Source organism: Panthera tigris, chromosome C2 (genome assembly GCF_018350195.1).
Source record: "Panthera tigris isolate Pti1 chromosome C2, P.tigris_Pti1_mat1.1, whole genome shotgun sequence".
NCBI classification, from domain to species: domain Eukaryota; kingdom Metazoa; phylum Chordata; class Mammalia; order Carnivora; family Felidae; genus Panthera; species Panthera tigris.
The window spans coordinates 74,403,340-74,475,428 of record NC_056668.1 but is presented as its reverse complement, the minus strand read 5'-3'; the positions used below and the strand labels follow the sequence as shown (position 1 = coordinate 74,475,428).

Sequence of the window (72,089 nt, the reverse complement as noted above, 5' to 3'; positions counted from 1 at the left end):
TTATCTGCCCCTCCCCTGTTCAGTTGCACACACACTCCCTCTCAAAATAAATAACTAAACATCACAAAAAAAAAGAGAGAGAGAGAGAGAGAGAGAGAGAGAAATAAGCTTAGCTTTAAAAACTCTTTGGCTAGAACTTTTTGAGCCTCTAACTTCCCAGACAGCAAAGCCAGGGGCATGGAAAACAATATGTTAGGGAGTTCTTCCCAGAAAGCAGGTCCAAGGTTTATTAAGAATTTCCTCCACGAGAGAACAAGAGTTCTTTATAAGACCCATTCAATCAGTATCTCATCCCGGCCACAGACCACTGCCTCTGGAGTCGGCCATATTTCTTCATCCCAAAGGGGAACTTGTATCTGGATGTCCTGTCCAAGCCTATATGGTGGTAGGAATTCGTCACCCAACCACAAGGTGCTATATCCAGAATGGCTGGAGAGCACCATGTATCACTAAGGGATCCTGACCTTGGAGATGGTAAGATGGGACTTTGGATTGTCTCCCTTGGGAAGAAGGCAAGTGGAACTTTGAGGAACAGATGGGTCAAGAAAATTTTAGCAAGTTTTGCTCTATGTGTCCCATTCAATCCTATTTTTTTCCTTCTTCAAGTTTTCACCAAATACTTAGAATATTTTTCAAAACTTGCAGAGATGGCTTTGCTTTTATTTTTATTTTCTTCCCCAAACACAAGTACATTTTAAGGCGAGAACACAAGTTTGGGATAAACTGAGATCAACATATTACATTTGGGCAACTAAGCACAGCATAGGAAAGACACCACTAGTAAAGCACTCTTTTTAAGTGAGCATCATGCTTTAATTTCTTACAATTGGGATTTGACTCTGAGTCCTGATAGTAACTGATCTATTTTCCCCATTTTCTTCTTCCATGAAGGAATCCAGTTTACTCAGTATATACGTAGACTGTTATTTATTTTCAACTCCAGTGTATTTATGCAATGAGCTACAGAGCAAAAGAAAGCCACCGTGTCCTCGCGGAAAATGCATTCTGTTCTTCTTCCACTGTGGGGATGGGGCGATCCACAGTTGTGCTGGCTTAAGCATGCCTGCACCTGGCAATCAATCACTCTTCTGGAGACTGCATCCCATCAGGCATCGGCACAAAAAGGACTCTTGCCAGGTAGAATCAGGGGCAGAAAATGCAATTCCAGTCTCTGACAGTGATTGAACATAGATATGCCAGGGCTTTGCCTGGTATCCCTGGACCCGAAACATGCACAGAAAAGTTGCCAAATGCATGGCTCATACTTCCTTCCGAATAAGACTGCCATGCTATTTTAAAGTTCTTACTACACAATTTATCCACAGCTAATACATGGCAAACAAAACTAGAGTTATATGTTCTCTGGGGGAGGTATATTACGAGAAGTAGACTGCAAGTAGACAGTTCAGTGACAAAGAATTGGGCCCTGAATGCCCCACCCAGTGCAAGAGTTTTCTAAGAGGAGAAAAATTTTCACAAATTTAAGCCTCTCCTCCTGTATGTACATCATCCCTCAACTGCCCACCTCATTTTGTCCTCTCCCCAAAAGAATTCGAAACCTTGGTCCAATCTAAATAGATTCTTCCTGGCTCACAAAATCACAGGACTTTGGCATAGGAAAGCTCCATGAGCAATTTTACTTCATCCTCTTGTTGTAGGACTGGAAAACTAAGCACAAGAATGGTGAAACTATTTATCCAGGTTCAAACAGCTAGTAAGTATGGGATTCGGGATTAGAACCCCCACCTCCCATCTCCTGGTCCAGGGCCTTTCCCTTGTTTAAAAACACTTTTCCAGTCACATTCAGATTCCTGAATGTTGGTAGACATTTTATCAACTGAATCCATTAGGTATTAACTACAATTCTAAATTTTAACACTGCTGAAAAGACACGTAAGAGGCAACCTCAGTGCTCTGTTTGAAGAGAAGCAAAGAGTGCTCCTTAATTCTGTTATGAATTGCATCCTTTATACTTGCAGATCTTCCCCAAGCAAAGATTTGTTGGCTGATAATCTGGAATGAGAAGTATTGCCTTGTCAAAAGAAGGAATTTATCATGGAGAGAGGGATATAGTAATTACAGAGCTACACATAAATGACAGTTGTGTGAAGACTGTTAAGGTTGATAATTATTCACCCAGTTATTTCATTCTTCATTCATTTTATATGTATATACCTGTGATGTTTGCAAGATATTGTGCTGAGGTTTATAGGGAACACAAAAGCAAATAAGGCCATGTCTCCCCTCAATGAGCTAGCTTCTGGTCTGCTAAGAAGAATCAAGTAAAGGATATTAAAACATGGTTTTGATTCTGTAGGAGGAGAGAAAATTCCGATGTTTCTGTAGGAAAAGGTTAGCTGGCATGTTTTCCCTATGTATCCCTTTAAAAAATAGCTTTATATATTTTTACAGGAAACAATTTGATACATTTTCACATGTGTAGGCATCCATGAAAACATCACCATATTCAAGAGGAAGAACATATTCATAACTTCGTAAACTCGCTAATGCCTTTTTTAATATCTCCCTCTTGTCACTCCCCATTCCCCAAACCCAGGAAAACCTTGACTGCTTCCTGTCACAGCTATAGATTAAGGTGCATTTTCTATGATTTTATAGGTAGATTCCATTTAAAATGGAATCATCAGATTATTTTTTTCTTTGGCTATTGTCATTCAGCATAATTTTTTTTGAGATCCACCTATATTGTTGTGTGTATCAACTAAGTAATATCACTAAGTAATATTCTACTGAATATGTATATTTATATTATTATATGTAATATTATATAATTATTCAATGCAATGATTCTATATCTACATATCTGCATATCTATCTATATCTATATCTATATCTACCACAATTCGTTTATGCATTCATCTGTTGTTAGAAAATTGGGTAGTTTCCAGTTTGGGGCTATTAAAAATAAAACTGTGACCATTCATGTGTAAGTCTTTATTTATGTGGACATACGCTTTCATTTATATGAAGAAGTGAAATGACTGGGTCATAATGTAGGTGGATGTTTAATTGTTTAAGAAACTGCCAAACCGTTTTCCAGAATGTCTCTGCCATTTTGCATTTTCACCAGCAATGTATGAGAGTTCCAGTTGCTCCACATCCTTGTCAACACTTGGTATGGTGAGTCTTTTTAATTTCAGCTTTTCTAAAAGTACCCATTTATATCCACTGATTTACAGAAAGGCTGATAGTTTCTTTGGGAAAAAAACTTGAACCCCATCTACCATTTGTGTTCAGAAATATATGCCTGACACTGCATAGTAGAGAAACAAGATGCACCATTGGGGGGAAAATAAACTTAACATAAAGGAAAAAAGATTGTATCACAGGAAAGCAGACTTAGCAACAGAGTCCAAAGAGACTGGCATTCCTGAGGACTATGCGTTGGTGTGAACAGAACTGATCTTATTCTAGTTTTGCTAACATTATGCATATGCACAGGGGAAAGAGTCACTGCTTCCCTGAAGTCTGCAGTACCTGAGGCATGCAAGCCACCTTGTTAAGGGTCTCTCCTGTGCCCAAAAATCACAGAAAAGTGTCCTTTTCCCTTCCTAAAAGTGATAACAGGGATCTCTATGGCTGAGCTCTTCCCATTCCACCATCTTGGATATGGTAGTTTCCCAACTCTGCCAGGTCCCATGTGATGGCAGTGGTGTTGGTAGGAGCAGCGTTCCAACTCCAAGTGACACCACTGAAGAACTATTGGGCTCAGGCTGGTTAAGGGGATGATTTCTAATCAAGACCTGATTATGGAAACATGACAACAGCCTTGAGGGCAATTGACTGTGATTTTCCTGTTGTGTTTCTAAAACAAAGGAGAGGGTCAGAGTCATTGACATTTGGTAGAATAAATGAGACTACCTTGATACTTACTGGATGTTGAGCCTAAGACACTCAAGTAACACACACAAGTAGCCGTAAAGCCAGGGAGAATTAAAAAGATCCATAAGAGATAGATAATGATAGCAGACACTTTGTGAGAACTTAATGATGTGTCAGGTAACATTCAGAGTGCTTTAAGTAGATGAACTCATTTGGTTTCATAACACAGGGCCTTTATATTATGGGTGGCAAAAGCCAAAAAAAGAAGACAAAGTGTCTTCACAGAAAATCTGTGTTCTTCTTCCGAAACTTTGGGGATGTACTAACACAGAGATGTATTCACTTTATCATGACTGTAATTGTGAGTTGTTGTCAAGATTATCACCATTTTACTGGTGAAGAATCTGAGGCTGACCAGCTTAAGTGAATCGCCTAAGGTTATATAGCTAAGAAGTGGCAGAGCCAAGATTAGGATCAGGGCAGTCTGGCTCCAGAGCCCCTGCTCTTCAGCACTCTGCCATATTGATTCTAGAAAGAAATGCAAAATTCTCCTCTCACTTCAGAGAAACGTAACGTTATTTTTTACAGAATAAAAATGGCTTCATGCAAGGTACAGTATTCTAAATTATCTCTTTGAAGAATTATGAAAGTAGAGAATTGGAAGTTTGTAAGAATTAGAACAGGATGGAGAGCATTTCTGTCTGACATTTCAATTGTGCCAATGATTTTGTATACATCTTGTTCACTCTGAATTTGATCATAATCACAATGGAAGCAACCTGTACATACAAAGCTGGATTGACTTATTAAGGATACATATGTATTTTATGAACTCTCATATAACACATATTTGAGTTGTATCCTTCTCTCATTTGGGCCAGCCATTTCTTTACTACAGCATGGTGGGAGAAAGCACATACTAGGGAGTAGAACTCCCCGGGCGGGACCCCTTTCTGGCTCCCCTACTTTTTAGCTGAGAGGCCTTGGATATGCTGTTAATCTCTTATTAGAATTATGAGGAGCCTGAGAATTTACCTACTTGGAAGCTAACAAGTTAGCCTGGGACCATTTCTTGGATTCTAGTAGAACACATGAGACTCATGAGTCAGAGACAAAGGACTTCATTACTCTCAGCAATAGCAGTAGCCAGAGCCTCAGCTTTTGTGCCAGGTCCTGAGACCCAGTCCTTATGGGGTGATGCAGAGTATAAGAGATGCATGCATGTGCTATGGGTTGTTAGAGGAGAGCAAGCTTGAGTGTAGAAAACCCAAATGTTTTATAAGGGGCAATAAGCCTGCCTAGCCTTTGCCCTGAAAGGGGAGTTACCTATGTTATACTGGGCGAAAACAAACCTGCCTTTGCACTTGAGGGAGACACTATCCCTATTTTCCAAGCCTGTTTGCTATACAAACGTCCTTTAAAAGACGTCTGGAAAAATGGCAGCCACTTCCTCTGTTCACAAGATGTACAGGAACACGAGAGACCCATGGAGAGTTGTCTCCCCATACATCTATGTGCACAATTTATTCCTCTGTAAAAGGGAATAATTACCAATCTTCACAGGGTTGCTGAATAATATAATCAGATTATATTTGAAAAGAATTTAGAAGGGTATCTGCCATATTTCAAGCACTCAGTCATTGTAGCTCTTGTTGCTATCCATTAGTATTATTCATTAGTATTCACTAGTATTATTAGTGTTATTCATTAGTATTCATTAGTGTTATTTTCTCCTCATCCCTTCAAAAAAAAAAAAAAAAGTTGGCACAATCTCATGTGATTGCAAGAAGTCCTGCAAAGGATTCCTGGGGCTTGTCTGTTATCCACCACTCTAAACTCTTGCTCCCGTTCGATTTTCTATACCTTAAGTGTTTCCTTCCATATTCTCCAGCCCTCTGTGGCTTCCTTTGTTCCCAAAACATGACCTAGTCCCATCTCATTTGCTCCCCAAAGAACAACAAATGGAATATTCTCCCCATAACCAACTTCCATTGAAGGTTTGGCTAGAATAAATCCTGCCTAAATTTGACTATTGGTCATTGTCATTCTAAAATTCTTCAGCTGTGCCTTTCATCAGGGGATTACTTTCCTCCAGTACCAGCCCCACCCTATTCTACCACCACCAGTGGAAAACCCTTGCTTTTACTTTATTATGCAGGGTAATTTACTGCCTTTTTGTCCCAAGTCTAGCCTGGGGCCTCCTTTTGTAACTAAAGATCCATTAATGTGTTTCCATATGAAAAAGTGATTTATTCCTCTCAGTTAAATTCTGCAATTTCCCTAGGACATAGAAGTGGTTAAGGCCAAATTAAAAAAAAAATAAACAACATTATTTTTCCTTCTAACTCAAAAAGAAGTCATTTAGAATTGCTGCAACATTTTAAAAACAATTCGGAGAGTTTGTTCAACATGTTTAGTCTCAGTCTTTCAAATAAAAATCCAGGGTTCCAAACATTTAATTGATTTGTTCAAGAAAAGTAGCAAATCATAATGAAACAACACCTGAATGATTCATAGTACATACAGCACTTTAACTTTTAAAGTTAAAAAAGGTACATAACTTCTAGTTCATATTTCTTTTTTCTCTTCCTTTCTTTAATTTTTTTTTTTAACATTTATTTTTGAGAGAGAGAGAGAGAGACAGAGCACGAGTGGCAGAGGGTCAGAGAGAGAGGGAGACACAGAATCCGAAGCAGGCTCCAGGCTCTGAGCTGTCAGCACAGAGCCCTACATGGGATTCAAATTCACTAACCTCCTGATCATGACCTGAGCTGAAGTTAGCCACTCAACCCACTGAGCCCCTCAGGTGCCCCTCTAGCTTCATATTTCTAAATATGACATATGAAATAGAATATGAAAATATTCTATTCTATTCATATGAAATATGAAAATACGTTCTATCCTAAATCTAGGATAGAACAAAGTCTTCTCTATTTCTTCTTACAATATAATTGAAAGTAAAAATATTACTATTTGGGAATCAAAGAAGTAAAAACTACTTTTTTTATGTAAGGTACTTCTTTGTTATTATTCTTCAGTTACAACTAACAGAATAATAGTGTCAATTATTACTCATTAGTACACTATTTTAGTTTAGTAAAATGCAACATCCATTACTCTTTAAAATGGAATGCTTTCCTTTTTAACCTTCCTATAAAAGATACTGATATTTATTAAGTAGAGGCATTTATTTTGGTGTATTAAGGTTGGTTGAGTTTCTTCATGAAAATGTTCATGCCACCTACTCTTTTGAGTATTTAATGAATAAATTTAATTTTTCCTACTGTTCAAAAGCAATAAAAAAAAACCATTTTTTACATCACCATTTTAATGAGCTTTGCTTTAATGATTAGTTCAATGTGAAATTAGTCATACTTAACTGAGTTATGAAAATAGAAAATATTCAGATACCTAAGTTAGGGGTTCACTGGTATTCAGGTACAGCAAGATCCTGTTTAAAAAACTAATCTAATGGTAACTTTCAATTATTTGGGAATCAAAGTATTCATTATATTTTTTTGTTTTGGAAAATAAGGGGAAGGAAGGAGGGACTATTATCAGGTGACTAGAATAAAACAGTTTTAACCTTTATCCTTTGTCCTAAGAAATTCTAGGCCTTCTTTAACTAGTGGCATATATATATATATACACACATACACGGAATATATATATATGGAATATATATATATGGAATATATATATATGGAATATATATATATGGAATATATATGGAATATATATGTGGAGCATATATATGGAATATATATGTGGAGCATATATATGGAATATATATGTGGAGCATATATATATGGAATATATATGGAGCATATATATATGGAGTATATATATGGAGCATATATATATGGAGTATATATATAGAATATATATAAGGAATATATATAATATATATATAAGGAATATATATTATATATATTTATATATTATATATAATATATAAATAATTATATATCTATATAATTTATAATATAATTTATATAATATAATATAATATATATTAATATAATATATTACATATATTAATATATATTATATATAACATATATATAAATTTATATATTTATTTATATAAATACTTATTATATACATTTATTTATATAAATAAATATATATATATATATGTATATATAAAAGCTGCTAGGTAAGGAAGGCCCAGAATATACAGACACATACACATACACATACACATACACATACACATACACCTGCATATGTACTTTGATAATTTACGTAGACCAGGACTGGTCTCTTTGGTGCCATATTCCAAAGTGGACAATCCTAACTCACCTAAATTTCACATATCTAATAAGGGGCAAATTAATTGTCTACTTTTCTCCTTTTTTATCTTATTTTTTTTTTAATTCCAGTTGGTTAACATACAGTTTTATATTAGTTTCATTTGAACAATATGGTGATTGAACACTTCCATGCATTACCTGGGCTCATCCCAGCAAGTGCACTCCTTAATCCCCATCACCTATTTTCATTCATTTTTCTACCCACCTCCCCTCTGGTTACCATCAGTTTGTTCTCTGTAGTTAGTCTGTTTCTTGATTTCTCTCTCTCTCTTTTTCTTTCTCTTCCCTTTGCTTGTTCTGTTTATTAAATTTCACATGAGTGAAATCATATAGTATTTTCCTCTCCCTGAATACTTGTTCACTTAGCATTATACTCTCAAGTTCCATCTATGTCGTTGAAAATGGCAAGTAATATTTTTTGTGGCTGAGTAATATTCCACTGTATATACACACCACATCTAATTTACCCATTCACCAGTCAATGGACACTTGGGCTCCTTCCATATCTTGGCTATTGTAAATAACACTGCTATAAACTTAGGGGTGCATGTATCCCTTTGAATTTGTGTTTTCATATTATTTGTGTAAGTACCTAGTAGTGCGATTGCTAGAGCCTAGAGTAATTCTATTTTTAACTTTTTGAGTAAATTCCATACTGTTTTTCACAGTGGTTGTGTCAGTTTGCATTGCCATCAACAGTGCATGAGGGTTCCTTTTTCCTCCACATCTTTGCCAACACCTGTTGTTTTTTGTGTTGTTGATTAGCCATACTGATAGGTATGTGAGGTGGTATCTCATTGTAGTTTTGATTTGCATTTCCCTGATGATGAGTGATGAGCATCTTTACATGTGTCTGTTGGCCATCTTTATGTCTTCTGCATAGAAATGTCTATTCATGTCTTCTGTCCGTTTTTAATTGGATGATTTGTTTTTTTGGTGTGGAGTTGTATAAGTCTTTATATATTTTGGATACTAAGTCTTTATCAGATGTGTCATTGGCAAATATCTTCTCTCATTCTGCAGATTGTGTTTTAGCTTTGTTGATTGTTTCCTTCACTGTGCAGAAGTTTTTTATTTTGATGTAGTCCCAAATAGTTCATTTTTGCTTTTGTTTCCCTTGCCTCAGGAGATGTATCTAGAAAGAAGTTGCTATGGCCTATGTCAAAGAAATTACTTCTTGTGTTTTCTTTTGGATTTTTTATGGTTTTAGGTCTCACATTTAGGTCCTTGATCCATTTTGAAATTATTTTGGTGTAAGAAAGTGGTCCAGGTTCTTTCTTTTCCATGTAGCCATCAAATTTTCCCTACATCATTGGTTAAAGAGATTGCCTTTTTCCATTGGATACATTTCCCTGCTTTCTTGAAGATTAATGGACTGTATTGTTGTGGGTTTATTTCTGAGTTTTCTGTTCTGTTCCATTGATATATGTGTTTTTTGTTTTTTTGTTTTTTTGTTTTTTGTTTTTGTTTTTGTTTTTGTTTTTGCCAGTATCAACTTCTTTTGATTACTACAGCTTTGTAATATAACTTAAAGTCCGGAATTGTGATGCCTCCAACTTCGCTTTTCTTTTTCAAGATTGCTTTGGCTATTTGGGGTCTTTGTGATTCCATACAAACTTTAGAATTGTTTGTTCTAGTTCTGTGAAAAAATGATGTTGGCATTTTGATAGGGATTGCATTAAATGTGTAGATTGCTTTGGGTAGTATACACATTTTAACAATATCTGTTCTTCTAATCCATAAGCATTAAATGTCTTTCCATTTCTTTGTGCCATGTTCAATTTATTTCATCAGTGTTTTATAGTTTTTAGAGTATAGATCTTTTATCTCTTTGGTTAGGTTTATTCCCACGTATCTTATTTTGGGCACATTGTAAATGGGATTGTTTTCTTAATTTCTCTTTCTGCTGCTTCATTATCAGTGTATAAACATGCAACGTATTTCCATACGTTGATTTTGCATCCCATGACTTTAGTGAATTTGTTGATCATCTCTAGCAGTTTTTTGGTGGAGTCTTTTGGGTTTTCCATATATAGTATCAAGTCATCTGTAAATAGTAAAGTTTTTCTTCTTCCTTACTGATTTTGATGCCTTTTATTTCTTTTTGTTGTCTGATTGCTGTGGCTAGAACTTCCAGTGCTATGTTGAATAAAAGTGGTGAGAGTGCACATCTTGTTGCACTTGTTGAGAGGAACATCTTGTTCCTTACCTTAGGGGAAAAGCTCTCAGTTTTTCCCCATTAATGATGATGTGAGCTGTGGGTTTTTCATATATGGCCTTTATTATATTCAGGTATGTTCCCTCTAAACCTACTTTGTTGAGGGTTTTTATCATGAATGGATGTTGTACTTTATCAAACGCTTTTTCTGCATGTATTGAAATGATCATATCGTTCTTATCCTTTCTCTTATTGATGTGATGTATCACATTGATTGTTTGCAAATATTGAACCACTCTTGCAGCCCAGGTATAAATCCCGTGAGATCGTGATAAATGATTTTTTTAATGTATCGTTGGATCCAGTTTGCTAGTATTTTGTTGAAGATTTTTGCATCTATGCTCATCAAGGATGTTGGCCTACAGATCTCTCTTTTGGTGGTCTTTATCTGGTCTTTATGCTGGCCTCATAGAATGAATTTGGAAGTTTTCTTTACTTTTCTATTTTCTTTTTTTTTTTTTTTTTTTTTTTTTTTTTTGGAATAGCTGGAGAAGAATAGATATTAACTCTTCTTTAAATGTCTGGTAGAATTTGTATGTGAATCCATCTGGCCCTGGAATTTTGTTTGTTGGGAGTTTTTTTTTTTTTAATGTTGTTTCAGTTCCTTTGCTGGTTATCAGTCTCTTCAAATTTTCTATTTCTTCCTGTTTCAGTTTTGGTAGTTTATATGTCTCTGGGAATTTATCCATTTCTTCTGGGTGTCCAATTTGTTGGCATATAGTTTTTCATAATATTCTCCTATACTTGTTTGTATTTCTGTAGTATTGGTTGTTTGTCCCCTCTCATTTGTGATTTATTTATTTGAGTGCTTTTTTTCTTGATAAGTTTGGCTAAAGGTTTATCAATTTTATAGATTTTTTTCAAAAAGCCAGTTCCTAGTTTCATTGATTTCTTCTATTGTTTATTTAGTTTCTGTATCATTTATTTCTGCTCCAATCTTTATTATTTCCTTCCTTCTGCTGGCTTTAGGCTTCATTTGTTGTTCTTTTTCTAGCTCCTTTTAGTGTAAGATTAGGTTTTTGAGCCTTTTTCTTGCTTTTTTGAGGTAAGCCTGTATGGCTATAAACTTTCCTCTTATCTACTTTTCTCCTTTTAACAGGAAATTGGAAATCACTCCAAGGCCTAATAGATACACCTAACACAATCATCTGGGAATAAAAGGAACAGAAAGGGGGATATTTGCAGCTATTACACTTGACAGCTATAAGGGGTAAGAACACATGTGAGCTCCTTAGTAAAGTTATTATAACTTTTGGTAATTAATCACAGGCCTCTGTAGTATTCCACAGTGATGTTATTTAACCATATTTAACTACTTCTTTAAAGGATTTAGGAAGCTTTCAGTTTACACACACACACACACACACACACAGAAAGATAAACATAAGCACTCACATGGATGAATATGCACACACAAATACCATGGAGCAGCTAAAAATAAATTCAGATTAAAATACCAGAAAGTGCTAGATATAAGAAGGAAAAGATGAGGCGTCAAGAACATGAGTGGTGGTGGAGGTGACAATGATGATGTACTGATGGGGATGATGGTTGTTACTGTTTAGTTGCTTACCACAGTTGGTCATGATACTCAGAAGTTTACCTCAAAGGGGCTTACTACATTTGAACATTACATTTATTGAGCTCTAAGATTCTTGTATCCAAGTCAAAGGAAGGAAATGAAATAGGCCAAAGGTGAATAGGATTTAGAAATTTAAAAACAGAATTGGAATTTGTGGCAAGAAGCAATCTGCCTAAATGTGATTCAAATACCACAGACTCTCACCTTTGTTACTGAATTTTCATAGATATTCTTGAAAAGATAGTTCTTCATTTCTTGTTTTTCCTTACAATCACTTACAGAAGCTTTAGTTTTTTTGTTTTTTAATAATGTTTACAAATTTCACTGGGAAGTGTATCGCTATAGCTACTCATGCTGTCACACCAGAAGTCCACCTTCTCAGAGCACTTTTTAATGAATATACGGTTGATCCTTAAACAATTAGGGGGTAGGGCCACCAACCTCCCATGCATATAACTTTTGACGCCCTCAGAATTTAACTACTAATAGCCTACTGTTGACTAGAAGTTGACTGATAACATAAGCAGTCAATTAATGAATATTTTGTATGTTGTATGTATTAGATACTATATTCTTACAATAAAGTAAACCAGAGAAAAGAAAATGTTGTAAGAAAATCATAAAGAAGACAAAATACATTTATAGTACTATATTTATAAAAAAAAAACTCCATATATATGTGCACCCAAGCAGTTCAAAGGTCAACTATATTTTGCAATGTTCTATAACATACAAAAGTTGAAGGTGTTTAAGAAATATACTGGGGTTTTAGAAATGTATTGATTTATTCCAAGCCCAGACAAATTCCAGTTGGACTTTTTGATTTCAGTAATCAATCTACACAATCAGGCTCGGCAAGGGTGATTCAGGTAATTTATTACAATAACACAAATCTCCCACCATGTGCCTATCTTGGAGAGCAATAAAGACGAAAAAAAAGGTTGCTTCCCTTTCTTTTTGTTCAATTCAAATCCAAATGCTCTTGGCTAGTTTATTTTAATTAAAGCTAGAAAAAAACTCTGAAATCTCCAGATTTCATTTTAATCAATAAACTCAACATTTTTTCTACTTAAAATTTATTTTTCTGAGTTTTATTAAAAATAAAACAAAGTGGGGCACCTGGGTGGCGCAGTCGGTTAAGCGTCCGGCTTCAGCCAGGTCACGATCTCGCGGTCCGTGAGTTCGAGCCCCGCGTCAGGCTCTGGGCTGATGGCTCGGAGCCTGGAGCCTGTTTCCGATTCTGTGTCTCCCTCTCTCTCTGCCCCTCCCCCGTTCATGCTCTGTCTCTCTCTGTCCCAAAAATAAATAAAAAACGTTGAAAAATTTAAAAAAAATAAAAAAAATAAAAAAAATAAAACAAAGTGAATGTAATTAATGACACAACTTTCTGTAGTTGGGACACTAATCTAGAGTGACATGTCTGTGAAACAGAGATGAAACCAAAAAAAAATTTCAAGTAATCTTCATGTCAGTTAGGATTAGTTTTGGCTGCTTATGAGAGGAAAACCAAAATAATATCTACTTAAACACTTGGGATTTGTTTTTTTTCTAATGCAAAAGAAGGTGGAGGTGGTTGTCCAGTGTTGACATGAATGCTCCAAAAATAATTAGGATCTCAGATACCTTCTCTCTCTGAGGATGAGGCTCTCATCCTCAAAGCCATTGGTGATCCAATCCAACTACTGGAGCTCCAACCTTGTCCAAAACACACATAAAAGAAAGAAAAAAAGCAAAATGAAAGAAAGGTGCACCTACCAGTGGTGTTAACTCCCTTTTCTGGAAATACCACAAAATTATAATAGGGTAATGCTTCCATTATCATCATATTGCTCAAAACATAGTTACATAGCTACACATAGCATCAGGGGATGCTGGGAAATGTAAGTTTCAGATGGACATATTTCCAGTTCAAATAAGAGTGGGATTCTTTTACTGAGAAAGAAGTAAAGGTTTTTGGATAGGCAATTAACCATTGTACGACAATCTGAAAAATAGATAATCATCCATACAGAATAAATGTACAGCTGAGGTTTCTTTTACCCAAATAACTCTGTCAATAAACCTCTGGGAATTTTAGCTGCTGGTAGACCTCACACAGGCCAGGGCCCAACTGAGAGTTAAGCAAGCACTCAGGCTGTCGAGTCAGGCAGAGTTGGGTTCGCATTCTCTGTCTATGCTCTGTAGATGTGGGAGTTAATTTTCCTCAACTGTAAAATAGGGCTATCAAGGGAACTTGCCTCAAAGGACTGTTGTGGGTGAAGAGAATGTAGGACAATCCCTGAGGACTGTGCCTAGTACAGGCACTCTGTATGAGTGCCTGAGCCCTCTAGGTATGTTAGCCACTGTTATTCTCTACTACAGCTTTCTTTGTCATTTAACCCATGTGGCTTTTAATGACTTGAGTCAAAATAGATGTCTAGTCCTAATCTAAGCAGAATAAGACTATGTGTCCTATTCTATGTCTGACATAGAGCCATTGCATTGCTCAAGGGATAGAACCAGAAGTGTCCATGCAGGTTAGTTACTCACCTCTCTGAGAGGTGCACAGACATTTCTAGAACATGGTTTCTATTTGGCCTATAGTCAATGCTCAGTAATCCTCATGTGGATAAACAGTGTCCAGACATGTGGTCTCACTTATAAATGGTACCAATGGTAGCAACTGGTCAATACAATTTGGGAACTAGCTTCGAAATGTCCCCGGTTACTGGAGGTAGAGGTTGGTCTTTCATCTGGAAAACAGACTATGTCTGAAGCATTGCATTTAGTTTGATCTTCCTGAAGAGATTCCTCTACTTTAGACATTGTATTTAATTTTAATTTCCGGAAGAAAACACAGTTGTAGAAAACCTGAGACAGCCAGGATTAAGGAATAAATAATGCTGTATTACTACCCTCTATCCTCCCCAGTGAATTTTCTATTTTGGAAAGTGATTTCAAATTCTTTACAGCCTCTGAGCTTCATAAGAATCCAGCAAGTTCGGCAGGGCTGGGGAAAGGATCATTTTCCTTGTTTTGCACACGAGGAAACAGACTCAGCTCTAAGTGGCCTACATTAAGTCATATGGATTTCAAGGTGCAGAGCCAAGACCAGAATTCAGGCCTTCTGACTGCAAGCCAGTGCCTTTTCAGCTCTGCCAGAAAGCAAATCAGCGGGGAGGCTGCTGAACAGCTTCTGAGTTGTCAGAAAGCAGAGTTTGCAAGTGGCTTCTGAAGCAGTACAGGTGACAGCAGGTGAGATGGGGCAGCTGTTTTTATCAGATTATAATTTTGTGTTAGAAGCAGCCATAGAACATCCTTCATTTGCCCTCGAGGAGTTAGCGAGGTGAACCTTCCTTTCATTCCTATCTGAGGTCTTACAGGGACATGGTATCAGAGCAGTGTGAACTGGCACTTGTGATTAGCAAAATGACTCCCAGGTGCGAAGTGCCAAGTGATCGTGGGGAGACAGAGAATAAAGCAACGGCGAGCTTGTTCCCTTTTTCATTCCTGCAACAATGAATCCCATATGATTAAATATAACCACCCGATACCTGTAATCCTGAGTCAGCCATTAGGGACAGGAATGTGAATAATAGGCCACAGAAGTATCAACCGTTTCGATACTGAGGAGGCCACAGAAGAGAGAGAAGCACTATGACAAGCATTGTTCTAGAAATTTACCGATAAAGTAGAATGAAAGGAGAGAGAAATGCTGTTCGTTTTCAGAACGGTAATATTCGAACTGGGCCTTGAAATATGAGGAGCTTTTTCCATTGAAACAGGAGGCAAAAGGGCATAATGGACATGGAGACAAGATGACATCTGTCATGGTCAGGGAATTTTAAGTAGTTCAAAGGAGCCTAGAACATATGGTGTAGGACTGGAGGTGGCAGGGGAGGAGACAGAGGAAGAGAGCTGGAAATGGGAGGTGAAGTCTGAAAGCTGTAATGGGATCTAATAGCAAGGCCAAAGTGAAGGGCTGGGGAATTTACACTTTATCTCGCAGGTGGTAGAGAAGTGTTTAATCAGGGGAGGGACGTGATCATATCTGCGTTAGAAAAAATTCTAAAAAATGGATGCTTCTTTGGTAGCAAAGCTCTTTTTGTATTTCCTTTCCCTTAAATTTGCTTCTACTTGTTTATGTATTTTTTTCAGTAGTTTCCAGGCATTCTGGAGATACCAGTGCTCTTTCAAACCAGTCAGTGAGTTATCTACAATGGTTAACCTGGATATTCATGACAGACCATTAAATATCAGTGCAAAGAGCACTGGGCCATGCACTAAGCAGTCACTCAAGTGCACATGGAGGGGACTGCTTTGCAGCTGCCATGCCACAAGCCAGAGCACTCTCAGTTATGTCCATGTCCCTGGGCCCTCATGGGCCAATTTACTGCAAATAACCTCGCTGTGCTTTATATGCAAAATCCTAGGCTCTGGCCTCCAAGCTGACAGTATTAGCTGGGTAAGACAGATATTGAGAATCAGTAGCAGAAGGATCCTTAAGACTTCTTATAGCAATAAGCTGCAGAGAATCCCTACTCAAAGTTTAACATTAAGAAGCTGTGCTTCAGATGGCCCTGGGAAGAGTAAAGGTTAGTTACTTGTTAGGAGGAGGAGGAGGTGGAGGAGAAAAGAAAAAAGGGCTGCTTTAAGCAGCCTAGAAGATAGAAGATACCTGTTCAACTGGTTCCATGGTCCAATTGAATCAATCAGTTTGGGCAGAGAAAGAAATAAGATCAGCTGAGTTAAAATCTTGGTTTCAATGATTTAGTGTCCTGGATTGAATGACTGATTTCTGGCTAAATTTTCCGGCCAGTTTAGTGATGAGTTGAGTTTTATGTACAGTCCAAACAAGACAGAAATGGGCATCTGTGATCTGTTTTATGCAAGGCAATGTCTGATTTTTTTTTATGTTTACTTATTTTTGAGAAACAGGGAGAGAGAGAAAGAGAGAGAGAGAGAGAGCGCTCATATGTGAGTGGGAGAGGGGCAGAGAGAGAGGGAGACACAGAATTGGAAGCAGGCTCCAGGCTCTGAGCTGTTAGCACAGAACCTGATGCGGTGCTTGAACTCATGAACTGTGAGATCATGACCTGAGCCAAAGTCGGACACTTAACTGACTGAGCCACCCAGGTGCCCTGTAAGGCAATGACTTTTATATATTTTGAGATAAATCGCATTCTACAATGTCTTACTGACGGGGTTTCCTATCCTCTTTTACTTAGAAAATATCTACATGTTTTCTATGTCCTCAAATCGACATTGTCAAAGTTTTGTTTCCACGGTGTTCATTCAAGTGTCCACTCACTGACCACTTAATCTACTTTGGGCAACAACAACAATAACTAAATCTATATAGCATTTGCCAAGCATTACTCTAAGTATTTATTATTTACTAATTTGTTTAATCCTCCCATTAACCTAAAGGATATGTTTTCATAGCAAATAGGAAAATTGGGGTACAGGGAGGTGAAGGAACCTGCCCCAGTCACAGTGCTATGCACGGCAGCACTGCAGTATGAAGCCAGGCATCTGGTCCTTCCAACTTCTCACAGCACATCCTGGTCAAAGGTCAGTACATGACAAGCACTAGAAATTGGTGGAGAATCAATTATCTCAAGGGCAACGTGTTCACCTTTATTGTCCAATCTCTTTTGATTTTCTTTTTTTGATAACTCAACTGAAAGCCCTTTTTTAACAGATTGGAGAAAGTGCCAATTTGATGTTAAGATGCACTATGTGTGAACAAAGGGCAACCAGCCTGTGTCCTTATCCCAGATGTCACACGTGACAAAAGATTTCACAGCCAGGGGTGATTTTCATTAATTCTATTTTACCTGTTTCTCATCCACGCTTTGTTGCAAAAGATATCTAAGTGGCTAAGCATTTAAATGTCATTTATTTTAAAATGTCTGCCTCACATGTCATCCTAAATGTCATGACAAAGAATGTGAAAAACTCTTCTTCCTCCTTGAAAGGCTACAGAAGGAAACAGCAGGATCACACACTGTCTGAGTGATCACATCAGGCGGGGTTTACATGTGAGTCTGCTAGTGCTGGAACCTTCTATGCTTTCAGACATTCCGATTTTAGGGCTCTGGGACTCTGAGCCATTATTCTCTTCTGTGCCAGAGAACTGGAATCCCGTGGCACAGAATGATTGAGATTAAAAGGTAGGGAGGCTCTCCTGATCTCCTCTCTCCTGACCTGGAGTCCTGTACATGTGGCTTTCTCATCTACTGCCCCAGACTTCAAACCTACACTTCTTCACTCTGTGGTTGAGATATTAAGCCACTAATACCTTATGAAAGATGTGAAGAGGGGAGTTTATTCAAGTATGGCAATCTTAGTGTCTCTTCCACATTCCCTTCAAACTAGGAGTACACTGTCCCGGGCCACAGCATCAACCTTCCCAGAACCAGGCTTTGGTAAGCTATTTGAGAAGAAAAATAAATTCCTATGGAACATTCTGAATGTACGATTTACAACGTTATGCAAAAAGCCAGTCTTGGTTCTTTTGCAAAGCATGGATCAAGGGAAGTGAAATCGAGTAGGAAATTATCCCCTCTGGCTCCTGTGCTCACCCCAGAAAATCCCTCCCTCCAGCCTCATTAGCAAACAGCTGTGTCAGTCCCTCAGCACAACGACTTTTTCTCAGCTTTTCTTCTTTCGTCCTGTTCTGAGGTATGCATGCCTTTGACCATTTTCCTTCATCTGTCTACCCAGTTCTCTCCTTGGTGTACTCACCCATCATTACATAAGTATTTTTCCCAGTAGAATTACATAAGTGTTTTTCCCCATAATGATTTATAAATGTTGTTGTTAATGAAACAGTGATTAAAATGGAAAGATAAGTCTTATAAATGGCTACACTTTCAAGATGTGAAAGGTGGGGAAAGCAGGAGCATGACATGGTGAAATTACTCTATTGATTGCCTCTGGATCTCATGGTTTATCAGTCAACCATGTGATATGACCAGGATGTACTAAGCATGCCATTTTATTGGCCTGGTGATTTTATTAATCACACTGTTCTCCCTTGCCTGTCTCTCTCTCTCTCTCTCCCTCTCTCTCTGAAGGCTAAAAATGCCAAATAGTTTCTCAGTATTTCTCAAGTACTGTAGATTGTGGTGCCCTTGACCCAATTCTAGTCAGTAAAAGGTGAAGGTAGTCTACTGGAAGATTCTAGAGGAGATAATTGTCTCCATGTTAAGAAAGAAGTACAGAAAGAAAAAGGTACTGTCCCTACTTCTACCTACTTCTCAAGGTGGTTGTGTGATGACATGATGGTTGGAGCAGCTGCAGCCATCTTGCAGCAAGGAGGAGAACACCAAGGGGATTTCAAGATCACTGACAGAGGGACTTAATATCATTCAGTTGCTGAAGTATTCCTTCAACCACCATTTATTGGATGCTTGTGTGTGTATGTGTGTGTGTGTGTGTGTGTGTGTGTCAGGCACTGTACTAGTGCTGGGATTCATTTGTTCACATATATGAAATAAACAAAATCCCTGTTTACAGGGAACTTACATTTTAGTAGGAGGAAAGGCAGCCAATATTAAACACATGTCAGCTGAAGTTAAGAGCTGTAAAATGTTAAGAAGAATAAGGGATCTGGAGAGTGATGGGGGTGAAATTTTAGATAGGTTGATAAAGGAAGGTCTGATAAAGTGACATTTGAGAGACCCAAAGGAAGCAAGGGAGGTAGTTATGCAGATATTTGGGGCATAGGAAGGAGTGCTTCAGGAAGAGGGAATAGCCTATGCAAAGGCCCTGAGCAGCAGGAAGACCAGAGAGGCCAGAACTGAGTGAGCAACAGAGAAAATGGAGGAATGAGGTAAGAGATGGCTGGCATCTAGATCATTTAGAGGCTAGGAAACTAAGGTAAGGATTTTAGATTTCATTCTGAAGGACATAAATCTTGGGAAGGTTTTGTGCAGGAAAGCAACATAGTACTTATATTTAAGCCACTTTTTAATATGGTGTTCTCTTACTCACAGCTGAAACTCTTTGAAAGTATTCCTGATGTAGCTGGAAGCAAAACTACTATTTCTTCATATGTTCTTTTCTTCCCAGTTTTACAAGTTCAAACCGAGTCATTACAGTCCTGAACCACTGTAAACTCTTAGACAAGGATTTATCTATAAAATTTGCCTAATTATTGAAGTCCATTACAAATAGAATAGACTGAAAGAAAACTGAAGCCCAGAGAGCTTAGATAATTTGACAAAAGTCACACAGCCAGTTGAGTATCGATATTGTAACTCAGGTTGTAATCTGAGTTCAGTTTACAGCAAAAGAAGAAGATAGTAATACAAAATGGCTTCAGCTATTTTTCCATTGTAGTTGGAAGTGGCAAAGCCAATTCCTAGATACTTAACAGGCTTTGTCTCGAATCCAGTGTTCTTTCCCTGGCAAACTGTGTATCCTGCATGGTTTACCGGGTCTCACAGCACGGGTGCTCTGCCTCATTGCCTCTCTGGAAGCCAAGATAAAGAACGGGGTCAATTTACTTACTGGGATTTTGCCATGGATTTGGATTGGAGAAAAGGATAGAAATCTGGCCTGGAAAAAGAAGGATAATGTAAAGCATTTTTTTTTTTTTAGGAAAGAATCAGTGCTGTTAATTTCTTTATTCTGGTGAAAAGTATGGCGGGCCAATTGTAAGACTGAGCCAATATGGTGTACAGGAAATGATGAGAAACAGATCCCTTGTGGAGACTGTGGATAGCTTCATTAGAGCAGGGCCATCCAGTAGTAATATAACGCTAGCCACATAAGTAATTTTAAATATTTTTGTAAGCATATTAAAAAAGTACAAAGAAACAGGTGAATTAAAGTCATATACTTAGTTTAACTGAATATATTCAAATATTATCATTTAAAAGTGAGACAAACCACATTATAAATGCCCAGCGGTTGCATGTGGCTGAAAGCTATCACACTGGACAGCACATTTTCAGAGAGCTAAACATGAAAATATTTTAAAGGAGAAAACTTCCGTGATGAAACACAAAGGATAAAACACAAAGTCTTTTTAAGAAATCAGTAATGCGGGGTACCTTGGTGGCTCAGTTGGTTGAGGGTCCGACTTTGGCTCAGGCCATGTTCTCGCGGGTTCATGAGTTTGAACCCCACATCAGGCTTGCTGCTGTTAGCCTGTCAGCAGAGAGCCAGTTTTGGATCTTCTGTTCCCCTCTCTCTGCTCCTCCCCTACTTGTGCTCTCTCAAAAATAAATAAACATTAAAAAAACCCCTCAATAATGTTACCTGTTTCAATGCATTTCAACAAAAACACAGACCACTTCTAAGTCATTAAAATCTAGAATACTATTCGAGAAAGAATCCAGGACTTGGCAGTAAAGAGGAAACAGGGGCTAATAATAAGCCATCAAGGTTGATGTAAGGACCAAATGAGATGATATGGATGTTTTCAAAAATAGAACACTGTAAATATGCCTCTATAAATAGCAAAACTTGCTTTTATTTTATTAGAATATTGGTCTTTGTTTATGTAAACACTTCAAATATCTTTAGATGATTCTTCCCTTCTGATATTTTTATGCTCTTTGCTTTTGAAGCACTTATACATTTGGAAGCATTGACCAGGAACACATTCAAATTCCCAGGAATAGTCAGTCTGATAAAAGCTTGTAACATTTTCTCCCACCAATCAAGAACTATCTGAATGTGCACACATGGAAAATCTAGAGACTTTCTGAATGTAGCCAAAAATGTGGAGTGGGGGAGGGAAATGCTAATGGTTTCTCAAGTCTTTTCTGGTCAAATATCTGATTTAAGGACACTGTATTCTGAGAGACAGAAATATAAATATATATGTTTATACATATATAAACATGTTTTTTGTCCATAATGTCTGAGATTCTGCATTTTACTGTAATTACATTTAGCAAGAGAAAAACATCCACGCATGTTCTGAGCGGCTCCCAGCAATCTGTCAGCTTTTCACAGCGTAGTAACCTACTGATAGCTTCCTCAGCCCTTCAATAAATACGTAGGCTGCGTGCGTGTGTGCTTACAGAACTTCACAGGTTTCCATGGATACAGGAATTTTAGTGCTAAGGCGCATTTACTATCGCTTTTCTTGTCACCAAGAGTCCTGTAAACACTTGTGTTCTAAGATTTTGTGCAGAAATTTAGCATTTTATAGAGGACCAAGTCAGAATTACCTTTTCCCAAATGCATTGTCTGATTTCCCCTTAGGGCAAAGTCCCTGAAATCCTTTATATTTGTGGCCTCTTTTTAGTGATGTGCTTTCATTTATTAGACTAATAAAAGGCAGTAAAGGCTTAACTGCATTGTCAGTATCACTTTTAAGTGGCAGATATTTATACTATGTAAATGTTACAATTAATAAATAAGACAACTGGCTCTGAATTGAAAATGGAAGAGGAAAATAGGGAAAGCAGAAATAGGAATATTATGTATATATTAAGCCATTTCTCTGGCTGAATATGGTGAAATTTAAGTGTCATTTCCAAGGATACCCTGGTATATCTATTCACCAAGCATAGTTTGAATTTACTGTTATTTATATTGTTTTTGTATATTTTAAGACCTTTCCACAGATCTGATGATGGCAAGCTATGTGTTATTTTTCCTGTTTTGCACATGTATAGCTCAGGCTTAGAAGGTTTCAGGAACCTTCTGTGTGTACTATGTCACACAGCTAGCAAGTGGCAGAACTGAGATTAGAACCTAAGACTCTTGTCTTGACTCACCGTCCAGGGCTTTCCCATTGTCTCTTTTCTTGGGTGGAATGCAGGCAGCTTCTTCTAGAAGGCATGCCCATTTACTTCCTTCCTTGACACATGCTGATAGGTTTCTGTGCCTCTGACCTGGTCCCCATTAAACCATTCTTTTCTCTACCCATCGTCTTGATGTCCCCAGCGACTCAGTTCAGCCTAATTTACCAAGCTTAGTCATTTCAAATGCACACTACCACTCAGAAGCAGTAATCACAGACAGATCACATAGCCTGGATGTGCACTACATGAGGAGTCTTTAGGGAAACAAATCTCTAGATCCATTCATACTGACCAAGAATGTACAAGGCCAACTGGATGAGAGGCTTGGGCAATTTGTGTAAAAATCTAGTCTGAGTAGACACGAGCCTGGATATTCCAGTCAAGAAAAAAGTTTTTACTTTAATAGCATGGGTTTCGGGGCACAGGGTCGAAACTATTTGAGTGACTGTCTCAGCTCTCACTTGCCATGCTCATGTAGCCAACAGCCTCCAATATCATCATCTTAGGAAGTATCTCAGGCAAGGCCACAAGATCTTTTTAAGACCATCTTTTTTGCACCAGGCCTCATTCACCTCATATTTGTACAGGCCTTTTGGTTTTGTGGGGATTGGCATGTGGGTTTCTTTCTAATTTTATTTTATTTTTTTATCTAAAAGGAAAACTCTGCTTTTGCTGTCTAATAAAGAGAAAGTCTGGGTAGAGGAAGACCTCTCCACAAACAGGCCTGATCTTGGTCCAATCCTCACAGACACTGAATAAGGAACTTCATGGCTTAGGTCTCAGGGCAACTGCCAGGACCTGAGTAGTCACGGATTTGTTATGAGGATCAAATGATACAAAGGATATGAAAGTACTTTGCTGATTGTGTGTGTGTGTGTGTGTGTGTGTGTGTGTGTGTAAAATATCCACACAGAAAAAAGTTGTCTCAAGCATTCTGTCTGACATCACACAATGCCAATCGGTTTTAGCCTTTATGTATTACAAATGCAAATAATGATTCGCTTTGTCACAGCGCTTTCCCTGGAATGTGAACTTTATTCAACAACCAACATGACTAAATCATCTTCTTTGTAGTTATTTCAACGTTTTTCAACTCTTCCAACCCAGTTAGGCAACAACTGGGGTGCCGTGCACGTGGTGCCTCACTTAATATAACAGCCAAAATAATGGCAAATGGTCCTTTGGTTGTAATCTGACATCTGTTCCCATCGTACGCCATGTGCAGCCCGTGAGATCCCAGGATTACAACCCTAGATTCAGGTAAACTTTGGCTATAACTGCCCACGGTTCATTCCTCATTCTTTCTGACTGGAAATTTGAATTCTGGGCTGCTCATCCATAGAGTACCATTGAGTGATTAACCATCACTCCAATCTGTAGAAATGAAGAGAGAACTCCGGGTTCTCCTGAGCTACAACGCTTTCTCTGTTTTTCCTACAAATCTCATTCAGACGTCAAATTGAATTTACCCTTAACCAAATGCATTTTCTCTATACCTGGCAGGGATCTGGAAGTAAAATCATAAGATTTATTTCATTTTAATTCTATTATGATGCATTTAATCACAAATACCCCCAAAATGAAATGATAATTTATCATTTTGCCCTGACTGGAGCAATCTTCCTTGGTTCACACTCATGAATCCATAATACAGAGAGGAGACTGGATGATTAAGTGTCCGATTAGAGAAAACAGATTAACCTGGCAAACATAATAAATTTAACTCATAAGCAGGATGGCTTTATAAATGCTCACAATAACTCTCCTGTAGAAAATCATGAACCACTTCCTTCAGTGATGACTCAATTGAAATAGTTGAGGAACATAAAGTAAATGCATGTTTATGGCTTTCTCTCCGAGACCTTAAACGAGGATTGAAAGGCATATCTGATTCAGTTTAGGACTCTAAAAATATATTAAATAGGGAACATGTAATAAAAATATAAGCTTGAAAAAAACCCACGAAGCCACAACCTCTCAAGTGTTCTAGTTTCCACTTTGCCAGTAATTGTACCCAGATCCCTGATGCTTTCGATGTCTTTTTTACCTTCTCTATGTCTCCAAAGTTGCCAAACCCAGACTCACTTTCAAACCATGCAGATTCACCCTTAATCTTGACAGAACCTGATTCCTTTATAAAGGCAGCTGCATCTTTACATAATTCTTATCCCACTGTGGCAACACACACAAAATTAGCAAGTTATTTCAGCCTCTGAATCCTGCCTTTCAGCTGAGATTCCATTTAATTCAGAGTAAAAATCTAGGTTCTGACTTGTTTGCAGTAAAGTCCTGTGCAGAGCTCCAAAAAGTTCATTTAGCAGTCCGCCTGGCTTTCCTTACTTAGCTGGCTAGTATTCCTGGCCTCCCTTTTCTTAGCAGTGAGAAAGAGGATACTCTTCATGCCCAGCTTTATTTTTAAACTCACACGGTTTTATTTCTGGAAGCCTCTGCTGGCCTTCCAGGCCTGAAAGAGAGTCAGTTAGGCCCTGCTCTGTCACGTGCACCTAAGTCACGCTGAATAAGGGACTTGCAGAACCAGACCTTTGGTAGGGGAAGGGCAGAAGAGGTGAGGGGGAATGAATGGGCTGCCTGAGAGAGAGAGACTTCTGTCTTTAAGGAAGGCCCCACCCCATCAGGATCCAGGTAAATTTGCCCCTGGGAGAAACTAATACCTGGCTGTAGCGGGAGGGCACACTCTTCTTTCTTTTCTCCTTTCTCTCCCCTTCCCACTCCGAAGTTGATCCTAGGCTAGAGGGTGGTAACAGAGAGGGGTCCAAAGGGAACGGGGTCCATGTGTGTCCTCACAGCCTTTGGGCTCTGGATCAGGCTCACAAGCGCTCACCGTGTGGGTAGGTGTGTGTGTGTGTGTGTGTGTGTGTGTGTGGCGCGAAGCCGGGAGGGAGGGTTTCTAAGGCCACTCCCTTTCCCCACCTTTGCTGAATTCAAGACCCAGCTGCTTTCTTGGGGCGCAGGGACTATGGGTCCTTTCCTGGGTAAAGGAATTTGTGCCGCGCTAGAAGGGTGTGTACAGCTAGCGGTGAGTGTGCATTCATGACGAGTGTCTCCACAAGACAAGTTCGCAACTGCAGCCCCTAGCACAGCCCTTGGGACCATCAAAGTTTGATGTAAGAGTGTCCTAGGGGCTGGGAGCGGAGGGCTGCAGTCATTGGTCGGATTCCATGCTGGGGCTGCGCTTTGACCGCTGTGTGCCTGTGAGTTACCGTGCGCGCGCGCGCGCGGGCGCCTACGTACAGATCAGGTGTTCTGTCGGGCTCCTCCAGGTGAAGGTGGGGACCCAGGCGGTGGCGCGGGCGGGTGCGGAAGACTTGAGCGTGCGCAGCAGTGTCCGAGGCGCCAGGACAGCTCCTCGCGGTGGGGTTGGCGTTGGCGCTGGAGGGCTGGCGCTGAGTGGGGGGGGGTGAGCTGCTGTGGCCTTGACCTTCCCAGGGAGCAGATGGAGTGGGCCCGTGGCCAGTAGCCGGAGAGGCAGCAGCTGCGAGGCCAGGGAGATCCCAGGACCCCAGCAGCTGCCGCCGGTGGGAAAGACGACCCGGACCCCAAGCAAGGTGTGCTGGGGGTGGTGGGGAGGACCTCTAGGCTTCCAGACAACCTTGTTTGCACCACCTGTCAAATACCCCTCTTTGTTACAAATTGGAGAACTGAGTCCACAGGGAGAGACTCAGTCTCCAAGTCACACAGTTATGAAGTGTCCGAATCATGACTAGAAAACTGGTCCTGCCCAAAAAGGCTTTTTAATTTATTTTTTATTTTTTTATATGAAATTTATTGTCAAGTTGGTTTCCATCCAAAAGGCTTTTTTAAACCCACCGTCCTCACTGGATGAATGTGGATTATAATACAAGTAATTAGCATTATAAGATATTAGGTGATATTACTTTGGCTTTCAAGACTATTAATATGATTTATGTGCTGGAAAAACCCAGCCACTCTGTCCTCCCTGGGCTTGGGCTTCTCATTCCTTCATTCATTAGACATTTACTCAGCAGTTATTTGTGCCAGGCGCTCTGCTAGCAACTGAAGGTATAGAGACAAACGAGAACCAGCAGAAGAAATTATTCCCGGGACACCAGTAACTGACGCAGGTGTGGGAAACACAATGGGTGTCAGATAAAATGCACCGCGAAACTCCCAAGGAGATGTCATTTCTGGCCGACTGCAAGATCTTAGAGAGGAGGTGGCATCTGACCTGGATCCCCAAGAGTGGGGCTTTGGGGGGCATTTGGAAATGGGCACTGCACTCCAGGTAGAAGGTGCAGTGTTAGCAACGAAATTCCAGGGAAGTGTGAGGAATAATGAATAGTTTGGTTTTCCTGGGATGCAGTGATGAAAATATGGAGGCAAGGTGGGGAGTCAGTAGTGGGGAGCCTTGGAAGGATTCCAGGCAGTGGCTGAGGATAGTTCATCTGGTTGGGAGGATGGTTCACTTGGCAGTGAGGTGGAACCCTCAGCTGCAGAGTGAGGATGTCTGACCAAAGATCCTTAGAGCTCTGAGGGGCTGTGAAGTAGTCATTCTGAGACTGCAGAGCTTCATGGAGCCATTTCAGTGTAGGAGGACCAAGGATGGAAAAATGCAGCTGAAAGGGTTCAAATCACATTGGGAGACTGTTGGACTAGGGATGATCTGTGGTAGTATTTCAGACTTCCACAGCATTCTTGGGAGTAGTTTGTGAAAAAGTGCTCTTAGTATTCCTGTAACACAGGTGGCCTCATGGACACGAGCAGAAGTTAATCAGCCTGTCCCTATCTGTTCAGGGGGGCAGTTATATCTTTTGGGACCAACAGGGAGCTATGAACAGGGTAGCCTGTTTCTTGTACAAAGATTACAGACTTACCTTCATGCCCCTCTTGATGATAAACTAGATAAACAAATCTGGGCAGATGAACTGTTAAAGTATTTTTTTATCTTAAAGGTGACACACACAGATCATAGTAGAGGACTTCATAAATGTATCTTTAATGGGTTCTTGTTAACTCATGTTTATGAAGCACAATATTATCTCGTGCCCAAATGAAATGGGTAGACGTGGTCCCTGCCTATCGACTTACCCAACCAGACGGGTTATAGCCATTTCCCTAACGTCTGAGTCTAGGTACCTTCTAGATGCTTCTAGCCCCACCTTGACACCTCTCCTGCAGGACAAGAGCAGGGATTCCCCAAGGTCCTTTTCCCATTACTCACTAGTTCTGCATATAAATGTTTAAACACTTCCTGTATTGTTACATGAAATGTTTATTCTTTGTGCTTTTGCAACTTCTCTACACAATGGGTTTTTGAGAAGAGGGAAAAATGAAATGTCGTTAAGTAATAATTCCTTTGGTTAGTGATGTAAATCAGTGGTATAAAGCAGGAACATGCAGTCTAGAATAAGAAGACAGACCTGGGATTGAGCTCTATCTCTGTCACTTACTACCTTTGTGACTTTAGGCCTGATGGTTAACTCATCGGAGTCTCAGTTTCCTTATCTATAAAATGGTGATCATAATAATTAGCTCACAGTTGTTACCTGGTCCAACAGTGTTCAAAAAAGGGCCACAGATGTGTCAGCAATGGAGGCAATGCAGTAAGAATGGGATTAGGAACCTCGTCTTGGAGGTAGGCTTATCTGAGTCCTGGCCCTTTTCCCCTGTGTGACTTTGGGTAAGTTCCTGAGCTGCTGTAAACATCATATGCCTCATCTGTAAAATGGGGGAAATAATTATCTCTACTTCATGGTGTTGATTTGAGGATCACACCTTGCACAGTTCCTGGGAAATAGAATGAGAGAACATTAGAGCTTATAAGGGACCTTACAAGGCCTTCTTACTCTAACTATTGTCCCTCCCACCACCACCATGGAAATGTTATTTTCATCAACCCTTACTGTATTTAAACATTCCCAGTGAAAGCCTACTATCTGCACAAGGTACTCTATTCCATTGTTGGATCACTTTCAAAGAAGTTTTCCTTATGCACAGCTAAAATCTGCCTCAGTATAACTTCCACATATTTATCCTCTTCTATGTTCTATATTAAAAAAAGCATTGGTCTGTTTTTTTAACTAATGTGTATGTTTTTAGGCAATTGTAGATTTACATGCAATTGTAAGAAATACGACAGAGAGCCCTTGTATCTTTAGCCAGTTTCCCCCAATAGTAACAGCGTGCAAAACTATAGTATAATATCACAGGCAGGTTATTGAAATTGGCATGATCCAGATGAAAACATTTCCATGATCTCTAGAATCTCTCAGGTTGTCCTTTTATAGCCACACCTACTTCTGTCTCACCACTTTTTTTAACCCCTAGCAACAACTATTTGTTCTCTATTTCTATAATTTTGTCATCTCGAGAATGTTCTATAAAAAGAATCATAGAGTATGAAACGTTTTGGCATTGGCGTTTTTCACTCAGCCTAATTATCTGGGATTCCTTCAGGTTGCTGAATGTATCAATAGTTTGTTGCTTTTTTATTCCCTAGTAGTATTCCACGGTATGGCTATACCACAATTTATTTACACATTGAAGGTCACCTGGGCTATTTCCAGTTTTTGAATATTGTGAATAAGCTGCTCTAAATTCTCATGTACAGGTTTTTGTGTAAATATAAGTCTTTATTGTCTTCAGTCTCTGGGGTACGTGTCTGGGAGTACAATCGCTGGATTGTATGGTAGTTAATAAGTTTTTAAAGAAATCGCTGCATTGCTTCAAGAGTGGCTATACCATTTTATATTCTCACCAGCAAATGGGTGATACACTTAGTGTGCATCCTTGCCAGCATTTTCTGTTGTCACTATTTTTTATTTTAGCGCTTGTGATAAGTGTGGAGTGCTATCCCATTGTGGTTTTAATCTGCACTTCCCAAGTAGTTAATGGTGTTTAACATGGCTTACTTGACATCTGTGTCATTTCTTTGGTGAAACGTCTTTGTGTCTTTTGAACATGTTCTAATTGTATTCTTTGCTCTTTTAATCTTCGGTTTTGAGAGTTCTTTACGTGTTCTCAATACTAGTCCTTTCTCAGATATGTGTTTTGCAAATCTTTTCTCCCATTTTATAGCTTGTCTTTTTGAGCTTTTAACAGGATATTTTGCAGTGCAAAAGTTTTAAACTTTGAGGATGTCAATTTGTCAGTTTTTTTTTTCTTTTATGGGTAGTACTTTTTGTATCAAGACTAAGAACTCTTTGTCTCCTCTAGATCCTGGGGAGTTTTTCCTATGTGCTTCCCCCACCTCTGTGTTTTATAGATTTACATTTAATTCCATGATCTGTTTTGAAATATTTTTTGTATAAGATGTGAGACTTATGTGGAGGTTTTAGTTTAGTTTTTTTTTTTTTTTTGCAATGAATATTCAGTTGCTCTGGCAATTATTATTTTTTAATTTTTTTAAATGTTTTATTTGTTTTTGAGACAGAGAGAGACAGAGCATGAGCAGGGGAGGGGCAGAGAGAGAGCAAGACACAGAATCCGAAGCAGCTCCAGGCTCTGAGCTGTCAGCACAGAGCCCGATGTGGGCTCACAAACCGTGAGATCATGACCTGAGCCGAAGTGGGACACTCAACTGACTGAGCCACGCAGGAACCCCTGCTCTGGCAACTATTGAAAATCTTTTGTAAAATAGTATATGACCTTTGACAAGTCAAATTACCTGCCTGTTTCTATTTCTTCTGTCTTGAAAATGAGGGGCTTCTGCTAGAACTAGATGGGTGTTATTCAAGCTCCATTCCTAGAATTTCTGGGGCCCCAGACAACCTCAGAAGCAGCCACAGTGAGGAGCAGATGGGGCTCTCATGCTCTTTCCTGACTTCATCAAGGGCAGAGCTACTTTTATGTTTTATATTTTTGTGGGCCCATCTGATATTTGGTTTAATTCAGGGCTCTGATGCTAAAAACAAATTTGGAGAGCAGTGGATTAGGTAATGTCTAAAGTACTTTTCTGCAGTAAATTGCTGCGATTCTAAGCACTTGGTGTGGGCACTCACTTTCCCCGTACATCTTAGCCTCCAGTCTCTTCCCTTAGTTTCTTGAGTGGTAACTACAAGAACTATTTTCCTTGTTATCTTGTCATCCTTCATTATAAATAGGATAGGCTTCAGGAAATAAATTAGCTTACATTTATAAATCAGTTTGCAAACCATATGCTGGAATGGAAAATGTGTTAAATATATTAAAAGTGGGCAGTGGAATTACCCATTCCACAAAGGCTGAAAGGCTAAGGAACCAAAATCACACAAAAGCCATGAACCACTGTGGCAACATGTACAAAGAGCCACTGCTGTTTTACCGTCCACCTGTCTAGCTCTGGCCAGTTCACAAAGCACTTGTGACAGCTTTTAGCCCGTCCATTTGGGATTACTTGCCACAACCTTTTGAGATAAACTGATATTCTTATACGTGCCTGCAAGGTGGAGAAACTGATGCAAAATATGTCAGTCAGAGAAAGACAAATAGCGTATGATTTCACTCGTATGTGGAATTGAAGAAAGAAAACAAATGGTCATGGGGGGAGAAAGAGAGAGACAAACCAAGAAACAGACTCAACTATAGAGAAAAAGTTGACTGTTACCACAGGGGTTGAGTGAACTAGGTGATGGGGATTAAGGAGACACTTGTCGTGATGAGCAACGGGTGAGGTATGGAAGTGTTGAATCACTAAACTGTGCACCTGAAACTAATACTACTTTGGATGTTAACTAACTGGAATTTAAATTTTTTTAATGTTTATTTCCGAGACAGAGAGAGACAGAGCATGCATGAGTGGGGGAGGGGCAGAGAGAGGGAGACACAGAATCCGAAGCAGCCTCCAGGCTCTGAGCTGTCAGCAGCTCCAGGCTCTGAGCTGTCAGCCCAACGCGGGGCTCAAACTCACAGACCGTGAGATCATGACCTGAGCCGAAGTCGGATGCCCAACCGACTGAGCCACGCAGGCGCCCCTAACTGGAATTAAAAAAAAAAAAAAAAAAACAGGAAACTGTGACACAGACATTTTGCCCAACTATTGCTATTTTTTAATAGCAAATAGACGACCTTGAGACAAGAACTCACATCTTTAACACCCGTTTCCATTATTCCCCCTCTGTAGTTATAATATAAATGGTCCCTGACTCAGCGATGGTTTGGTTTATGATTTTTTTTTTTTACTTAAAATGGTGCAAAACTAATATGCATTCAGTAGAAACCATACTTTGAATTTTGACTTTGGATCTTTTCCCGGGCTAGTGATACATCCAATCCTGTCTCTGGCTGCTGGGGCAGTGGTGCCGAGCTGTAGCAACTACAACTGATATGCTTAGAACCATTTTGTACCCTTATAGCCATACAACCACATTTTTCATTTTCAGTACAGTTCTCCATACATTACATGAGATGTTCAATACTTTATTATAAAACAGGCTTTGTGATGATTTTGCCAACTGTAGGCTAACATAAGTGCTCTGAGCATGTATAAGGTAGGTTAAGCTAAGCTAAGCTGTTTGGTAGGTTAGGTGAATTAAATGCATTTTGACCTATGATATTTTCAACTAACGATGGGTTTATTGTGATGTAACCCCAACATAAGTGATCTGTATGAAGCTTTCAATGGGTATTTTCCAAAAATTGGCATTAGCTACTATATCCTTTTTTCTATACAATGGAACGATAACATAAGTAGTGGTAGGTTTTAAAGAAGTTAAATAGGGTTAATTGCAATAGTGCATTTGAAAAAAAAAAGTTATACTACAAAGTGCTCTCTGTTCAAAGGGTGATTATTATTGTAAGCTTGGCTAGGTCGCTGAATTCTAGTAGGCAGCTGTGTGTGCTTGCTGAATCCCATTCATGGGAAATGTGTTTGTTTATTTCATAGTATATTATCTATTTTTCCTTTTGGTGCCCATGTGGCCAAATTCTGAACCCCATATTAATAAGACTCAAACATATTTGAGAGAGTGGTTAGACTTAATGGTTCCTATAAAGTTGTTTTAATAGTTATTTTTCAACAGATGGACAGCGTACATTTGGCCAGATTCCTGTGACAGTGTGGTGATTGAAGTTTTCAACAGATGGCATACAAATACTTGGGAAAACACCCTTCCAATATTAAGTGTTGTAAAAAAAGACTTTTAGGGTGCCAGCAAAATGATAGTCAGTATTCCTAAGTCCTTAGTCTGTGCTATTATGAATATAATTTAGATGGTTTGGAAATTTCCCTTTCTGGCACTTGGATTTATTTTGTAATTGAGCGTACATATCTACATTACAGTGAGAGATGATGAGAAACTCTGCTGTCAATTAGAGATTCAACATGGATATAGCACTAAATCTCCTTTTGAATACTGATGAATGTGTGTAACTTCTGCCTGCTGAGTCATTCTACTCCCATGCCATACATATGTAGAAAATGTAACCTTTCATAAAAATCGACCATCAGAGACTTATATGTTCTTTCTGAAAAATAGTGACTTAAAAGGAAAAAAAAACTCACCAAGCTTAGAATTTTCAGACATATTCATCAACATGACGAACTCCCCAACCTTCCAAGTTGTCTCACTTCTATGGTGGCCACCTTAACACTGTTTCTGGAATCAGTAAGTCAGGAATCAGGCAGTAAATGGGGCAGTAGGGGAGGGGTGGAAATCTGTGTGGATATTTGTGGTTGTCACATGACAAAGAGCATTTACTGATATTTAGTGGGTAGAGACTGAAGTACCTAGATTGCACAGCAGTTTGGCACAAGGAATAAATGTCCCGTGTATTACAGTATGACTGAATATGTGACTGGCCACTCCTCTGAGTCTGGAACTTCTTTCTGCTTAAGTTAAATGAGAGAGTAAGTTTTGCAATACAAGGTATTTTTTCCACATAATATCAGTGTCAGTCCTCCCATACCCTGTTCTTTGATTTTACTTATTTGAGAGGCTGAAAGGCTTCTCATCTTCTGCCACTGACTGTTGACTCTTTCATGCTAAGTAAGTGCACACTTATGGACACTTTATTGTATCTTTTTGTATAGTCATGGACCGACTATTTACATAAGTAAAATATGTACTATTGTATATTTACTTCCCCTTTCTGTTCCAATAGGGCACCATATTACTATTTTTGAAATTTTGTGTATGGGTAAATCATATTATCTATGAATATCTGGATTTAAAGAGAGAACTATAAGATGCTGATTATCGTAAAGGAGCCCTGGGGTTGATCAGGATGAGAAGCATTACTATAGAAAATTAAACAATTAGCAGAAAAATTCTTTCCCACTTGTTTTTTCACTTTTGCACACATAATTCAGTGTTGGAATCATACAAAGAATGATCATACAAAGGACAGTGGTGTGAGTTTAAGTCTTTAATAAGGAATGCAATCCCAATAAATTCTGTATCCTTATACTTCTGTGGAAGTCTTAAACTGATTTTCTTTTGGCAAGTCATGTCAGCTGGATCGTCTTTGTGTCTGTCATTGCAGATGGCGTTTAATGATTGCTTTAGTTTGAGCTATCCTGGTAACCCCCAGCCAGGGGACTTGATTGAAGTGTTTCGTTCTGGCTATCAGCACTGGGCACTGTACCTGGGTGATGGTTATGTTATCAACATAGCACCTCTAGGTAAGTTTTGTTTCCCACAACTCCTGGAGGTTTTGAATTCTCTTGTTATAAGAAGGAATCATGAATGAAATCATAAAAAAAAAGAAATAAAATGTAGAAAGTAGATAAATCTATCTGAAATAGGTTTAATGAAGGACATAGTAAGACCAAAGTGGCTTTGGCTAAATCACAAAGACCAATTAACATTAAAATGTTAACCAATTAACATTAGAATCCAGTAAAATCTCTGGATTAAAAAAAACATAATTAAAAAGGAAATAATCCACTGGGGAGAATATTGCTCACAAACATAAGCGTCAGTGTCTTTACCTATCACACAAATCATTTCAATTTGTTCAACATCTATTTATAGATTACCCAGTATGTGCCAAAGGCTATTCTAGATGCTGGGGATACATAAACAGCAAAATCCCAACAAACATATGGGTAAAGAACTATGAACAGTATGTAGAAGAAGAAAAGAAGTCAATACCCATCTTTAAAGGGACTGATCTAAGAATTGTAAAACAGAATAACACATTTTATGCCTATCACATTAGCAAACATTTAAAAGTGATAAGTCAGTGTTGATAAGGGTATAATGAAACGAAAGCAAGGATATTGTTGAAGGAAATGAAAGTTGATAACATCATTCATGAAAACAATTTAATATGGCACAAAAACAGACACATAGACCATTGGAACAGAATAGAAACCCCAGAACTAGACCCACAAACGTATGGCCAACTCATCTTTGACAAAGCAGGAAAGAATATCCAATGGAAGAAAGACAGTCTCTTTAACAAATGGTGCTGGGAGAACTGGACAGCAACATGCAGAAGAATGAAACTAGACCACTTTCTCACACCATGCACAAAAATAAACTCAAAATGGATAAAGGACCTGAATGTGAGGCAGGAAACCATCAAAACCCTAGAGGAGAAAGCAGGAAAAGACCTCTCTGACCTCAGCCATAGCAATTTCTTACTTGACACATCCCCAAAGGCAAGGGAATTAAAAGCAAAAATGAACTACTGGGACCTTGTGGAGATAAAAAGCTTCTGCACAGCAAAGGAAACAACCAACAAAACTAAAAGGCAACCAACGGAATGGGAAAAGAAATTTGCAAATGACATATCGGACAAAGGGCTAGTATCCAAAATCTATAAAGAGCTCACCAAACTCCACACCCGAAAAACTACCCAGTGAAGAATTGGGCAGAAAATATGAATAGACACTTCTCTAAAGAACGCATCCTGATGGCCAACGGGTACTTGAAAAGATGATCAACGTCGCTCCTCATCAGGGAAATACAAATCAAAACCACACTCAGATATCACCTCACGCCAGTCAGAGTGGCCAAGATGAACAAATCACTGTGGGTGGGAATGCAAATTGGTGCAGCCACTCTGGAAAACAGTGTGGAGGTTCCTCAGAAAATTAAAAACAGACCTACCCTATGACCCAGCAGTAGCACTGCTAGGAATTTACCCAAGGGATACAGGAGTACTGATGCATAGGGGAACTTGTACCCCAATGTTTATAGCAGCACTCTCAACAATAGCCAAATTATGGAAAGAGCCTAAATGTCCATCAACTGATGAATGGATAAAGAATTTGTGGTTTATATACACAATGGAGTACTACATGGCAATGAGAAAGAATGAAATATGGCCCTTTGTAGCAACATGGATGGAACTGGAGAGTGTGATGCTAAATGAAATAAGCCATACAGAGAAAGACACATACCACATGGTTTCACTCTTCTGTGGATCCTGAGAAACTTAACAGAAACCCATGGGGGAGGGGTAGGAAAAAGAAAAAAAGAGGTTAGAGTGGAAGAGAGCCAAAGCATAAGAGACTCTTAAAAACTGAGAACAAACTGAGGGTTGATGGGGCGGGTGAGAGGGAGGGGAGGGTGGGTGATGCGTATCGAGGAGGGCACCTTCGATGAGCACTGGGTGTTGTATGGAAGTCCTTCGATGAGCACTTGGCATGAGCACTGGGTGTTGTATGGAAACCAATTTGGCAATAAACTTCATATAATGAAAACCAAAGAATTTAAATAGTGTGCATGAAGAGTCTTAAAAGAGTTCCTATGCTCTGACCCTGTAATTTTACTTCTCTGAGTCTATTCTTCAGAAATATTTATAAAGATATAGAATAATATTCAGCATAATGGTATTCACTTCTATCTCATAACAGTTTAAAAAACAGGCAATGGCAGAATAACAAATAATGGTGAGGGTGTGGAGAAAAGAGAATAATCCTGCACTGCCAGTGGGAATATAAATTTGTGTAGCCATTGTGGAAAACAGTATATTTCCACAGAAAATTAAAGTTTCCTCAAAAATACCAATGATCCAATAATTCCACTATTGGATATTTACCCAAAGAAAGTGAAAACACTAATTCGAAAAGATGTATGTACCCCTGTGTTTTTTGCAGCATTATTTACAAGGGCCAAGATAAGGAAGCAACCTAGATGTCCACTGAGAGATGAATGGATAAAGAAGATGTAATATATATACTCGCTCACACACACACATGCACACACACAAATATATATATATATATATACACAAGAAGTTATGTATATGTATATACACATACATATATACATAATATGTAATATATATATAATGGAATGTTAGCCATAAAAAAGAATGAGATCTTTGCATTTGCCTTAACATAGATGGATCTAAATGGTATTATGCTGTGTGAAATAAGATAAAGACAAATACCATGTGATTTCACTTCTATGTGGAATCTAAAAAAAAAACCATCACCCACAAAAAAAACAAAACCCACAAAATCACAAATGAACAAACAAACCAGAAACAGACTCACAAATACAGAGAGCAAATGGGTGGTTGCCAGAGGGGAGGGATAGGGGGATAGGTGAAATATGTGAAATGGGGGCGCCTGGGTGGCGCAATCGGTTAAGCGTCCGACTTCAGCCAGGTCACGATCTCGCGGTCTGTGAGTTCGAGCCCCGCGTCAGGCTCTGGGCTGATGGCTCGGAGCCTGGAGCCTGTTTCCGATTCTGTGTCTCCCTCTCTCTCTGCCCCTCCCCCGTTCATGCTCTGTCTCTCTCTGTCCCAAAAATAAATAAAAAACGTTGAAAAAAAAATTAAAAAAAAAAAAAGAAATATGTGAAGGGGATGAAGAGGTTAAAAAAAAAAAAGAAGCCAACAATGGCTTACATTCAATAGTGGACTAGTTAAGTGAATTATGACTTTGTCACAGAATATTGACAGAATTCTTTAGTTGCAAGTAACGGAAACAAACAAAAGTTAGCATAAGCAAAAAGGCAAATTCATTGCTTCACTGAGGAAAACTACAAAAAAGGATAAAGATGGTTGGTGCTGGCTTCAAGGATGCCTGGATGTAGGGGCATAAACATGAGTATCAAGACTCACATCTGCATTTCCTTTCCAAGTATTGTCTTAATTCTCCCAGACTATGCCTCTCTAGGAGACTGAACTGATAGTCATCAACATCCTTAGGCTCTTATTCTTACAGTCTTGTGATCTAATAAGAGAGGGCCAATCCCTGCCTGTTGCAGTTAGAAATAGCATGGAGAACAATCTGATTTGGGCGAGTGTGGATCCCATGCCCATCACTGCACCATCGTTGTGCCCTGGAGAAGGAGATACTGTGATTAGCCCACACAAAATCATTTCCAGAAAGAAAGAGGCAGAGGTGGGATGGGGTGCTAGATAAGCCAAAACAATAGCTATTTAACGGCCATTAAAAATCATATTTCTGGACATGCTTAATTGCTTGAGAAATAATCTTGCATGATATTTACTTGAAAAAAAATCTAGATTAAAAATGCAGTGTGTCATATTATACCTACTTTGCAAAGAAATAATATATACCCATGTGAATGCACACATAGGCATGCTTCAATATACATGTGTTAATAAAAGACAAAATAGAAGGATATGATAATATTATTATCAAAATAATAACATGATTATGGTTGGGCAGATAATGGGTGATTTAAATTTACACATTTATGTTGTTTTTTTATATATTTCCTAAATATTTAGAAATAAGCACAAATTAATTCATTTTTTAAGAAAAAAACTGTATGCAAATAACAAGTAGCCTGGAGATTTTTTTTTCTTCAAGTTACATTTAGAAAGAAGTTTTAATAACCTTGGTCTTACTATCTTGGAGATGTCTGAGAATTTTTAATGTAGTGACTTTTGCAACATCTTGAGATATTTGCCTCTTGTTCTAGAATATTGGAAATGGAAATGGCAAATAAAGTGACATTTACGATACACACCCATTAGTTTCTGCAGAGTCTAGTGATTAACAGTAAGCAATGCTGCAATATCTCTGCAGTTTTCACGTCTGGAATACAATAAGAGATTTTTCTGCTCTTCCCTTATTTTCATGTGTTAAGCTCCATTTTAATATGGTTCTAGTACTGAGCTCTGATCCTGTAGACTGAAACGCAGTTTTCTGGTTCTATTGTTAACTACTCAGGTGGTATTTTGCAAGCCAGTTTACCTCTCTAAGCTTCAGTGTCCTCCTCTATAAATTGATAGCATCAGACTAGTGTAAATAAAACTTTAGTAATTCTAACTAGGAGATCTCTGCTCTAAGAACTTGTACAAGAACTTCCAATGTGTAAGATATTAACTGGAAATGCTGCTTGAAGGAAAAGGAACTTGGAAGGTAGGAAAAAAAAGGGAGTGGAAAAGAAAGTTAGCTTTTAGTTATTACAAAAAGGAAGACTCTCTTCACACCGGTTACATGGAGACTCTCTCATGATTGACTTGAACACATAGCCAAGCATAGCAGTCTTGGGCAGATGGAGAGGGACCAGGGCCAGGTGTTAGAGCTGAACACTGAGCAATCATCTGTCCAACCTCAGATACTGGCAGTAGCAGGCCAGGAGACAAAGATATCTAGACAAAGGTAACTGTTTGCCAACTGAGGCAGTTAAAAGGGAGTTGCAGGGGTGGGACATGTAACAGGTGGGTATGGCATTGCATGGGGCTGCATCTGGTGGACAGGGCCTACTAGGTTAGATTCAGTTTCAGGACTTAGTTTCTTGGCCTAAAGGAACTGGCAAGATAAAAGCAGGGCCCCAGCTTGACCCCAGATGACCCCTTGGAGGGGTTTCAAATTGGAACCAAATTGAAGCCAAGTTGAAAGAACAAGTGTAAAAAGCAGAGAAAGGGGTAAGGAGCACACTTAGACAACTAGGACGAGCTTATCAATCACAATGCACACAGCTGAGGCCCAAAGAGAGTAGCTGGGAAGGGTTCAGATGCTGAATAAAAGCATATTTTATAGGGAAAAAAAAGGAGACAATGGTTTTATTTGTATTCTGTTAGGGACACATACCAAGATCTCTAATAATAATGCCAATTGATAGAGAACTTGTTTCTCAAGAATGGGTAGTTTTCTCACTCAGTTTTCTCTATGGGCAGATACAGGTTTCTCTTCTATTTTCCATTATAGATAAACTACCAAGTGAGTTATTAAGCCTGGTATGATTAAAGTGGCTTCTGGTTTGGTGCTAAGTTGGGAACCGAGCTGGGTTCAGTGACTCCATCACTTCCAAACATGTGGCATTGCAATACTCTGGCATTGGGGTTCTCTGAGCTGGGTCACCACATCTTGCTAACCAGAATTCTCCTTATAGAGGATGGCATTCCTGCAGCATTTACAAGCGCCAAGTCTATATTTAGCAGGAAGGCCCTGGTGAAGATGCAGCCCCTGAAGGATGTCGTGGGAAACGACACATACAGAATAAACAATAAATATGATGAAACTTATCCTCCTCTCCCCATGGAGGAAGTCATGCAGCGGTCAGAGATTGTTATTGGACAAGAGGTGGATTATGACATACTTGTCAACAACTGTGAGCATTTTGTGACTTTGCTTCGCTATGGAGAAGGAGTTTCAGAGCAGGTGAGTTTTCTTTAGAAGACATAGAAGTTGCTTACCTTGGGAAAATAAGCACTACTGACTATAAGATTCTCAGGCCTAAAACAAAATGAAAAGAATGGAGAAAAGGTGAGAATCCTGAAGGATAAGGACAGGAATTGAGGTGTCCAAGATCATGTAGCAGTTATGACCACATTAATGCGTGAACGTGGACATTTTGAATTTGGGGCTGGAAGGAGCTTGAAGCAGAATCAAGACCGTAGCTTTTCTGTCAGTCCTGTTGCGTTCTGTCCTTCAGGGTTCCTTCCTTCCGTTTTTCTGCCATACAGCAGCCTCACATGCTGAAAGGGACATTCTGAAAAGAATGTTGAAATATTTAAATGGAAGTTCCTTTGCCAGAAATAGAGATGGTAACTCTGAGATTCTTCTCCATTACCTGACTGAGAGAGGCCAGCTAATGACAGACATATTTTGGTGGCTTTGAAAATTGTTTCTGTCTCCTTGCAATGCTAGTTTCAGAGGAATCTTGTGCTTTTAAGCAGGTCCTTTGATTGGTTGAGATTTTGGATGATTTCTTAAAATGGATCAATTACTTTATTTTTAAAGTAGCATGCAATGTTGTCGTCTCTCACACTATTTTGTAGCGTGGCAGATTCCTAACTAAAAGCATGCTTGGTTCATTTGCCTTCTTTCTACCTATTGTGGCACCAATCCAATTCCAACGTTGATGTTCTAACCTAAAGATTTATTAAAGGGATATTAGAGAATGAATAAAGGCTCCCAGTATCCTGAAATGGTTGAATCAGTTACAGAAACATCTGTTCTAAGGAATTAGTTTCCAATTCCCCTCACGGAAGCTTGGGAAGATGGGACAGGGAACATAAAAGGATACATTTGTTTTCATTAGGAAATAATTTAATTGGAAATGCGTTTCTTTAGGAAATATATTAACATAATGAATGTGCTATTCACATGTAACAATAAATCGCTTGTGAGCCAGAGCACAGAAAATATCCACACAAAAAATCCTGTTCACCTTCGCATTAAAAACTAAGGGTGTAACTAGGAAGTGAAGTCCATTCCTCTCCTTTGTAAAGGATAAAGTTGTCCACTGTGTTCAAGAAGCAATTTTTTTTAATGTGGCTAAAAAAAAAAAAAAAAAAAAAAAATGGGATCAGAACCATCTTCTTGCTTTGGCTCTAATTTACCATCCCTCATCTTTTCCCCTTTCATACCCAGAATCAAGACCCATGAAAAATTAATCATTCCTCAACAACTAGAACTGTTCTCTAGCTGGTTCTGTTGCAGGAAGTACAGTGACAGCCCCAAGAACTCACCTAAGCTTTGAAATTGTGCTTACCTGAGCTACAACCACATCTTCCCCAGTTATTAGGTTGGTGGCTTGGAGAACATTGTTTATCAGTTTCCCAACCTATAAACTGAGGCTCTTTGGGGGATTATACTAGATATTTGAAGTCTCTTAGTGCACTGTATTATATATCATCCATCTCAATAAACAATGTGTCTTAGATGAATGTTATTTTTAATTATAGTAATTAAGAATTTTATAGCTCTGTATTGGTACTCCTCGATAAAATTTATGTTGATCTGATAGAAACTGTAGCACATTATTATTATTTTCATTATTATCAACAATTCATAATATTACTACCAACAATAGCTAGTGTTTGATTAGTTTTGGGGTCTCCTCAGGGATTAAGGGCCTTTTTTTTGAAAGTTTCAACAAATTTATTTATGTATTTATTTACTTATTTATTTATTTAAATCTAATTTATTGTCAAGTTAGCTAACATCAGCATATATAGTGTCCTCTTGACTTTGGGAGTAGATTCATTGCTTGCATACAATGCCCAGTGCTCATCCCAACAAGTGCCCTTCTCAATGCTCATCACCCATTTTCCCCTCTCCCCCACACCCCCCGCAAATCAACCCTCAGTTTCTTCTCTGTATTTAAGAGTCTTTTATGGTTTGCCTCCCTCTTTGTTAAAAGCTATTTTTCCCCCTTTGCTTCCCCCATGGTCTTCTCTTAAGTTACTCAAATTCCACATATGAGTGAAAGCATATGGTACAGTCTTTCTCTGACTGACTCATTTCACTTAGCACAATACCCTCCTGTTCCATCCACATTGTTGCAAATGGCAAGAGGTTGTAGCCTGTTTTCTCCTCTAGGGTTTTGATGGTTTCCTGTCTCACATTTAGGTCTTTAATCCATTTCGACTTTATTTTTGTGTATGGTGTAACAAAGTGGTCCAGTTTCATTCTTCTACATGTTACTGTCCAGTTCTCCCAGCACCATTTGCTGAAGGGACTGTTTTCCATTGGATACCCTTTTCTTGCCTTCTCAAAGATTAGTTGGCTGTACATTTGTGGGTCCCATTCTGGGTTCTCTATTCTATTCCATTGGTCTATGTGTCTGTTTTTGTGCCAATACCATACTGTCTTGATGATTACAGCTTTGTAGTAGAAACTAAAGTCTGGGATTGTGATGCCTCTGGCTTTGGTTTTCTTTTTCAACATTAGCTTGGCTATTCAGGGTCTTTTGTGGTTCCATACAAATTTTAGGATTGTTTCTTCTAGCTCTGAGAAGAATGCTGGTGCAATTTTGGTATTTCACTGAATGGGTAGATTACTTTGGGTATTATTGACATCTTAACAATATTTGCTCTTCCAATCCATGAGCATGGGAATGTTTTTCCATTTCTTTGTGTCTTCTTCAATTTCTTTCTTAAGTGTTCTATAGTTTTAAGCATACAGATCTTTTACATCCTTGCTTAGGTTTATTCCTAGGTATTTTATGGTTCTTGGTGCTATTGTAAATGGGATCAATTTATTGATTTCTCTTTCTAGTGTTTCATTATTGGCGTATAGAAATGCAACTGATCTCTGTACATTGATTTTATATCCTGTGACTTTGCTGAGTTCATATATCAGTTCTAGCAGCTTTTTGGTGGAGTCTTTTGGGTTTTCCATGTACAGTATCATGTCATCTGCAAAAAGTGAAAGTTTGACTTGTTCTTTGCCAATTTGGATGCCTTTTATTTCATTTTGTTGTCTGATTCCTGAGGCCAGGACTTTCAATACTATGTTAAACAACAGCGGTGAGAGTGGACATCCCTGTAGTGTTCCTGATCTCAGAGGGAAAGCTCTCAATTTTCCCCCATTGAGGATAATATTAGCTGTGGGCTTTTCATATATGGCTTTATGATGTTAAGCTATGTTCCTTCTATCCCAACTTTCTTGAGAGTTTTTATTAAGAAAGAATGCTGTATTTTGTCAAATGCTTTTTCTGCAACTATTGACAGGATCATATGGCCCTTATCCTTTCTTCTTTTAATGTGATGGATCACACTGATTGATTTGTGAATATTGAACCAGCCCTGCAGCCCAGGAATGAATTCCGCTTGGTCATGGTGAATAATTCTTTTAATATACTGTTGAATTCGATTTGCCAGTATCTTGTTGAGAATTTTTGCATCCATGTTCAAGAAGGATATTGGTTTGTAATTCTCCCTTTTAGTGAAGTCTCTATCTGGTTTGGGAATCAAGGTAATGCTGGCTTCATAGAATGAGTCCGAAAGTTTTCTTTCCATTTCTATTTTTTGGAACAGCTTGAGAAGAATAGGTATTAACTCTGCTTTAAATGTCTGGTCGAATTTCTCTGGGAAGCCATCTGGCCTAGGCTCTTATTTGTTGGGAGATTTTCGATAACTGATTCAGTTTCCTCGCTGGTTATGGGTCTGTTCAAATATTTTATTTCTTCCCACTTGAGTTTTGGTAGTGTGTGGGTGTCCAGGAATTTGTCCATGTCTTCCAGGTTGCCCAGTTTGTTGGCATATATTTTTTCATGGTATTCTCTAATAATTGTTTGTATTTCTGTGGTATTGGTTGTGATCTCTTCTCTTTCATTCATGATTTTATAGGTCCTCTCTCTTTTCTTTTTGAAAAGTCTGGCTAGGGGTTTATCAATTGTGTTTATTCTTTCAGAAAACCAGTTCTTTGATGCGTTGATCTGTTCTACTGTTTTTTTCAGATTCTATATTGTTTATTTCTGCTCCCATCTGTATTATTTCTCTTCTTCTGCTGGATTTGGGGTTTCTTTTTTTTTTTTTTTAATTATTTTTTTTAACGTTTATTTATTTTTGAGACAGAGAGAGACATAGCATGAACGGGGGAGGGGCAGAGAGAGGGAGACACAGAATCGGAAGCAGGCTCCAGGCTCTGAGCCATCAGCCCAGAGCCCGACGCGGGGCTTGAACTCACGGACCACGAGATCGTGACCTGAGCTGAAGTCGGAAGTTTAACCGACTGAGCCGCCCAGGCGCCCCTGGATTTGGGGTTTCTTTGCTGCTCTGCTTCTAGTTCCTTTAGGTGTGAGGTTAGGTTGGGGATATTTCTTGTTTCTTGAGATAGGCCTGGATTGCAATGTATTTTCTTCTCAGGACTGCCTTTGCTGCAAGGGATTAGAGGTCTTGGACATAGAACAGTTTTCTTGGGGAATGGCTATGTATTTCTCTGAAATTAAAAAACCTCAACAGCATTTAAAAAGATTAGAAAGGTGGAAGGATCATGGTCCATCTTTTTCTTCTTCGTGCTTTTTTGTGTTAAAAAAGTTATAGGCTTTATTTTTTTTTAGAGTAATCTACAGTTCACAGCAAATGTGATCTGGAATTTTAGAGAGTTCCCACATACCCCCTCCCCATCACCCATATACACGGCCTCCCCAACCATCACCGTTCCATATCAGTGTGGTATATTTGTTACAAATAATGAACCAATACTGACACATTATCCACCAAAGTCCATAGTGAAGGAAACTAGAATATCACCTCAAAATATGTGTCATAAGGATTATTATTTATTATCAAGAGCTGAAGGCACTTAAGAAGGAGGCCCTGCTCTCCACATATTTGCCTAAAAGTGGGAGATACATTTTGAAAGGTGTCCCTCTTCCCTTTGCTAGCAGGAAGGACAAAAATTAATCATCACAGACAACCAGTAGAGGAATCTAAATAACAACACTTACTGGGGCACCTGGGTGGCTCAGTCGGTTGAGCGTCCGACTTTGGCTCAGGTCATGATCTCGCGGTTAGTGAGTTCTAGCCCCGTGTGGGGCTCTGTGCTGACAGCTCAGAGCGGGAGCCTGCTTCGGATTCTGTGTCTCTCCATCTCTCGGCCCCTCCCCTGCTCACGCTCTGTGTCTCTCTGTCTCTCAATAATAAATAAATGTAAAAAAAAATTTTATATAACAACCCTTACTAACTAGCCTTTGCCATTAATTTCCCATGTTTACCTTACCGCGGTCTGCCATCCTTGGCAGCCTGAAACTGCTTTCTTTTGTCCTGCCATTACTCTACAAATGTATTGATCTTTGCTGCAGATGTGCTATGTAAGCCTGAATTCTAAGCCACCTCTTTGAATTACTCTTCCCTGAGTTTCTCCTGTGTATGTTTGAGATGTACATGTTAATAAACCTCTGTTTTTCTCTTGTCAATTTGCCTTTTATTAGTGAGCCTCAGCTGAAAACCTAAGATGCACAAAGGAAAAATTTTGCCTCTCCTAAAATAGTTTACATTAGGGTTTAGTCTTAGTGTTTTGCATTCTATAAATTATAACTGTATAGTGACATATATCCACTAGTACAGTATCATACGGAATAGTTTCCCTACCCTAAAACTTCTCCGTGCTCTCTTTGCCTATTCGTCTTTCCTCCTCCCAAGTCTCTGGCAACTGCTGAGAAGAATGCATACTAAGCAACATGCATTTAAAATTCCTCCATGTCTTTTCATGATTTGGTAACTCATTTTTCTCTATCACCAAGTAACGCTCCATTGTCTGGATGTACATTCAGCAACTAAAAACCATCTTGGTTGATTCCGAGTTTTGGTAATTATGAATAAAACTTCTAGAAATATTTGTGTGCAGGGTTTTGTGTAAATACCAAAGGGCATGATTACTCGATTGTATGGTAAGAATATGTTTATTTTTGTTAGAAACCATGAAAGGTCTTACAAAGTGGCTGTGCCCTTTTGCATTCCCACCAACAACGAATGAGAGTTCCTGTTTTTCCATGTCTTCTTCCACATTTAGTATTGTGAGCATTTTGGGTTTTAGCCATTCTAATAGGTACACAGTGGTGTCTCACTATCTTAATTTGCAATTCCCTAAACGTGTATGAAGTTAAGCATCTTTTCATATGCTCCTTTGTGATTTGCATATTTGACGATGTGTCTCTTGAGATCTTTTGCCCATTTTTAAACTGGGTGGCTTGCTTGTTTTCTTTTTGTTGAGTTTTAAGAACTTTTTACATATTTTGGATAACAGTTCCTTATCAGATTTGCCTGTTGGAAATGTTTTGTTTTGTTGTTTTCTAGTATGTGGCTTGTCTTTTCTTTTAAAAAAGATTTTAAGTAGACATGTTCCACTGGTATAGTCTTAACAAGGTATTGAAATGTGCCTAGCTTTGTGGAAGATGGCAGCACTCTTGCATAGGCCTGAACAAGCTGATCTACAATATACCCTGACTGTGCTTCAGTGCATAGCACTGTGAACTTAGAGTCTCAGAGGAAAAGGAATTTTGGTAGACCTTGTGGTCATCTGTGACCCAGCTGTGCTATGTCAGGATACAGCACTCCAGATTCAACTAATGTTTCCTTGGTCATGTTTAGATCCTCAGAATGAGGCTTTTATTATGGCCCACAGTCAGAAAGCCCTGTAAAGGATAAAAGTATGAAGAGTCAGCTTAGGTGACTTTATAATCCTAAATTGTGAAATAAAAGCTCGTGTTCATATAGGTTCTGAGAACATTCTGAGATGTTACAATCTTGCAAGTCAGATCCTGTTACTCAAAACGCCAAGGGATTGTCCCAATCACACAGGGTTTTGCCATCTAGAATGTAACTTGAAGTAAGTGTTTGGGATTTGGGAAACCGCGTGCACTATAGGAAATAGTTTCCTTGTAATTGTATCTGGCCTGTGTGCTGTCAGGGGATTTTGGCTTAGGATCACATTGCTTTCCCCAGGCCTCTTAGATCTGTGGGATTTCTTTCATCTCTTGTATTTCTACTGGCTGAAAGATACCCAGTGAGTTAGGTCTGCGTTTAGCAGATCCCAATACACAAAACGCCAAGGGATTGTCACAGGATTTTGCCGTCTAGAATATAATTTTAAATAAGTGTTTGGGATTTGGGAAGCCCACAGGATCTTCCCCAGGGCTGTACCCTACTGCCATTTGACTCCTCTCTCTAAAGATACCAATTGCATCTTCCTATTTGTTCATTGCCCCGCCACCACCACATTTCCCTGTATCAGATCTTGGGATCTCAGCATCTGCCTGGAATTACATGAGAGTCAGGCTTGATTATCCGATTGACTATCTGATTATTGATTTTGCCTCTCTTTGGAATTTTGTCCTCTGTCTTGTATCTGCCTGTCCCCCTGGCTCCCCATGGGTAGTTCTGGACTGCAGCAAATTCTGACTCTTTCCCCGGGAAATAACTTAGGTGGTGACTAATTAAAAATTATGAGTAAAATAATCAAGCAACCAAATAAAGTTAGGATTGTAAAGTAAAATAGCATTTGTCATTTGTTCGCCAGCTGCCACTCTCCCTGGCAGCTGGGGATGGTGGCACAGCAGGGAGTTTTGGTGCCTGGCCTTGTCCCTGCAGACCGCAGGGTGATATAAATGGAGTAAATGCTCCTGTCATTGGCCAGGCCCTTGCAGTCTGGTTCCCACAGGGAAGCTGCAGGTAGGGAGGCAGCACTATGTGGCAGTCACGTAGGGGTGGCAGGCTCTGTGGTGGAGACCTGTGGGTTAGAGAGAAGGCATGCTCAAATGTGATCTGGGTCAGGCTTTCCAGCATTTGGGTTGGTCCCTGGAATCATTTGGGGAAAATGTTTTGCTTTATTTGAAAGCCTGATTTCTTCAATCCCGGAGAACAATTGTTGTTTTCAGAATGTCTGATGACTCTGAAGCATCTGAATATGACCTTTGGGTCATAAAACTGCATGCAAACTCATGCAGATGGAAGGCAATATTAGCTGAGTGCCATGAAAATCATGAATATTTATTAGATCCCTCATCATGATGATTAATACCCTTAAAGCTACAAACGTCTGAACTCCTTTATGGACAACTGAGCTTGAGAGTAGTTTATTTTAGTTTGTCTACATGAGAAATTAATTTGTGACACAATAGTTAACATCAGTAGCGACCTCTTTTGAAGTTTGTTTATCAAAAGAGAAATTGTAGCTACCAAATAAGAGCATAGAGGTATTTAGTTTAGATTACATCTGTGAATTCTTTCTCTAGTAGACATTCTTGAGTCAGGAACACACATGCACACACACACACACACACATGATATTCACTCTGGTATAGACCAAACTAGGGTGTATTAAGGAGGTAGGGATTGTTTGGAAAAGAAACACATGGTTCATGGCTCAACCCATATCTAAACATGTTGGTGGTATGACCTCAGGCAAATCACTTAACTTACCAAGTTTTCCCAAATAGGAGTAACACTACCTCCCAGATGTACTATGATGATTATTAGGAATTGTGCCATAATGAGTTATAAACTATTGGGGGCCATAAAAATATGAGAAACGTATACCTACATGTATTTAACTATCTCTTTGACATAATTATAAAAATTATAAATTTATTCATCTTCACACAGAACTTAATTTGGCATGAAGCTTTAAATTTTTCTGGTGTCATTGAAAGGGTCTTCAGTTTGCTTGGATTTAGGACACTGAGGTGCCTTTAGAATAAGCTGTGGTGTTTTTTGTTTCTCATTTCTCTATAGGCCAACCAAGCAATAAGTACCATTGGGTTTGTGACAGCTGCTGCTGGTGTCTTCTCACTCCTGGGCTTGTTTCCAAAAAGACAAAGAGCAAAATACTATTAACAATTTACTGAAGAGATATTGGAACTGAAGGAATTTGTGAGGAGGGAAAAAAAAAAAAAACTGGGAATACTTATTTTCGATGCATCATTATTGTTCAAAATTCCAGTGATGGATGGCAGTCTCTTTAATAAATTGCTTACTGATGTTATCTCATTATTGAGCCGTGGAAATTTTTCTCCCTACCAGCAGAGATTTGCTGTGGCAGCTTAAACAAGAAGCAGTAGCCTTTTGAGCAAGCCAGCGGAAGATCTTAACACAATCACATCATATTTTATTTTTTACCATAAATATTGGTTTCCTTTCTCCTGAGGGTGGGCTATTTTGTACTTGCCAGAGGAATGAAGAGCCATTTGTATGTGGTTTTAAAAGAAATGTTAAGATTCCCAAATTGTTCAGATTGACATCTAACTGAACAGAAAAGAAACTGGGAAATTGATGGGCATTGAGGTGGGCACCTGTTGGGATGAGCACTGGGTGTTGTATGGAAACCAATTTGACAACAAATTTCATATTAAAAAAAAAAAAAGAAACTGGGAAATTGAGCATTTGGTTAGGCAGTTTGAGGAGCTTTGATTCACAATCCATTTGAGGGTGGACTCCTAGCTCCTAGTTCCTGTGCAGATGGGGGTGGGGCGGATGGGAGCTGGGGTCCTTTGCTCTGGTGTTTGGGATCCAGATTTCCCTGGAAGTCACTCATTTGTCAGGAGTATGTGTCAGGAGTGAACAGCAAGAGTGGGTTGTTCTGTTCTACGGAGCTACATTGTTTTCTTTGAAGTATTTCGGGGGTTTGACCCTTTTAACCCTAACAAGAGATCATTAAATGTAGGTTTGAAATGCCATTTTTAGAAAACAATATCTCGTGTTACTGTTTAAGGCTTTTACTGTAAGTCAAGGAGTGTCATGATTTTATTCTTGCATTTTGTTGATTATATGTTGAATGAAACAAATTACTTTTTAATATGTTCCCAATGTAATTCCTGTTGGCAGCAGGTGGAAAAAAGTGAATGCAGGTCTCAATACCCTAGGATTGTATCAGACATTGTAACATTACCCTACCAACCACACTGCTAAGCAATGATATCCTTCTTATGTCATAATTAAAAGCATGACATTAAATAAAGAAAAAGTTCAATTAAATGGGGGTGAGAGGGTATGATCAGGGAATAAGGAACGTGGTAGATAAAGTAACTAAACAGAAGACTCAATGAATAGATAGGGTCTATGACCCTATCAATGATAGGGACCCCATCTCTCTTCCTTGTTCCCTGTCTAATCCGTTCCCTTTCTTATGACACCAGTTCTGTCTCCAGATAACTCCCAAACTCCCTCTTCCTCCACTTGTCCTCTGGGAGAGGTGGGTGTCTTCTACCGGATACCATGATCCAAAGTCACCCCTTCATTTTTATTCTACATTAAGTTTCTTCTTCCTTTTATGCTCTCCTTTCAAGTAATAGTAAAAAAAAAAAAAAAAAGAAAAAAAAAAGAAAGGAATTTTTCTAATATTGTCAAACTAGGGTGAAATTGGCATCAGCTTAATGTGTTACCTTTCCCAGGGTGCGCTTACCTTTTAATAAAGTATGACTGCAGAGGGCAAATTTTACCCAAAGCAGGAGACTCGGGTGTGGTGGGATTACCACACCAGCCGATGGGAGAGGGAACGGAAGTGGAGACAGAAAGGACCTCCTGAGGATCTTCAGGTCAAACCTTACTAGTGAATTCTAGACCCCTCCACTCCACAAGGCAGTCCTAGCTGTGCTGGGTCACAAATGCACTTCTAAATTGAATTCGATGATATCTTTTCCACATAGGTTGTGTTCAGGCTCCAGTGGTGTTCACCCTGAGAGGAAATCTCACAAAGGTAGTCATCAGTTTTCCCATAAAAGTGTCCATTCTTCATGATGGGCAGCTTAAGACTGCCCAGGGTCATGCTCATTGTGCTTTTATCAAACATTTCTTCCAAGACTATTAAGCCCTTCTCTGAGAGTACTTTCAGCAAAGTCAAGCATAGGGTTCAACTTTATTATGTGCCCTCCCCACACACACACAAAAAAAGATCTATGAAATAAATATCATCATCTATCAGATAACTAATAGGGTGTTGGAAAAACTGGGCAAGGGAGGCTGTACATTTATTGAATAAAGATTTTTTTAATCTTTTTATGTTATCTAAATGTCATAGTGTGTCAATTGAATCTTCTGATTCTGAAGGTCAAATTACTAAATACAAATAACGCCAGTTCAAGAAATCTGAGCTGCCATATATTTTAGGTTGGCGTACATTTCTTAATCTAGAATTCTGCTTTGTCTTTTCATCTTTCATTGGTAGTCACTAAATTAGACACATTTTAAAATAATCCCTCTCTAAAGCCATCCACCCAAGAAAAGGTTAAAAAGCAAATAAAATGTAAATAAAAAGGGTTTGTTTTTATAGGAATTTGCATTTATGCTGCTGGTGTGTATAACAAAGTATATAGTACTATATACAGCAATGCATTGCTGAAATGTTAAAAACATTTTTTCAGCTCTAAGGATTACAGAATTATAAAGGTATTATTGAATGCATCTATCACTGTTAGGCACATAACTGGAGCTCGTGGGATAGAACTGGTTAGCTAATTGCCTATGAGCCATTAAAGATATGTTAAATTAGCAAAACTCAATTTATGGTCACAAGGAAAGCCTACTAGCTAATTTAAAAGGTTCACTAGAGATGTATGTCCTCTCAAGGTCACCGAGAGGTAGATATATATTAAAGGTAATAGCGTACAGAATATATTTACAGAGGATATACCTTTTCTCGTGGCCATTAGTGCGCACATAATGATTGAGTAAAATAATGAAAAGATGAAATGGGACTTGAGGTCGTTCAGCAGCCTGATGCTTGTCGTGCTGTACACACAAACATTAGGAGTCCCTACTCCAGGGTTGTGTTTTAAGATGAGCAATGCTGAGTTTGAACCAACTTTTTGACTTAGAACCTGAGGGTTTCATCTCTCCATAGCAAAAAATAAATAAAACTGTCATGCTTCTTTAAGTGAAAAGTATAGTTTAACATTTGTCCCATTATCTTTGTGATCTACCACGGACTTTCAGGCTCACTGCTCCCAAAACAATATACTTTGGGTGATGCCAACATCAGTGGAGTTGGCTTAGATATAAGCTGTGCCCAAGCCAAGATTACAGGCAGTTAACAGGCACCTCCATCATTTTCTACTTATTACAGAGTTAATTTTTCTGAAGGAAATCTCAGTTCTTCTTTCTTTATTAAAGCCATACAAAAGAAGCAAAAAGAGGAATTTTGTGACCTTGGGCAAAGATAAGTACATAAATGGTCTTCGCAAGTGAATACAAGGTTCAGTAAACCTGTGATAATTTGACAGAAAGACTTTTTCCCCCCACATTCTTTTATTTGTCTGTGAAAATAAAGATATATTGGTGAAACTTTCAAAGACCAAACTCTTCTTGAATTTTCCTTCTACTGATGTTCATACCACTAATTTCACTACCATAAAAGCTTGGGCATTTCAGCCAGGATAATGGTATGCAATATTAAGGAAAAAAAAAAAAGACAATCGAGGAAGTTCATGTTTTTCCTCAGTAGTGGAGGATACAGTCAAAATAAGCATATTTAAGGTTCTTTTTTGCAAGGTTCAATACATCGAGAAATGCACCTTGAATTCTCTGATGGATAAAGAAAGGTAGAGGTAGACTGTCATCACCTCTCCACAATATGTTAGTTTCTGGGAGCAAGGAGATGCTGTTAACCCCATATGACAATAATTCTGATTACAGCCTGGTCCAAAAATGCTGTTCTGTGGTTTGGCCTTCCAATTCGAGTTTCGCTTTTGGAATCTGTTCAGGGCTTTCATAGCCACGGTTGATGTAGAATCCATTTTCACCATCGCCTGAATAATCCGTTCTGTTTGTGGGAGGCCAGGTGGAATCTTCTGCCAGCGTTTTTTGCCAGTGCCTATATTGACTTTTAGAATAGAATCCAAATTCTTTTTTGATCCACAGCCAGAGCTTTCGATTTTGAAGGATGAAATCCTGAGAAATCAGGTGGAGAAAACAATCAAACCATCCTTACACATTCCCCTGCAGCCAGGGTGCTCACTGCCCGCCCGGGGCCTGTCTCTCAGATGTACTTATTTAAAGCTGCTTCTGCGGCAACTTTACTCCCTGCTGTCCCCACCAAGTCTAGCAGCTCCCTGGTTCTCTCCCTTGAGAAGGGAGTGTGCTTGTGTTCACACCAAAAGCTTACAGCCTTTCATTTCTACAGATTTCCTAGTTAAATCCTGGCTGGTGATTCACTTAGAATTATTTTACTGCCAGACTGAAATGATAACAAAATAACATACTCAAAATCGAGAAAAGGAAAAAAAAAAATCACTGCTACCTGCCACAGACCACTTACAAGGTGTCCCCTGATGGTTTGTTGAATGAATGGAGGAACTCTAGAAATCAAATGGGTTTTGCTTTCCGTTTGGGGAGGGTTCTCTTTTTTTCTATGTTCACATACACTCACAATGTTTACACATTTATAATAGGAATGGTCAAATTTTGCATTCCACTTCTGGTTATGCTAGACTTTCTGTCACATGTAGCCATAGTCTTCTCAATAATCACTTTTAATGATCCTATACCATTTTTTCAAATTGGTGTATAACGATTGATTTAAACAAACAGCATCTCTACTTTTGAACATATAAGTTGAATCTAAAATTTTACCACCATAGGGGTACCTGGGTGGCTCAGTTGGTTAAGCGTCCAACTTTGCCTCAGGTCACGATCTCATGGTTCATGAGTTCGAGCCCGCATCAGCCTCTGTACTGACAGCTCAGAGCCTGGAGCCTGTTTCCTATTCTGTGTCTCTTTCCCTCTCTGCCCCTCCCCTGCTCACACTCTGTCTCTCTCTCAAAAATAAATAAACATTAAAATGTTTTATAATTAAGATAAAATAAAATTTTACCACCATAGATAATACTACGATGAATTCCTTCATACATGTAGGCTTTTTTTCTCCCCCTTTGGGTTATTTAAAAATCTCTATAGTCTCAGGCACCTGGACTACTCAGTTGGTTAAGCATCTGACTCTTGATTTTTGGCTCAGGTAGTGATCTCACAGTTTGTGAGATCGAGCCCTACATTGGGCTCTGTGCTGTCAGCAGAGAGCTTTCTTGGGATTTTCTCTCTCTCCCCATCTCTCTCTGCCTTTCCTCCACTCATGTTCTATCTATCAAAATAAAAGAATAAAAACTTAAAAAAAATAAAATACGTAAAAATATATATAGTCTCAAATGGAATTCCTTAGAGTATGAGAAATTTTACACTCATTGTATACAATGATGTGTGTGTCACACACACACATATATTTATATAGATTTGTTTGAACCCTTTTCCCAAGGGATTTACAACACATGAATCTTTTTTTTTTTAAACTGTCCCTTAAAAAAAATAATACCCAGGACTTTCACTGAGTAGGTAAAGTCATTTAATGACAGTGAATAGAAGAAAAATACTATAGGGGAAGACTTTCAAGAGTAAGAATTGACTAGATGAGCAATGGTTTCCTTCCACTCTTAATTAAGGAAGCCCTTCTGAAGACAGCTCTTCACGCTGAAAGGTCTCATTGAATTTTAGAGCTTGTAGGTCACCTGGTCTAGTCTCTACTAGCTTATTGATAATACTAGAAAAATACACTACGATGCCTTCATGGGAGACAAAAATTAGAGTTAATTTGATGTTTTGCCTTCCATGCTAAACATGGATCCTGAGAACATTTCTATGCAGCCTTTAGAGAAGTTTAAATCACTCTCCAAGAGTTTCCCCCAAAGAGAACATGCACAGTTCTTACAAACCGTTAATAACTATCACTTTGGGAGACAAAAACGGTCCATCTAAAAAACAGGTATGTGTTGAGAATGAGACCCTTTATTTGTTTATTTTCCCAGAAAGAGTGTAAGAGATGTACAGAAATTTACCTCTATGAGGAAGGCCACACAGAATTGGGTGAGGGCTGCCACCAAAATCGAAACCCTCCATGATATCAGTGTTGGGATAAACTGTTAAAAAAGAATCTTACCTTTATACCATGCAGACCTTAAATTTTGAAAACACACACACATAAACATTATCTTATTTAATTTATGTATTTGTAACAGCTCTCTGAGCTTGGAGGGTAGGCATTGCTTTCTCCACTTCACAGATGAGGTCAGTGCGTTGCCTAAGGATGCAAAGCCAATCAATAAATAGAGCCAGAATTCAAATCGGAACTGACTGCCTCTTGGCCTGTGTTTCCTCCACTGCCTGAGAGTAAACATTCGGTAAAATGTGCCATGGGTCACAGACATGAGACAAAACACTTTGGAACCTGTGTGTCTCTCTTCATTTTTATCTTTTCAAATGGAGGTAAGAGGATGCAGGATTAAGTCATTCATCTAATAATGCTATCACTTCTAATCCTCCCAAAGTTAAAATCTACTTGGAGTTCATTCATTCAGTGAAATTGACGTATGAGTAAAACATAAAGGGCACAGAGGTTACCAGTTACTTTTGATACTAGGTGGAAACTTTCCGAACCAAGGTTCCCAGCCCTAAGTCTAACGGCTTGATCAACGTTGAACGCACACAACCCACCTCCTTTTAAGGATTCAAGGGTACCTATTGGCCACCAATTATGATTAAATGATAGGTATTAACACTACAACTTCCCATGCTGGCATCAGTGGCAAAAGATTACTCCCACAACTCCCTTTCTGATCCCAAAGTTAAATATGGGGGCTGAGTTGTTGTTGGGACTAAAACCACAGATCCTCCACAGCATCTGATTGCCCCCTTGCAATTCTCATCCCCAGTCAGATACGGGTTATTGCGCTTTATTTTCTCCCGTCATGTAGAGACAGCCTTTCTCAGGGTTGTGAGAGAGAGCACCTGGGTGCAGAGCTGTCTGGAGACTGTTGTGAGATCTGGCAGTGGGTCAGAGCGTAGTGGAGAACCTGGTCCTTCCCCTCCCTGCTGCTCCTGCCCTGATCTGAGAGGACTCCTCTCCATCCCTTGGCCTGGAAAACACTTGTCACACTGCTTTGGAATTATCTGCCCACGGGATGGTCTTCCCTCCTAGCCTCTGAACTACTTGAGAGCTGTGCCCACGCGCCTTACACATCTTGGGCTCGCTAGTGCCAAGCATGCTCTGGAGCTTCATAATGTCTTGTAAGTGACTAAATGGTCTAGGTTCTCATTTCCTAACTGCATCTCCCTCCATAGACTCTCTGCTCAAGCATATAGCATCACGTAATTAGGCTGCCATCACGTAATTAGGCTGTCCTAAAAGCCCTGCTGGAAAGCCTGCTCAGATATCTTCATTGACTCTCTGTTGCTCTCAGGAGAAAGCCCAAACTCCCCTGGCCACCTTTGTCCAGCCACACCACGCCTTCCTCACATTCCACAGCATGTTGCCTCAGGCTTTGCCAATCCTCCAAGCATTCTGTGAAACAAGTCTTGCTTTCGATTTTTATTTCGGCCACCTTACATTCTTTTGCATTTCCAAGACAAAAGAGATTCTTGCAGCCTTCTCTGCTTGTGCTCAGGCTGTTTTCCTGGTTTGAAATACCCTTACCTCCTACCTAGCAAAATCCAGCCTATCCTGTGGACCCAGATCAACTTGAGCCTCCACTATGAGGCCCTCCATGATGGTACAGGGTACAGGCCCCGTGAGAGCTCCTCCTTCCTGTGTTCTTCCCACTTCTCCCTACACCCTCTACAAGCACAGGTGGTCCCAGGTGGCCATGTCATCATTTCACTCGCATAGGACACAATGTCCTCAACAAAACTATAGACTGCAAGAGTCAATCCCTCTCTTTCATTTCTCCCACAATGCTGGCTCTAAGAGTGGGTTCAATGACCTCTTCTTAAATTTTATTTTAACCCACCACCCCTTGGGTTAAGTGATGCCCACTGAAATAAAACTCCCCATAGTCAATGTCTGACAGACAGAACCTGATTGGCCTACAAGTCTACTTTTTCTTACTCCTTACAACTACATTATAAAGGATTTCTACTATATGTTTAAAAAACGACACTTGAAGAATTACTGAATTAGCACATCAATTTATCATATTAGCATAACATGGATGAATAAAGTATCCAAACAGCATTTTTAGGTGTGAATAGGATAAATGTTCTAGATTGATAATACAGATGATATGGGAACAAGCAGAGGTTAGCATATGTGTGATGAGTTATTTGTTCCTCTAGGAAGTCAGAATAGCCTCACAACATGAAATGGTTGGAGAGAATACGGTAATACCTGACTTGCAAATTACAGTGCAAATATGGTCCCATTGCACATATGAGTCACTCCAGAGGTGGAAATGAATACCACTTACCTCCATTCCACGATATATATCTTGAAAGTCAGAAAACAGAATGAAAACTGTGAGGCCCAAGGCAGATATCAGCAGAAATGAGAATATATCTGAAGAAACACCAAACGTTATTTTTAGATGCTAAACGAATGTTTCATATAATTTGGCACACACTTGCAGAATCAATTATCTCTGTTGGGCAAATATCGGCTCTATCTTCAGATGTTTTGATAGATCCTCATATGTTTTAAAATATGTTCTAATGCTTACCAGACAAAGGTGACAGCTTCACATCTTTCCTTTGAAAGACGTGCTATGGAAAACTGCTGATCTAATACAGGACACTCCATAAAGGAGTCACGTCAGCTGAGAAGTCCAGGAGGGCCGGGACGCCCTGCAGTGACCAGCCTACGTGAAGGGTCACCAGAGAAGCCCCAGTGCTTTATCACTGCGTGTCTGGTGAATTGTGCATGAATGGATGAACGGTCAGTCCTCTTAGTATCATTGCATTCTTTGTTGCCTGGAGAATAAAGTCCAAGGGTCTTCAACTGATATTCAAGGTCTTCCTTGAATGGAATCCAATTTCCATCTGCCTTTCTGTTCTAGTCTCTTATTGCTCTTTCTTATGTGTTGGAGGGGGGTTAAATCACAAACCTGCTACCTCCATGGAGGACTTTGTTCACAAAGTACCCTGTATAGCGGATATTCTTTATGTCTTGGCAGTTTTTCTTAAATTTTTCTTAAAGAGCCCAATTCAGATACCACGCTCTTTTTAAGGACTACCCAGGCCTCTCTCACAAAGTTTTCTTTCATATGGTTATGTAACACTCTGCTTTGCAAGATCTTTATGCATCTACTAGACTGTAACCTCTTAAAAGTGACTTTGTATGCCCTTCTGTAGGACTCTGAATTGAAAGAATGAGGAGCTATCATGTACATCTGCTGGGTTCTTTCTCTCCAACCTGCCCGAATGGCTTTGCTTTAGGAAGCTTAAACTTCCCAGGATGCACTGTGCCAACACCACTGTTTTTATCCCTCCGGCCCTACCCACGTCTGCATCCACAGAGCTTTTACACACTTTGTAGATGGGCCTTACAAATGTTTTCTGATGAGATTAGCACCTTCAGGCCCAAACAATTGGATTTCATCAGTGTTGCCATGATATAAAGGATCCTAACACGCTCTAAAATTTATAAACAAACAAACTGGATGTTCTCTTATATTCTCTCTACCTCATTTATTCCAAGGTTTATGGCCTGCCAGCCCCCACCTCTATACAGGTCTATACGAACCAAAAATCGGAGATGACAGTGCCGCTGCAGCTGGCCCTATTTTTGTGAAGACATCAAAGCTCTGTTTCACCCCTGTGCACCTACACACCCCCTCATATTCATCCAAGCTTCACCTGATATATACAGCTAGATGCCACACCTCCCAGAAGAAGAGCCAGGCTTGCTTGGGAGGGGTGTGAAGCAGAGAGAAGAAAAAGCAGGGGCACCAGGATCGCTTATTTCCCAAAATAATGTGTGCTGCTGGGTAAGAAGAGCCCAGGAGATGGCTGTGTGGATTTTTCATTTATGTCATTGTTTCCATGTCCCAGGGACCCAGATGTTGGGAAGAAGATGATGCCCCAAGTGTCCATCCTGACAAAGGCCTGGTAGTCACAGCAACTGAGTGGAGTGCTGGACACATCACACCGTCCTTAGACTAATGATCTGAAAAGCAGGCCAGGTGGGCACACGAATGACCAGTGTGGAAGGAAAATTATAAGGCCTTCATGTAATTCAGCTTTGATTGGAGAACATGATGAACGGAAGTGATTGTTGCCTCCCTAGATCAGTTGCTGTTGATGAGGAAGCTTGAAAGAATGGTACTCTTTTTGCACACGTCATTTGGGAAGACATGTCCTGGGCAAGACACTACAGATTGTTTGCAAGGAAGGGAAGGGTTTGCAAATAGTCACATCTGTTTCCATAAAGATTAAGTTTGTATTCTTTCTAGATCGTCTCATTATAAAGTTGATCTGCCAAAGGCTATCAAGAAAGATACAGAGTTGAAAATAAAATTGCTTGATATTGTAATAGAAAGTTCCAAGGACTTTTGAGACTAAGTGACTTAGGAGATTCTGTTGTTAGAATATTTGTTTATAAAACTTGTTTTTAACTTAAGATTTTCAGTTATTTTCGATGTAGGACTTGAGTTTACCCACAAGCTTTAAGTCACTATGATGTAACTAATTCGGTTCTCACTTAATTCAATGTATGTAAAAAGCTTTGTAGTTACTGTTCAAACTAAAGTACTTGCCAAAGTAATATATCATATCCTCCTTGTAAAATACATTCACAATCAAAAAAAGGACTATAAGTGATTTAGCTTAAAACATAAAGCAGAATCTTGATTTGTTGTGACAAGAGCCAAGGGCATTATCAAACACTGAATCAAAACTAAAAAATATCATAAGAAAATCAGGAAGAAGTTTATAGAAAATATAAAATGAAAGGAAGGTCTTAGCATGCTCTCAAAACCTTTGAAAAAACAGCTGTACCAAAAAAAATGGGGTGTGGTAGTGACAATAGATAGAATGGTAAATAATTACTAAAACTAGTTTAACATAGTCAAGGTATATTTCTAATTTAGGAATAGGAATGAGGCTTACTTTTCTAATATCTATGACTTATTTAGAAAATTACAGATTGCAGGTTATGCCATACGATGGCAAAACTATAGTAAATTCCCCAGAGCAGAAATTTTACAGGCCAGGTTCTCTGATCAGGACAATAAAACTAGAAATTATTAACTAAATTTAATGAAAAATCCCTTCTAACATACAGATTTAACACAAAATTCGAAACATCAGCTGGGACAAAAAAGCAAATCAAGTCCATTTGCAGACTGTTGAATAAAGAGGACTAGAGGAATGAAAACGAAATCCCTTTCCACTTGAAAAGGAAACCTCTCTATTCTGAAAACTAGGTGGGTCAGAGAAGAAATCAAGTCATAATTAGAGACATGTGAAAATGTAAAGAACGTGGCCCAAACTTTGTTGATCTTGAATGATTTTCTTGTTTCACAAGAATCAAAAGAAAATACATTATAAAGTCAATTCAAACATTACAATTTTTTCAGAGAAAGTAAGAAGGAAGAAAAAGAATGAAAACAGCAAAATTAATAAAATTAGAAAAGAGAAAGCATACAGAATTTATTAAATCTGAGAACTGGTCTTTTAAAGAAAACCAGCAAAAGTATAGTTCTTGTAAGAATATATGAAAAAGGTAACACATACAGGATGAGAATATTCAAAGAGTTATAAAAGGAAATAAAATTATAAGAACATACGACTCAAAATCTTATGCTGAGACTCAATAATCTCAATGAACTAGAAATATCTGGGGGAAAACTTGTTATGTGAAAACACAGTTTAAAAAGAGGATAATTTGGGGCACCTGGGTGGGTCAATCAGCTAAGTGTCCGACTTTAACTCAGGTCATGATCTGGCAGCCCCTGAGTTTGAGCTCCCTGTCAGGCTCTGTGCAGACAGCTCAGAGCCTGGAGCCTGCTTTGCATTCTGTGTCTCCCTCTCTGTTCCTCCCCCACTCACACTTTGTCTCTCTCTCTCTCTCTCAAAAGTAAATAAACATTAAAACAATAAAATAAAATAAAATAAAATAAAATAAAATAAAATAAAATAAAATAAAATAATAGAAAGAGGGTAACAAATCAGTCCTTTAAAAAAAACACAAATCTTTCAAAGGAAGGATTTAGAGCCAGATTATTTTACTGGGTTCTTGCAAATTGTCAAGAATAGACCCAGGAAAGAAAAAGTCAGAGTTTTCAAGCCTAATAATAAACCTAACAAAACACTACCCACACACACAAAATCAATCCAACAGGAAATGCAGATATCAAAAAGCTATAAAATTTGGGGGGCCTGGGTGGCTCAGTTGGTTGAGTGTCCTACTTCAGCTCAGGTCATGATCTCACAGTTCCTGAGTTCAAGCCCCATCTAGGGGTTTGTGCTGAGAGCACAGAGCCTGGAGCCTGCTTCAGCTTTCTCTTTGCCCTGCCCCCTTCTTTCTCAAAAACAAACATTAAAAAAAATTTTTTTTAAATAAAGAATGAACAAATGGAGAAGCATAATATAGTATGTCTTTAAAACTGAGGACTTAATTGTGTAAACATTATAATTTCCCCAAAGTATCAAAATTCAAAAAAGGAATTTTAAAAAAGCCTTACAATTTATTCTAGAGTTTATCTGGAAAGATGAATAAGAAAGAGAAGTAAAAAATGTTTGAAAACTGAAGAGTAATGAAGATACATCAATCTAACTGCTTATTAAAACTTATTATAAAACTATAGCTAAATAAATGAAACTATAATTTTTAAAGTATAGTGATAGACCAAGAATAAGCTGGCATGTTAATGAGACAGAAAAGATAGTCTAGGAACTAATTAATTGTATATAAATTAATATGTAAGTATATAACAAATATAAAAACTCACATAATATAAATTATGTATATAATGAAGCCATAAATATACATGAATATGTAGGTATGATAAAGGTGGCATATAATCGGTTGAGAAATAAATGATGAAAAGAAATATTAAGTAAAATCTGCTGGGAAAACGAACCACTAGTTAGATAAAGTAGTTTGATCTCTACTTCAAACTGTATGATGAAATTAACATTAGATTTAAAAAGCATTAAAAGAAATTTAAAAAACAAGAGAAATTCTAATCTACCTGATTTTGCAATGGGAAAAACCTCTCTGTGCCTAAAGGCAATGGGAAGAAAATCGCAAAGGAATAAACAACTCATACAAATAAATAAGAAATAGAAGAGTGACACTGTTGGAAAAGAATGGATAAAAATGTACGTAGGCAATTCAGAGAAGAGATGGCTAAAATCATGAAAATGTGTTCATCCTCACTGGTGATTCAAGAAATGCACAGAATAAAGTAACTTGCCCAATGTTGTGAAGCTACAAAGAGGTCAAGTTGTATCTGAATTGGTTAGAAAAGTCTTTTACAAAGTATCTGGATATATATACTCAAAATCATTCTTGATGACTCACAACAGGACAGGACTCGTAACTATTTAATAATGCATGTGTGTATCTGCACATAAGGAGTTTCCTGCCCAGGTTTCTACCACTCATGAAAATTATCCTTCAATACTCCATTAAAAAAAATTTTTTTAATGGAATTACATTTAAAAAAAATTTTTAACGTGTATTTATTTGGGGGAGAGAGAGACAGAGTGCAATTGGGGGAGGGGCAGAAAGAAAGGGAGACACAGAATCTGAAACAGACGCCAGCCAGGCTCTGAGCTGTCAGCACAGAGCCTGATGTGGGGCTCAAACTCAGGACCTGCAAGATGATGACCTGAGCCGAAGTCAGACGCTTAACCTACTGAGTCACCCAGGCACCCCTCTTTTTTAATTGCAAGATAAAGCTGAGAAAATACAGAAAGTGAAAGAAAATAACAAAAAAAAAATGGTGGATAACTAGAGGGAGAGCTTGTAAGAATGAGAGCAAGTCACAAAAGCATTATACAACCATTTGTAGATACTTCATTCCAGAGTTCAGCCATCACTTTACCACTGAACTGCAACCCTGGGGAGGGTGGGGAAATGGAAGGAAAATTAAACTTCATATACTCACAGTTTGTGTAGATGGGTTTTCGAAATGGCTTTCCCTTAGAGAAGATAAACGCTGCTGTGATACAGTTGATGGTGGTGAGGGGCCACAGTGTGGTACTCTCAAAACTTAAAACTGAACCAGGAATCAGCGTTGTATTTTCAGTCCCATTTCTCTCCAAACTCATATTCATTGAGAAATTACTTTGGTTGTCCAGAAAGCACTCACTACAAGAGAATCGCCAACATTTATAGGATTTTCTATTCTATTTTTATCCAGGTGGCGGGAAAACAAAAAAAGTTTATCACTGCCATGGGGTCTCAGCTTTCAGATTGTCCCAGCCAGTAACTACCAAGACATATTTTGTTCACCTCTTGCAATGACAAAGCAGAAATAACACTTAGAACAAGTCAAAATTATTCTTTGTCTCTCATTCCATTTAGAACAAGTGATTTGTGTTGAAAGGGCTTGGATGATAATTTTCTATGAAATTCCTTTCAGTTCAGAACAAATGAACCATGGCTGCCCATGTGTGTGCATTCGTGCATGTTGGGGGAGGGTTGTGGTGGGCACATGTGTGTGTGTGTGTGTGTGTGTGTGAGAGAGAGAGAGAGAGAGAGAGAGTATGTATGTGTTGTTTTCTTTTCTGAGGACTAATATAAGCCTACTACCTTAGGTCCTGAGTATGAATCTGCCTGCTCTATATCACGCTCTTCCTGAGGATCCAAGAATGACCCTCTCCTGTTTCTGAGTGTCAGTGGCTCTATTTTGCTAATAAATTAAATGCCAACTTCTCAGGCAAGCCCAGAAATCTTCGAATCTGGCTTCCTGCCCTTATCTTTTGCCAGCCCTTCTCTGCTCCTTATACTCCAAACACATAGGAAAATTTTCTGTTCCCCAAGTACTACAGTTTGCACATGCCTGGGTCGAATACTCTATTCCGTCTCCATCCCTCTGTTGTCTTTAGTTCACTGGAAAGTTTGCCTACTGCTCTCTGTTCTTGCTTCTAGTGCTGTATTTAGCTCATTGTTCTGCAATTATTCATTCACATGTTTTTATTTTCCACCCCTGGGATGAGAGTTCCTTGAATATGGAATTTCTCTTTTGGGTTTACTTTGTTGTGATTTTACCCAAATTTACAACGCCTTAACAGCTAGCACAGAAATGCCACAGAATAGTTCCTCAGAAAAACATTTGTTTAAAAGATGAGCCTTCCCAGTCCAGATTGATCTATTTGCAATGTTTATTTTTTTTAATCTCCAAACTCACAAATTAGTTTGTATCAGCTTTCTTGTTCAGCTTGAAACTTTTTACTCTTGTAACTGTTTATAGATGAAATTAGTTCCCAATAAATAGACTTAAGTCTTAATATCTTTGGTTCCCTAGGGTCCCACAATGTGTTTGGCATATGGTAGATGTTCAATTAATGTTTGCTGAGTACATTAATGAAACAAATAATCAGTAGTCACAAAATGTTTTTGCACAAGACAGATAGACCAGAAGGCCTGAATTATAGAGTTTAACACAAAAATATATTTATTCTGTTATACTTACATTGCAGATAAGAGAGTTAAGGTCTAGTGTTGCAGGGTTAGTGATAAAGGCAGGACTACCTAGCCATCATCCATTTAGCTATCCCTGCTTGTCTCCCAGATTCAGAATTTTACTTATCTGAATATATGCCTTCCGATGAGGAGAAAAATCTGGTTTTGAGACAAAAATGAATTCTCTACTCCAAGCAATAATACTTGAATTGCTGAATTTAGGGTGTAAATGGCAATCTTAGACATCATTCGGTAGTTTTCAATCTTTCACTGGTTGCTGGGGCTCCGGTGCTTCAGGAGCATCATGGAGTCTGTGAAGAGGAGTTTGTCCAAGCCTTACCTCAAGGCTTGAAAAACTCAAGCTAATTTAAGCCAATCTCTCTTGTAAATCAGGGGCCAGCTGACTAAGTCCATAGGCCAAATCCAACTCAACACCTCTTTTTGTAAATAAAGTTTTATTGGAACATAGTCACACCTACTTTTTATTGATTGTCTATGTCTGCTTTTCACTACAACAGTAGTACTGAGTAATTGCAACAGACACTGTCTAGTCCAAAGAGCCTAAAGTATTTACTGTCTAGCCCTATGTAAGAAACGTTTGCTGACCTCTGGTCTATATGATAACCAAACCACCAGGGAATGAATGCATTCATTTACTAAACACATTTAGTCTACACATTAACAACCAATGTGAAGATCTTCCCCCCCCCCCTCCACTGACATGGCTCACCCCAGGACTCCACCTATTAACTGTGTTTGGTGTTCTATCCTGACATTGGTAGCATAGAACCCTGGAGACCCAACTGTTGTTAATTAAAAATTTAGGGTGTATGTTCAACCAAGTTGTACAGTGACATTGGGCACTCGTTGTATCACCTTCAGAAAGGAAAACTAAAAAAACTGAACTTTACCTGTATCTGTAGACCTCACAATACCAGGGCTGCTTCTTCACATAGAGAAATGCACAGATTTGCACAATGCAGGTGAAACAGGTGTTCAAAAAGACTGAGAGCAGCAGAGGGGGAGAGAGGAGCTGTCCGGCCGGTCGGTAAGGAGCCAGTTTGGGGTAGGCATGAGTTGAACTCACTGAAAGACAAATGCATTTTCCCCTATTACGGTTTCATTATTGACAATAGAAGATTGAGATGCCTGTTATCTTGAGACTTCCGTTAGGATTCAGATTCAGCAAACATGAACTCAGGGTTTACATCTAGGGAAGCACATTGCTTAGGTGTATATCCAATGCTACCAGCCTTTGCCTCTTCCATGCTTTTGTTTCACCTTCAGAAACAAAAAGTAATAGGTTTAAAAGCTCTATAAATAATACATTTACCATATTTCATGGTGCATATATTTTCTTCACAACAAGATGACCAGGAAAGGTATGTAAAATAGAAAGGTGGCCTTCCACATGGATAAGCAGTACTATGATCTCTCAGTGCTGGTAGGAAGGCAGAGAGTTTAAGATAAGGAGAGTAAGAGGCATCAGGCTAGATTAATCTTCATATGCTGGAGATTATTTTTTAAGTACCGATTTTATTATTCATTCATCCAACATTCTCTGAGCACTTCAGTGTACCAGGATAGATGCTAGAGGTGTGTTCTGTTCCCTGCTGGATAAGTGTGTAAATGGAGAACTGCTAGAGTGTATTAAGCTTGGTTAGGAAAAATAACTCAAAACAGTCTTGCTTCCAGATGAGAGTATTAAAATGTATTATAGCTTTGATCCTAGAGTTTATGTATTTTTTTTTAATTTAAAGGATAGGCGATAGGCAGAGATTAAACAGAACCACAAAAACAACAGACTGCATCCTTCTTAGGAGCCATATGTTCTAACAAGCTATTGAAAATGGAATGCACTTTACTTCTTAGGGCAGTGCAGGGAAGAAGCATGGAAAAGTCAGGAATTAGATACATTACATCAAAGGTTTACACAAGAGTCGTGTTTCACTTCTTGTCTTCATAGCTGATACCTTTTCCTTTTTCATAGCAAATCATTGGTTTCTTTGATGTAAGGAAGAAAGTAGACTGTGTATGCTGAGGTTTGTGTTCATGAATGAAGGGGTAGGGTGGTAGGAGCAGGTGTCCAGTCTGGGATGATAAAACTCTAAAGTAGGTCTTCAGTTTGCTCGGTGGGTTCTTGGGTAATCACCTGAACCCCCTGGTACTTCATTTTTCTCAAGTATAAAATGAATGTGTTGGAGTATCTAAATGGTCTCCAAAGTCTCTTCCAACTCTTTTACTCTAAAGCTCTATGACTATCTAAGGATTTACCTTTTTTTTGCTTAAGTTTATTTATTCATTTATTTATTCATTTGGAGACAGAGAGAGTGAGCAGGGAAGGGGCAGAGAGAGAGGGGGAGAGAGAATCCCAAGCAAGTTCTGCACTGTCAGCATGAAGACTTGATGCAGGTCTTGAACTCACAAACCGCGAGACCACGACCTGAGCTGAAACCAAGAGTCAGAGGTTTAACTGAATGAGCCACCCAGGTGCACCTAAGGCTCCACCTTTACCAATTTAATCAATAGTTGCCTGGGACAGTGCTAGGCTGCAAGCTGTGAAGTATGCACAGATGAGGAGGTCATCTCATCTGCCCCAAAGAACTTGAAGTCTAATGGAAGACAAAGACGGGTTGTAATAAAGAATTTGGTTGGCTTTTATTCCCAGTTCCTGGGATGTAGCCTCTAAGTTGTTGGGATTTCCTAAGTTGATAGGAGTGTCTTTATTCATGATAGCAATGATGGTTTATGCAAATAAGATGACAGATGGCAGGCATAAAGAGAGTTGGTGATAAAATGATAATCCAGCATATAGATGCCATGACACCAAAGGTTGAGATCAACTTGGGGCATCTGGATGGCTCAGCTGGTTTAAGCATCCAACTCCTGACTTTAGCTCGGGTCATGACCTCGTGGTTCATGAGTTCAAGCCCCACATCAGGCTCTGTGCTGGCAGTGCAGAGCCTGCTTGGGATTCTCTCTCCCTCTCTCTCTGTCCTTCCCCTGCTTGCCCTCTCTCTCTCTCTCACAAATAAATCTCAAAAAAAGGAAATTTGAAAAATAAAAAGATTGAGATCAACTTCATGGCAAATGATTCCACCAATCATGTCTAAATAATGAAACCCCAATAAAAACTCTAGACACCAAAGTTCAGGTGGATTTCCTTGTATGGCAATCCTCTGCATATTGTCACACATTGATATGCCAGGAAGATAAGGCAAACTGACACCCCATGAAGAGGACAATGGATGTGTGGGGATCCTCCCACCAGACCTCACTCTCCCTTTGGCTGGTTCTGATTTGTATCCCTTTGCTATTATAAAACTGGAATCATATGTATAGCACTTCCCTGAATGAGTTGTTGTTATGAATCACTGAACCTATGGGGAGAAGAAGAACCCCCCAATTTTGCAGCCAGCTAATCAGACTTGTGGGTGTCATGGGGACCCCCAAACTTATGGCTGAGGTCTAAAGTAAGGGCAGTCTTGTGGAGGCTGTGCCCTTAAGTTGTAAAGTCTGGCCTCACTCTGGATGGTTGGTGTGAGAAGTCATTGCATGGCACGCAAGGAAGGGGCACCATGTGGACTGTGGTCAATGCAAGGAGACTGTGCCCTGGGGCCACAGAAGGCAGAGAGGCTACAGTGTTTCTAGTTCTTCCCATGTTCCTGCACTCAAGGAAGAAGACGGCCACCAAATGACTAAGTAGGCTGTGGACAATGGAGAGAAGTCTAATTGCATTTCTGTGTATTCTGCTCTCTGGTACTCTCTTTCTCAGATGCTCGCTGAGCTTCTGACTTTTCTTTTACACAGAGACTGTGCTAGATTGAATTATTGGCCTCATTGTGGTAGGGTGCACTTTACCACCCTTTAATTTTGGTTTTGCTTTGTGATTTTCTCTGGCCGAAGAGATGTTAGAGGTTTGAGGCCTGCTTGCATGGCAATGCTCACTCTCTGTGATCATCATGCTCAGGTCTGTTAGGCCAGCCTGGCTCCAGAATTTAAAATGTGGAGCTGACTTGAATGAAACCCCTAACCTGGGGCAAGACCAACTGATCTACCTCCTAAAACAGATCAGATTCAGCTGACCTAGACCAGCTGACTATCTACAGAGCAATGGTATTGTAAGCCACCGGGTTTTGGGGAGAAGTTTGTTATACAGTAGTAATGTGGTAATAGCTGATTGATAGAGTCCTAACATAAAGAATATTTTAACTTTTCCCATATTAGAAATCCTAATACTTTCTGATAGAGAATGTGTATATCTGACTATAAAATTAACGGCTAGCGTTTAAGGGCCCCTACTATGTTCCAGAGGCTATGCTAAGTGTCTTATACACATCATTTCTTTTTTTTTTTTTCTTAATGTTTATTTATTTTGAGAGAGGGGGACAGAGGGCCAATGGGGGGGGCAGGCAGAGAGAGAGGGAGACTGAGAATCCCAAGCAGGCTCTGCACTGTCAGCGAGGAGCCCGCTGCTAGGCTCGAACCCACAAACTGTGACATCATGACCTGAACTGAAATTGAGAGTCAGATGCTCAACTGACTGAGCCACCCAGGCGCCTCTAAACGTTATTTCTTTAAAAATCAATGCAAAATAGTTATCTCTATTTTACAGGTGAAGAAACTGAGCTTCAGAGAAGTAGGGCCCCTTATGTAAAGACCCATAGTTTGTGAGCAACAGCGTGGTAAAATAAACTTAAGTCTGTAAAGCCCCCCATTCTCTGCTCTATAGCATATCACAGTAGTGTGGATTTCATGAATCAAAAAGGATAAAAAACTTTTCTGAATTGCCCAGGTTTCTTCAAAATGATGATGATATATGCAATCATGTTGCATGGAGAGAAATGTAAGCTTGTGAAGTGTTATATTTTATTCAGAATTAATCACTCTCTCCTCTGAGAGTCCACAGCACATTACTCATTTTGCTGCCCTGTAGTGAGGATGTCTCACATTAAATCTAGTCGTTGACACATGCACTCAGCAGACTGTGAGCTCGTTGAGGGAGGAAATCTAGGCTCATACCATTTCCTGTCCCTTACTGAAATTAGTACAGGGCCTGCTATGTGGGAGGACCTAGCAGTTTCAAATTTTTATTTTCAAAGGATACTCATAATTTTTCAGCATTATTTGAATATAATGTGGGTGTGATTCTCCTAAATAGTTGGCTTGCTTTATATTATGGACATTTCAAGTCATGTAACTCAAATTTCCAGAGCCTCCTGAACCCACCTGAACCACATGCAAGATTTTGAATGTGCCTCACGAGGCTTTTAAGGTGAAAAGATCTCTGTCCTCCATGATACTCTCCAAAGGGACCAAGAACCAAAAAAAAAAAAAAAAAAAATTACGATTCTTTGAAGCAATGTTGGAATTTATGTAAGAGATGCATTTACATAATGGATGGAGTCCCTCCTACAGCCTTTTTCTCTGGACAGTACCTCCTTCCACACACTGAAATGGTTGGCCTGAATGGAGCCAAATTACATGACCTCATTTTCATTCACAGAAATGACTGGCTTAAGGTAGACATCTTACTCAAGTTAGGTCAATGAATTTTCTCTCCAAAATATTTGCAAATGAGACACCGAGAGGCTGAGCTAATTAGCTGTGCAAAGACAAACAGAAAGGTTATGGAGATTCAATAATAGAGACACCATTTAGGGTCATTTGCAAGGCGAATGAGTTTAAGTCAGATGAAAACAGAGTGGAAAGGAGAAGAAAGAGACAAGATGGTTTCTTGGAAATAAAAAAAGTGGCCTCTGTTTTTCACTCTTTGGTGTTCTAGTCCTTCTCTGGACTGGGTGCTTCTGAGTTTCTATTCTCAGATTTTTTCTGAGAATTATATTCATAAACATCCCCCTATCTCTATTTTCTTGATCTAATTTGAGTGGGTTTTGTTGAAGAGGATAGAGATGCAGCTAGAACAAATTCCTTTCAAAATGGCTCCTATACCTACTAGGGTCAAATTGAGCTTTAAGACATACATTTTCTTAATTGACTTCTCTGACTTCATTTTACTATTCTGTTTGATTTCCCCTTTAATATAGCTTGTCTTATTAGCTACCTTTGTGTTACCTTAAAATCTTGTAAGAACAAGGCAGGGTATATATAGATATGCAGGTGCATAAAAAATTAAATATGCAATGGTATTGTCTTTGTGCCATACTAATTCAAGCTTGAGGTTAAACACCCTAACCTGGGAACCTGGAAAGAAAAGAGCCTTGGTGAGAGTGATTTTATATTAATCATCCAATTGTCAATGACTACTAACATCTGCAGATGAATGTCCACGGTTCTCAACCCGGTAGTCAAGTTCTATGATCTGACCCAACTCATCTTTTCAAATTGCATCTCCCGCTGTTCCTTTTCACATACGCTACAGTGTGGTCAAATTGAAAAACTCATGCCCCAGCTCTCTCTTGCTCATGCTGCCTCATTCTACTTGAAAAGCTCTTCTTTTGGGAAAAGATTTTTGAAATCTGTCCATCCTTTCTATTTTGGTGCAAATGTTACTTCTTCCATGAAGCCATCCTTAGTATTTCTCTCTTTTCTCCATTGCCATCTCTGCCTATTATCAGAAATAACCTCTTGTTTCTCTGAACTCCCAAAGCACTTGCTGTGTTCTGGCACTCACTACTTTTGACTTTCATTTCCTTCATACATTTGTGTGAAGCCCCCTCCCCAACTAACTCTATACTTCAGTGATCAGTCTTTTCATGCCCCAGACACCTATGTGCCTAACATATAGTAAGAGGTGAACACATCTAAGAGGATGTTGAATGGGGCTTTTCCTCTGTCTGGGGAATTTTACTGAATCTCATATTTGATAATGATAAATCCCAACTGAATGTAAAGAGAGATCATGCCATATCTCTGTTGTACTCACTCAGAGGTATCCATACTGGTCCTTCAAGTGTAGCCATGCCCCTACCCCCAAGCAATTACCTATGTGCCAAATACATAAGAGAAAACCATGCTTTAAAGGAAATTGTTAAGAGCTGCAAGAATTATGGTTATCTTCCTAGCATCACTCCAATCCAGAATTAGGGGAGGTCATAAGAACTACTCTAGGAGAGACCTGAAGTGTCTTGAGGGGGAAGATTGCCTTGCCACCTTCGGTTGCAATATCAGAGGAGAAGGACGGGGGGCAGCAGCGAGAGAAAGCTATATATCTATCCATTAGGTGAAGTGGATGCTATGGAAATTAGCCAGGCTGGGGCTGTGTTGGAAGGAATCTGCCCAGTGGGGGCAGTCTGCGGGGGCTAGGGAGCCAAGCAGTAGAAAAAGTCTTCGTGGTGTTTACCACCAGCAGGCAATTGTTGAAAGGAATCCTGGGGAGTCAGAGGGAAAGAGTACCACCCATGTCAGGAAGGCGTCTAGTCCAGAGCAATTCAAAGGAATCTGAAAAACCCCCAAACTCACCAGTGAT

At 39.1% G+C, this 72,089-nt stretch overlaps 2 protein-coding genes across 4 annotated transcripts in view; one reads left to right on the top strand and one right to left on the bottom strand.

Moving 5' to 3' along the window:
• Positions 1–18,093: 18,093 nt before the first annotated feature.
• On the top strand, positions 18,094–49,266 carry PLAAT1 (phospholipase A and acyltransferase 1). 3 transcript variants are annotated; one of them, XM_042956329.1, is made up of 4 exons: positions 18,094–18,114; positions 34,150–34,288; positions 39,939–40,207; positions 49,012–49,266. In XM_042956329.1, exons 2-4 carry the CDS (start codon positions 34,150–34,152, stop codon positions 49,111–49,113), a joined length of 510 nt encoding a protein of 169 aa, XP_042812263.1. In that variant the 5' UTR covers positions 18,094–18,114; the 3' UTR covers positions 49,114–49,266. The 3 variants fall into 3 exon arrangements, with proteins under 3 accessions (XP_042812263.1, XP_042812262.1, XP_042812261.1); XM_042956328.1 differs by lacking the exon at positions 18,094–18,114 and adding an exon at positions 25,269–25,353; XM_042956327.1 differs by lacking the exon at positions 18,094–18,114 and adding an exon at positions 26,054–26,276.
• A 2,034-nt stretch (positions 49,267–51,300) lies between these two features.
• ATP13A5 (ATPase 13A5) overlaps positions 51,301–72,089 on the bottom strand; it is a 35,729-nt gene continuing 14,940 nt past the window's right edge. Inside the window, exons 7-11 of the mRNA XM_042998340.1 lie at positions 65,572–65,746; positions 63,141–63,343; positions 57,498–57,586; positions 55,095–55,175; positions 51,301–53,160 (exon numbers count right to left, since the gene is read on the bottom strand). Of these exons, the coding sequence (XP_042854274.1) occupies positions 52,900–53,160; positions 55,095–55,175; positions 57,498–57,586; positions 63,141–63,343; positions 65,572–65,746 (809 nt within the window). The 3' untranslated portion in view covers positions 51,301–52,899. The remainder of the gene's footprint in view (positions 53,161–55,094; positions 55,176–57,497; positions 57,587–63,140; positions 63,344–65,571; positions 65,747–72,089) is intronic.

Coding starts and splice junctions, on each gene's coding strand:
- PLAAT1 (XM_042956329.1), top strand. CDS start 34,150: ATGGCGTTTAATGATTGCTTTAGTTTGAGCTATCCTGGTAACCCCCAG. Junction 34,289..39,938: donor TATCAACATAGCACCTCTAG/GTAAGTTTTGTT, acceptor TTCTCCTTATAG/AGGATGGCATTCCTGCAGCA. Junction 40,208..49,011: donor GAGAAGGAGTTTCAGAGCAG/GTGAGTTTTCTT, acceptor ATTTCTCTATAG/GCCAACCAAGCAATAAGTAC.